A 71,635-nucleotide genomic window follows, 5' to 3' on the forward strand; every position below is an offset into this window, starting at 1 on the left:
GAAACAAAGAAAAGCACACCATTGTGCTGCAGAAGATCCCTTTTTTCTTGCAGTGTTAGGAGAAAAAAAATGCAAGTTTATGGGAAAATATTTCAATGAGCTACTTCTGAAAAAATGTCTTCTGAAAAAGATATTTTGTTAATCATGGTGTGGGCTTTTCTTCCTTATAGGTCTCCAAAAACAATTTTTACAACCATGGACATGACAGCTCAAATTATAATTAGAGCCAGAAGAAGACTGCCAACTATGACAGGCCAAGATTTTGTAGCAATTTATTTACCTGAGAGAAGAGATTACCTTGCAAATTCTGAATTACTTTCTGAATTGCAAAATTCAGAAGACTTGCAAATTGCACTGTTAAATGATTCACGTGTTTGTTCTATTCATTACCCAGGCCACAAATTAATTTTTAAAAATTAAATTTAATTTAATTAATTTTTTAAATTATTTAATTTAATTAATTTAAGTTAATTTAAAATAATTAATTAATTTTAAAAATTAAATTAAGTTTTCGAGAAAAACACATGCTAAGTGAAGAAACTTTAAGTGTTATAACTCTCTTCATTCATGGATCTGGGAAAACCCACAAATCAGTTATAGTACGGCAAAATCAAAAGACCAAATCATGGGAGTCAGATATTAAACAGTACAGGGCTCTCCTCAGATTGTTGAAATGGCTGCAGCTGTTAGGGCATTCCAGCTTTTTTCAGAACCTTTGAATTTAATTACAGATTCATCTCATGTTGCTTGTATTGTTAAAAGAATAAAAGGATCCATTTTAAAGGATGCTACAGATGATACTATGTATCATTGGCTTTCAGGTCTTTATACAATTTTGCAATACAGAACTAACCAATATTGTTGCTCTCATATCAGGGCTCATTCCTATCATTCCACTTCCAGGATTCCTGGCAGAAGGAAATGCAAGAGCAGACAAACTGACGATGGTTGTTTCAAACACTTTGCCAAACATTTTTGAACAAGCAAAACTGAGTCATGCCTTTTTCCATCCAAATGCACAACCACTTGTGCAAATGTTTTGCGTCTCTAAAGGTCAAGCAAAAGCCATTCCTGGTGCTTGCCCCGATTGTCAACTTGTACAACCTCCTGTTTCTACAGGAGTAGTCAAACCACGAGGATTGCAAAGCCTGCAACTATGGCAGACAGATATCACCAAATACCCATCTTTTGGGAAATCTAAAAATATTCCTGTGTCAGTTGACACTTTTGCAGGTGCAGTTTTTGCATCTCTCCGCACAGGAGAAACAGCCAATCATGCTTGTCAGCATTTTCTACAACCTTTTGCTTCATTAGGTGTACCTCAAAAAATAAAGACAGATAATGGCCGTGTGGTTACTGCGCTAAAAAGAGAGAGAAAGGACAGCAACACACATGGACCTCTTTAGAGAAAAAAGGCCAACTTTATTGTACTGACAGCCCGTATTTAAAGTATGTTACGTGCAGCTAGGACAGGACAGTAGCTCATTGGACAGTTGGGAAAAACACCCCTGGGACAGTACCTCGGGATGTATCCCACAGGAAAGACACCAGGTGTTAATCTTTATTATGAATTCCACTCTGTTTTTCACCCTATTTTCACCTTGGGAGACTTCCTCCTTAACTGAAGCTGTAGTCAGCTTGTCAGCCTGGGAATGGACCTGAGAGTCAGGAGAAATCCAGGCCTGAAAAGAATTTCCAAGTTGTAATTCCCTAGCTCTCTAAATGTGTGTGTCCACATGGCCCTGCATACACAGCTCAAAAATTGGTCATATTTGGAATGGACAAAGGTGTTTGTCACACTTTTGGAATTCCCTACTCCCCCAAAAGTCAACCAATTCTTGAAGGACGTGTCACACTCTAAAATGCATTTTAGAACAACAAAAGGGGGAAATGGCCCAAGTAATGCCTCAGATGAGATTGAGTAAAGCTTTATATGTTTTTAATTTTTTAAATAGCTCATTTGCAGAACATAATCCACCAATTTTTAGGCATTTTTCAAATAACACATAGGGAAAACAGAAAGAAAATCCTCCAGTTTTAATTAGAAACTCTGAGACAGGATAAATTGAAGGTCTGTTTCATTTAGTAACCTCGGGCAAAGAGTTTCCACAGGTGCAGGATCTAACTGGGTTCCAGCAAAGAACATGAAGCCATATCATGCACAGGAGCACACTGAAAATTCCACAAGCAGGGAAACACGCATGCAGACGTGAGCTGCACATAAAGACTACGGTTCATGCCCGACGTTCCCTGCCCCACCTGCAAAAACTGCAAGCCTTGAGTTTTATGTTAAAACTGGAAAAATTGCTGGTATTGTAGAGCTCTTTTGGCAAAAGCGTGGTGTCTATCGTGGTAAAAACCATCCCAAGATATCCAGGTTTGCAAAATTGATTGTAAACAGGACAAAAGTCCTTGAACAAATTTGGAAAAAAATAAAAGCTGACAGTAGCAAAATATTTGCTTGGAAATTGAAATACATGCAAAAGGCTTTTGCCAAGAGTAGCTGAACAAAACCATGGAGTTAGATCCAACGATATAGTTGTGCCTGTTATTTTTGCTTGCTTGCTTTTGCAGTGCAGATATGCCTGTAGATCAATCAAAAATAAATGTTTAGTTGCTTTAGTCAAATCAGCAGGCTCAGTCACCATATGTTTGACTAATTTGTGCCCAGACAAACTCTTTGCAACCAGTTTGGTTGGTGTGCCAGTACCAGCCAAAGAGTGGCCAATACCTGACTGTGACAATTATTGGCGTGAAGTTGCCAACAAGACAAATCCTGTAACCCATTGGTATAATTTGGCCCCTGATCTTCTCAAAGCACCCTTCTAACAAAAAGAGTTGGAAATTCTTGGTTCTTTGACAATGGAATTTTGTTCTGCGTTTCAGTACCTGGGAAATCCACAATTAAATGTTACTCCCCATTATCCTGTGTACAGAAACTCAAGGTTTTAGTGCACTTATACCACTCCTGTGCCCCCTAGGGGTAAGACTATTGATCTTGAAGAATTCCCATAGCAATTGCCAAAAGGATATTTGCTCATTTGTGGAGATACAGCCTGGCTGGGTATTTCCTCAAAAATTAAAGGTGACCCATGTAGCATCAGACAGCTCACTGTGATAGCACCTAGTGTTAAAAAGGCCATCAAGAAAAAACATAGAGGAAAAAGGTCTGCCCATCATTATGAAGAAAACTGGAATAGAAATTGTAAACCCTGGAGCCCTGAAAAATAAGTTACATCAGGTTTGTTTTTACCTCAACTCGCCTCAGCTGTAGCATTGAAACAATTGGATCGATTGGGGTGTTGGCTGAGCAAAGAAATCACTGCTACTTCCATTGTAATTAGTGATACGATGACAGATGTTAGTGCTGTTAGACATGCAACCTTACAGAACAGAGCCACCATCGATTTTCTCCTACTGGCCCACGGATATGGCTATGAAGAATTTGAAGGGTTGTGTTGTATGAATTTGTCAGACCATTCAGAATCCATCCACAAACAGCTTCAAAAACGGAAAGATTTGGCAAATCAAATTGAAACAGATCATGGATCCTGGTTACATGATCTGTTTGAGGAATGGGAACTTTGCACCTTGGCTAAAGAAGCTTTGCAAAAGAGGTTTATAAATATTGACTGTTATAGTAGCAAAATATATATTCACTGTGTTCGTCACTTTGTGAAGTGAATGATGAATAAGACCATCGAAGAAGTTTTTACAGAGCAAGAAAGAGGGGTAGATGTGAGAAATGGATTTGTAAAGGATTCTCAAAGCGAGACTGAAGGGTCGCACAGTCTTGTACATCTTATACATCTTGTATGCAAATTCTGAGATAAGATGCGCTGACTTAGAAAGGCCATGAAATAGAAAATACATTGTTGAGAGAAAGATTGAACTAGAAACACGTTTCAAATGATTGCCTTGCAAACAGACCAGATATTTTTGAGAATGAGAACTATGAAAGATGCCTTGTGACAAGACTATGTGAGGTAAAATAATAGGTGATTGGTGTTAGAAGTATTGCCACCATAGTGTGGGAAAAGCTAAAAGGCTGATAGAGATTTATAAGGTATTGTAACCAGTAAATAAGTTGGCTTCAAATAAAATGGCACAGAATTTTACATCATTTATGTTTCACCCTTCAGCATTGTCATTCTGGGCCAGCCAATGAAGAAATACACAGCATTTGAAGAATTTGGACGAAGTTAAGTGTGATGCTTCCTCCTTATACAAAATCGTGGGCCAGGTCTTTGGCTGCTGAAACATCGAGCATGAAGTCAGGCAAGCTGGAAAAACAAGTAACCAGAAAAGCAAGCTAAGTCTGGCATCATTATTCCAAGGGTGAAAAGGGTTGGTTTCCAGAGGAGTTGCATGCACTTGTTCCACCTTCTTCTACCAGTACTTTCTTTCCACTTTCAAGCTGGCTCCTGGGTTGAACTAGGGACTTTGCAAGAGAAGGGAGTGAGCACATGTCATTCTTACTGGCATTTGGCTACCCAAATATCTGCATGGAATCTCACAAGGAGCCTGGAGCTTGGGCAAGCCCCTGCGAGAGTGCAGCTTTGGACTGTTCCAAAGGGGCCTTCTTTGGGCTCGACATCTGCAGGGCATTGCAGAGCAGGGCATTGCAGAGCTCTGCTGCCAGACCTCCAACACAACCAAACTGTGGCAGCCCAAGAATCATCGCAGAGCTCTTCTGGATATTCTGAGACTTTAAGGCGCCAGAGGAACAGCAAGCAGGACGAGAGGAGATTTGCATCAGGAGAGAAGCCAGCATCTCCCTGACACTAAGGGAGGTCAGGCTCCAAATTGAGTTAGGGCAAAGGTGAACATTCATGCATGTGCTCAAGAAGATCCTGCACACTGCAGTTCTCCTGAAAATGTATTTCCTTTGCTTCTTTTGTCCCCAGAATGTCCTCAGAGAAGTTTGTCTTTTCAGAACCAGCTAAGACGCCAGAAGGAAGAAGCATACTTGCTTTTAGTCAAAGCCTTGGGGACCAAAAGTCATGTTTGCTTGGATTTCTTGGGCGCTGGCTGGGCTGGTGCATTTTCTGGGTTTCCCTGGCATGTCTTGGGCACTGCCTTGTGGACTGTGAGGATTTCTTTCTCCTGCTATATGACTGAGGAGAAATTCCTAGTCTTTTCCTTTGCAGCAGCTGGGCAGCAGATTTGGTTGCTGGGCACAACTGCAGCAACAAAGCCAGAGAAGCTGCTATTGTGAGGTCAAGGCAGCAGTGCCATGATACAGTGCTGCCAGCACAGCGTTGTCCTGGCGCGCACAAGGCCTCGCTGTCCAGAGCAGCTCTTCCGCTTGCTCGCTGCAGGAGGATCCTTGTGATCAAGGAGTTCTCAGCAGACGGCCTGCACCCTGAGAGGAGTCTTGCTTCTTCCCTCAGGTGGCATTCAGCATGCGAACCCGCGCAGCACTGCTAAAATGATTGAGCAAGTCTGTGCCGTGGTTTGCACCGTTTTCTCTTTTGCTTATTCCAGCTACTACCTGACGCATCTGACTTGTAAGTAAAGGTTTATCCAGAGGGTAGCATCACCTGGGCCTGTGCTTCACTCTGCTCTTTATGCCCGAGTAGTGACCGAGTGTATTTGGGAGCAAAATGACCATTCAGATGCCACCACTTTGGTAAATGTCCTGCCAAGAGCATCAGCTGCAAAGGGGGTGTCTGTACCGTTGCAGCCGTTGCGTTCTCTCCAGGGGACAGTGCGTGGCAGTGGAGGCTGTCATTTCCTCAGCCTGCTGCTTCAACCGAGACCACCTGCAAACTGCAGACTCTAAGGAGAGATGCTGAGAAGTACTTCTAAAAACTCTGCAGCTCTCTCCAGGTGTGAGGGAAAGCATCTTTTGCTGCACATTCTGCCATTTAGAGGCCTTGGCTGTCTGACTTGTCCCTTTTTGGTGTGCTAAGCTAGCGATTCCCTTGGCAATGCAGCACAAACTCCAAAGAACTTTGGGTTTGCTTCTGAACCCAGGAGCTGCTCCCGGGCTGCTTCAGCAGAGAGGTGCCATGGAGAAGGGGCCCAAGGGGGTATCATCTTCAGCAAATGGATGGGAATTAGTGCATGCAATTGATAAAGAAATATAGAAAATGGAGGAAAGAGAAGAGAAAAACATTGTTGGAACTGTTGGGCAGAACAGAAGCTCTGGCTTCTATTAAGGAAAAATTGGCATTTCCATGATGGTGTTTATATTTGTTTCCTGGCAAAAGAGGCCCACATGTAGAAAGAGCCTAGGCTACTGTCCTTGTTGTTCTCTTCCTAGCTGTGGGAAAGAGTAGTTGCTCCTGTAGGCATGTTGGGAAGGGCAAATGCTCTCCGTCAGGACTGACTCGTGCTGAGGGACTCCTCAAGACAGGGACTTTTCTAAGGGCATCTGGTAACTTTTCCTTTGCTCGTTGCAGGTCACCTCACACGTGGCTGGAGACAAGCCTGTCATTTGGTGAGTGGCAAAGGAGCCTGTGACATTGCTGGCGTGTAAGAACAGTGCAGGAAGCCGTGAGCTTGGCCTGTTGCAGTAGAGTGTAGAGTGTCTGGGAGGCTGATAGAAAACCCAGCTGGCTGTTGGCATCAGCAGTAGCAAATGGAGCACAGGTTCTTTTGATGCCTTGGATTTTAGCTTTTCTATTTTCCAGAATGTCTGCTGCTTAGTGTGTAACTCTGAAACTTCTGATTTGGTGTTAGGAAGTTCTCTTCCCAGGGCAGTTAGACAAAACAAGCCCTTTCTAGCTGGAGAATCAATGACAACCGGTGCCCAAGAGGTATAAAGAACGGTGAAGAAAAGGTGGCCAGCCCAGGGGGGCTGATACTTCATAGCCTGGGGCTGTATTTGGATATTTGATCCCAATATGTAGATGAACCAAAACTTCAAAAAGTGTAAAGACTCGTGACTGGGGTCTATTTTGGATTTGATTTGGATGTAGCCCCAGCTGGCACTTGCACTGTCCAAAATGTATCCTTTCAATAAATACCTCTTTTATGCCTGTTGCCCTGCTCAGTCTCTGTTCCAGGTCAGCCTTTCCAGGCATCACTTTCCTCATTTGCCATGAAAAGCCTTTCAAGTGATGAAAGCCAAGTGCAGCAGCCCAAAAGTGCCTTGCTCATTCAAGCCAGGGTGGAAGAGCAAATGCACAGCAAGATGGAATAGCAGCTAATTCACCCATCTTAATAGGGTTTTCATGACTCAGAATCCCACTTGTATCAAAGTCTATGATTTCCCCTATTCCGACTGCATATCCAGCTCAACAGAAACAAGCTCTTACAGGATTGCCTGTTGCCAGTCTCTCTCACTGCTGTCTGTCTGCAGGGCTCAACAGTAGGTTCAGCAGCTGCTCTGGCTCCTGCTCTTGTTGAGGAAGAGGCTGAAGAGGAGCAAAATGACATCAAGCCTCCCACTGCTGCTGCTCCACAGCCAGAACATGCAGAGCCAGTAAGTGCCCCCTGTGGTTGGCACTGCCTTTGGTGCAGAGCCAAGCTTTGAGTTTTGGATAAGGCAGCCCTTGGTGCTCGTGGCTCAAGATGCTGGGGGCTCTGTGCCTGCCAGGACGTAATGTTGCTTCAGCCAAGCCAGGGACCCCTAGCTGATGGGTTCTGAACCTCGACATTGAAGCATCACCTTCCTGGGATGCTGAGAGGGCCCAAGAATGTCTCTTGGGATCACACAATGGGCAGCACTAAATTAGTCCCACTGTAGAAGTGAGCCCCTTGGTGCCCAGTGTCTGGGCAGGCTGCCTGTGCTCAGAAGACAGAGCGCTCCAAAGACGCATGGCACAGCCTTGCAGGATACTTAGGAGACACTGGCCCCTGGAAGGGAGCTGCCCCTCTCCATGGACTAATTAGCTTCAGGCACAACGCAGCCTGTGCTTCACTTCCACGTGGTCACAGCAGAGTTTGGTGAGGAGAATCCAAGGCAGCTCTGCATTGGAAAGGATGGGTGGGTCTCTGGGTGAGGGGCTGCAATGCAGCTCAGAAGGGCCTTTCCCTAAAGCCTGGAATACAGAGGGGAAGTCAGTGAAACAGATGAGAAAAGGCACATGCTCTGGGCTTCTGCTCAGACACCTGCCTGCCAGATTTCGGGGTAATTTCATTGCTCAGGAGGACACAGAAGTAGCAAAGCAGCCAGGCTCTGTGGCCCTGCCCTGATCTCTTGTGGGATCTTTGTGAGCGCTTCGCTACATTCTTGCAGTGGTCTTGCTGGAAAGCCGATAAAATGCAGCACGGAACTGGCTAGGAGCTGCTGTATCAAAGTAGACTTTGGGCTTTTCCCATTGCCTTTGAGTAGGGGACATCCAAAAGCCCCCAGCAGAAGAGGCCTGGCGGTGGCTGACAGCATCTTCCTAAGGCCTTGCTTTTGCCATGCACTCTGTGGGGCATCTGTGCCAGCCACCCTTGTGACGGGCAATCCTTCCCTCTGCCAGCTCGACCCACGCTCTGCGCTTCAGCATGCTGCAGGACCAGCATCGCCTGTGGCAGCCGGCACTCCCCCAGATGCCAGCACTTCGTCCAGCAGCCCAGCCCAGGAGGCTGAGATGAAAGAGGAGCAGAGCCTGAAGAGCCTGAGTACGTCTAGGGTATTTCTTGTCTGTCAGGGCACTGTGTTGTCTGTGCGTCTCGGTGTTGGCTGTGGCAGAAGTTCCTCCTCAATTTCGCATCTCAGAGGCACTTGGACCTCCCTGCAGAACGTGTTGCTGTGCTCTGAGGCAGTGAGAGAGCACTCGGGCTGCTCTTGGTGCCTCCGAGGGCAGCTGGGACTGCCTTGCCTCTGCCTGGGCTGCCTCGTGTGCCAAAGACAAAAGCAAAGATGATTGTTTCTGGTTGAGCAGAAGGCTGGCACCTAGCAAGTGACTAGGCCCCAGGCAGCCCTCTGGCCCCAGCTGTTTTCTGGCTGTCGTTTTCACTCCTCCTCTGGCTCGGACACTTTGTGCTGCCAAGTAGCCCTGCCAGCAAGGGTTGATGTGACTGCAGAGGCTGCAAAAGCCCTTCCTTAGCTCTGAGGCCTGGTTCTTAAATGTCCATAATTTTGACTTATCACCTGTGAGATGCTGTGTTTGAAACAAGTCAAGTCCTTCTTGGAAAGACCAGCTGCTGAAAGGTAGAGAAGATTGCCCTCCTGAGAACTTGCTGTTCTCAGCAGTTGGAAGCCAAGTGACGGCAAAGGGGCCAGAGCTCATGACAGTGGGGCTGCATTTGGGACCATCTGTGGAGTGGCATCTCTGTTTGAAAGCTAGTGCCCTGCATGGCTTTTGTCTTTCAGGGAGCATTGTCAGTCTGGGCCAGCCAATGAAGAAATACACGGCATTTGAAGAACTTGGAAGAGGGTAAGTGCCATGCTGGCTCCTTATACAAAACTGTGGGCCATTTCTTTGGCTGCTGCAGTATCAAGCGTGAAGTTGGGCAAGCTCCAAACATGGTCAGACCCTGCCTTTACCTCCTGCCACCTCTCAGGACTGCTGAGTCAGAGCAGTCCGAAGGCATCATCAAAGACAACTTGGTGCTGGCAACGTCTTGCTTGCAGCAAGGAAGATCTCCTGCCTTTGTAGCTTTTCTGCCAAAAGAGCGCCTTGGCACCCAAGAATTGTCAGATTCTCAAAGACAGTGTTTTGAACGTCATTTCTCTCCGTTTTTTTACATGCACATGCATGCACACTCACACACACACAGAGTACCCCTTATGTCTGGTACTGACCTAACTGGGCGTGTGCCTCGGAGATTTGCAGCAGTTCTTGGTCTTCATGATGGAGCTCAGTTTTCTCTTGAACACCCTGCCCTGCAATGCAGAGGCTGCTGGGCTGATGTGATATTGGCTAAAGAGATGCTGCAGCCAGGCATTTTCTGAAGAGTCCGGGCAGCCTGGTGACATCTCCTGCCTGGGCTTGCTTTCACTTTTTCAACTTTTTTTGACTAAAGAGTTTTCTCTGCTGCCCTTTTCTGTCCAGGGGATTTGGAGCTGTTTATAAAGCCCTCGACACCAGCACAGGACAACAGGTAAAGTGTCAACACCCCCAGCAGATTTTGCAGCTCTGCAGTGCCTTTGCCACTGCTGGAACCTCAGCCTGGAGCTTTGGGTGGCCGACCCATGTCTGCAGCAGAGGCTGTTCCTCTGAAGGACCGTCTCAGCTCAGCGTGCAGAATGCATTTGGGACGGGCTGTGGTGCTTCTCCAAAGCTCTGCTGTCTAGTACCAAGGCAGTTTGGCACAGCTGTCTGTGTCATTGCACAAGCACTGTCTCTGTGCTCCTTGTGATCTCGGGCAAGGAGCGACTTCTCAAGTCAGTGGTCTTCAATGTCCTTTTAGGTGGCCATCAAGAAAATGAGCCTTCAGGAGATGTCCGAGGAGCTGGCTGTCAATGAAATCCTAGCCATGAGGAACAACAGGAATCCCAATATCGTTACCTACTTGGACAGGTTGGGCTGTTGTCATGTTACTGTTCCTTGAGGTAGTGCAATCCAGAAGTGACCAAGCCCTTGGTCACTGGCAGAAAAGGGAGCTGTTTATGATTTCTCTGGTCATCTCCAGGGCGTGGGAGGAGGTGGTACTTGGTGTGCAAGGATCTCTTCTGGCATATGTAGCTTGGAAAGCAATTTCAAAAGCCTGGCTCAGGCCCTGGTGTGACTGAGCTGTGCCTATTCCTCTCCCTCCATGCTGTGGTCTTCTCTTCCAGCTACCTGGTCGATGGGCAACTCTGGCTGGCAATGGAGTTCATGGATGGGGGCACGTTGCTAGATGTACTCCAGGCAGTGTACCTGGAGGAAGGACAGATTGGCGCTGTCTGTCGGGAGGTGAGGGACCCCACTTGTGCTTCCCCTGGCCTGCCCAGCGTGGCCCTTGTCAGCTGCTGGGTAGGAACAGCAGAGGTTTCTTGCTCACGGCTTTCTTTGGAGCTGCTGTCAAGACATGCATAAGAAGAAGAAAGAGCATCTGAAGTTAACTGCCTACCCGTGTCCCTGCTCTCCTTAGGCTCTGTTCTTGCTCTCTTACATACTGTCTGTCCTCTGGCACTCATGCTCGCTGGCTTGATTGCACTTGTTTCCTCTTCTCATCTCTGCCTCTCAATGTTCGCCTGTAGTCTGCCTGTCCCTCCTGCATTCCTTGCCACTCTAAGCCAGCATGCAGCTTGCAAAATTTCAGGCTAAGGGCAAAGGAGATGTCCTCAGACACAAAGGAGAGCATTTCAGCCCAGATGGCTTTGGATTCTGGAACAGAAATCAAATGTGCTGCCTCGTTCTCTGCTGCCACAAGGCTACCAAGAAAATCTTTCTCTTGCCTTCTCCCAGACAATATTCATGTGACTGTTACTGAAACCAGAAGAGACTTTTGGACGCTCAGATGCCTTCCAAAAAGTCAGAGCACTTCTAAGCGTGCTGAAGCAGCATGCTCTTTCCCTTTCTCTTTTCTCACCATGATGCCATGCCGTGGCTCACAATTCCATGAGAAAGACATCAGCGTGGTCGAGCCCTCTCCTGCCTAGTGGGATGAAATCAGGTCCTCAACTTTTACCCTTCCTTCCCTCCTTTCTCTCTCAGTGCCTGCAAGGACTGCATTTCCTTCATTCCCGCCAAGTCATCCACAGAGACGTCAAAAGCAGCAACGTTCTGGTGGGCATGGACGGATCTGTCAAATTGGGTGGGTATCCCTGGACAGCTGCAGCGTTGCCAGCGTGTGCTGTGGGGCTGCTTTTGGGTGACTGCCAGTTCCCCAGAAGTGCTGCTGGGCCAGTGCGTGCAAAGTGAGGGTGTTTTGGAAATGGCCAATGCCTTATTTTGCTGGCTCTGACCCAGAAGGTGGAAGTAGAGCACTGCTGCTTTCCCAGCCAGTTTCACCATGGCCTTCTCAGGCTTCTCGGGGGTGGGCAATGCTTTTGCCAGGTTTGGCAAGGGTAGCTGGCTCTGTTTAACAGGGTTTATTTTTCTCCTCAGCTGACTTTGGCCTCTGTGCTCATCTCAGCCCTGAGCACAGCAAGTGCAGCTCCAGAGTGGGCACTCCCAGCTGGATGGCACTGGAAGTGGTGAGAGGAGAAGCCTACGGCCCCAAAGTGGACATCTGGTCGCTGGGGATCATGGGGCTGGAAATGGTGGAAGGGGAAGCTCCTTATCAGAGGGAAGCCCGTGTCAGGGTAAGGTGCAGCTTCAAAAGCTTCAAAAGACTCAGTGTGGAGAGAGCCGTGGTGGCTAGGAAAGGAGCAGGTAGAGTGTCCTCTTCCATTTGTTGTAGGTATTGGAACTGATAGAAAGGAACGGGCCCCCAAAACTGCAGAACCCCAGGCACCACTCGGCTCTCCTGCGCGACTTTCTGTGGTGCTGCCTGCAGGCAGACGAGGACAGGCGCTGGTCTGCCCAGGAACTGCTGCAAGTAAGAAAAAGCAAAGCGGCAAAAAGGCCTGTGAGCTGAGGACACCTACATGAAGGGATGAAGAGGAGGGTGGGCCACATGGGCCTGGCTGAGACAGGTCCAGCACAGGAAGGCAGAGGGCCAGATGGTGCCCTCGGTCCTCTTGCTGCATCTTCCCAGGAGGCAGAGGAATCCTGCTTGAGCCTGTGAGCATGCGGCCTTGCAAAGTAAGGATTCCTTTCTTTTTTGTTTTTCCTCTGGGCAGCATCCATTTGTGGCCTCAGGCGATCCTGCCTCCAGCCTGGCTGCTCTGATCATCTCAGCCAAGCAAGTGCAGGAAGAGTGGAGAGGAGATATTTGCGCCTGAGGAGGACTTTGTGCCCTGCCAGCTGAGAGGAGTGGAAAGGGGGTGTATTGCCTTTAGGCCCAGATTCAGCCATCACCTGAGTTTTATGAGAAGCTGTGCCAGAGATAGGAAAATGTAACATTTTGGGATTTTGTCAGTTTATCTATGTTCAAGTTAAATATCTGTTTTATATTTTCTCAATAGAGTAATTTAGAAATTTGAGTAAAATATAGGAATGTCTTCTTAATACTCTAGACCCCAGAGAGCTTAATAAATTAATGTTTGTTTACCTAAGAAGGGAGTATTGTTATTGCAGAGTTGCTCTGAGATTTCTTTTAAGTAGAAATGGATGAATCGCCGTAATATATATTAGTCTGTGCAATTGACAGCTGTGACACGGGGGAACTGGATCATGCATGTGCTAGGTGTTGTCAGCTTGAACAGGTCACATGGAAGACAGAATGATGAAAACTTAGCAGTAGCCAGAGGATACTTTGTTTCAATACTTCGTTTCAGGCGGTCTGGAAATAAAATTCGAAAATATGCAGAGTGATGGAAGACTCCCTTCCTTTCCATATGGTAGCTAAGCTGGACCGTCCCTGCCGGAGGCCCAGCGAACATTCTGGGGGGAGTAGCTTTGCTTACCTGACTGGGGGATGGCCATGGTCAGCTGGGAGAGACTCCTGGGTAATGTATGCCAGGATATGAGCTCACATTCAGGACAGCACCAGGAGGGAGACGTGCAGTACTTCCTGGGCCTCTCGTCCTGAAGATGTTGGGGCGATCAGCAGGAGTCATCATTTTCCTCCCACCCTCATTGCACTGTCACCTGTGGGATGTAATGGCATTATCATACTTACATCCGGCCCTTCCTTCCTGCTTCCCATTTCCCCCTTTTCACCCCAGACCCACCCCAGGGAGCCTCTGGGCCAGCCTCATCCCTCATGGGTGTGTGCTCCTGCAGAGCCCCGTTCCCACTCCTCTCCCTCTTTGGCCCCTTCCACGTCTGGGTCAGGCTGCTGTAGCTGGGTGCTGGACACACACAGCATGTCCCGCCTGTCAGTGACCAGCTGGGTGGGGGAACCCCTCCTATCCATGGCTCTCTGCCCTGGCACTTTCCCTGCCAAGCTGTGGCACCATTTCAACTCTGTGGGCTGGGATGCCCATGGGCTGGATGCTCCTTGAGAGGTGCACACAAGCCTGATTTCCATGACTCCCCACTCCTCCTTACCCCTAAGGCTGCCTCAACCTTCTAAACACAATTTTTCTTAGTCTAATAGCTTCTTGTGCTTTACTTAATGTAAGCAGAAGTACACAATTCTGATTGTCTTCATTCTAGGGTTAATAGAAAAAAGTTGAAGTACTTCTATATTTTGCCATTTAAAACTTGAAGCAACTGAAAAAAGTAGAGAAGCTTTCTGTGCAGCTTTTAAGTTAATTTACCAGTCTCCTTCCTCTTCACTCAGTTTCAGCATATCTGTTGATTGTCCTTGGCTGTCATCTTTAAAGCTTCATCACTTGTCTATAGATCTGTAAAAGAACTCGGCAAACCCAAGGCAAATTCACTGTACTTTGTGTTTTACCTCTTCTGGAAAGGCTGAGGCCCTTATGACCTTCTTCTGTCACCTAGATTTTGACTCCCATCCTGGCTCTGGCTAACAGCAGGACAAATATAATTTATTAACTGCTAGTAACATCTGCTAGCAAAGGTCACAGTTAGAGCTAAGCATGATGCTTCTCTCCTTCCCTTGAATACACACTTATCTGTCTAGGCCTGGTGATTTCCAGGAGCACCTAAGCCGCTGCCAAGGAGAAAAATCTCGCTATTGCTGGTTTTGATGTTGATTTTTTGATAGGATTTTGATCTGCATCTACAGTGATCTACAGGAACTGGATCCTTGACATGAAGTGCCTTCAAGCAACATTTCTAAGCATAGTGGTCAGTGAAGTCCAGATACTAATGAGTTATGGTTGTTTCAACTCTGTGTAACATATGGAACAATATCACAAAACATGTTAATTTTGAGCGTTTCAGGGATTTAAAACTTAGGCTTACTCTTGTAAAGACTTTTCTTTCTTCCCTTCAGAAAGCTGCATGTCCAAGTACTAATTTCTTTCTCAGTTTGTTGAAGCTTTATCAATATACAAGTTTGGTACTTTACAGTCAGCTACTGAAATAAAAAAGGAACATATGTGATGAAATTTCAAGTTCTGAAGAGTAGTGTGTGTTGGGGTTGGGAGAGGGGAATAAGGAAAATTATTTTTAAATAAATTAAATTTTAAAATGGAGCCCTCATCTAATATTCCAGTATTTGGATATGAGACTAAAAAAATAATTGGATTCTTTCATATTATGAGCTGCACAGAGGAATACTGGAACTTTTCAGTAAATTTGCCAAGGCTTACTACTTCCTTGAGGTCCCTTGTCTTCCTGAGAATATGATACCTTGGCCAGGATAAATCTAGCAGTTGGGAAAACACTTTTTCTTCCTTGTTTTCCTTCTACAAATTCTGTGGAGGATCTACAAGCCAATCTCTGAGAATGTACCTCTTTGGTTTTGGATTGAAGAGGCCCAGCCTTAGATCATAAGATGCCTATTGTTAATATCTTGGTGCTTAGGGAGCAGTGTTTGCTTTGTATTATTCTGATATAAAATGGAAGCCTTGAACTGAAAAAGAATTTAAAAGTCGTAGTGCAAATTAAGTGACTTGAAAGTTAGTGACTCCGAATACCCACTTTACAGACATTCAGGCTCAGAAGTGTTTATTTTTACTACGTGGTCATATTTTATCTAGTTGTAAGAATTGATCTTATCATTACATTTTTACAGTACATATATGAAGTAAACCTGCTAGAGAACCATAACGAATTTTCATTTTGGTAGTGCATTTTACCTGTGACCCTACTGTTAAGTGCTGACTGGAAAAAACACACCTTTTGCTCCTACCTGTCAGTGTAAAAAAGCCTTCATCCTCTATGTGTGTCTCAATACATGGACAACAGAACCTTAGCTGAAACTTGGCAAATTGACAAGTACACAAATGACTCTTTATTCAAATCCCAATTACATTTTATGTGGCTCCTGATTTTCTTTCTTTTTTCTCAGCAATTTCTCTTACAAATGTCGTAATTTGCTGCTAAAACCCATAAACATGTACAATTACCTTTTGTGTTTAGATATGATGAATGGATAAAGGTAGACTGAAGGAAAGTACCAAAACTTAGAATAAAAGAAAATAAAGGAAGTTTCACTCCATTTTTTACCCTTATTACTCCCAGCTTTGGCTTGATACCTTTTGATCGGCATACAAATACATGAAAGGAAAAGTGACTTCCCAGCCTTTTAAAAATTAAAACTTTTCCCATAAAGATTTTGGGGGTTTCTTTTTTTTTTTATTTTTAATTAAATTTATGTATGACTTAATGGAAAATAAATGTCGTCAGTGTTGGAAGCCAGCTTGATGGGGTGATTTTTGAGAGCTTCCTCTGCTGATTCTGGAGAGCAAACAGGGCTTGTGTGTATCTGTATCATTTTATTTCAGAGCATTTTCTTCCAAATTCTGGGTTTTTTTTAAACTGATATTTAGGCATAGGTTAGGTTCCTTAGGCCGTGGACTGCGAGGAAGAATTTCCTCGTGCCACAGGAGCCCGTGGTCCTGACAGAGCGTGGTGGAACCTCTGGAAGCCGTGTGCCAGGAGCAGCCCAACTGCCCAACGGCCGCAAACTGCCCAACCGCCCAACGGCTCCGTGCTGCGCCCCTCGCCCTGCTGCCCCACTGCTCCTGCAGCACTGCCTGGGCTCCCTCCCACTCCTCTTTGGGTCCTGGCCAAGTTCTTCAGCAGAAAGGTCTCAGCATGGACCGTGGGAAGGTACTTGTAGTCTTTTAAATGTAGAGGAGAACTTCCCTCTACACAGCGAGCGTTTAACATGATTGCAAGAGCTGTGTAATTTTAAGATTATGGTCTTGTAATTGCTCAGATGAGAAGGGTTTTTCGTCTGTTCTTTCACGTAGAAAAAAACTGACAGAGAGAAGGAAGAGGAGTTTTTAGTGCAAAATACTCCTCCAACTCCTGAGTCACCTTCCACTGTAGCCGTAGCAGACTGCAGTAACCATCAGCCCACTGCCAGTGTCTCTGGGAGTCTGCCACCAAATCAAGAAGAGATACAAAGCATCACCAGTGAAACGGAGGGCACAGCAGAGGCACAGAATACTGCAGGGCACATGCAAGATCTCCAGTCTGAGAGAAATATTTCTGCAAAAAATTTTGATGCCTGTGTCAGCCCCAGTAGTGGTAATCAGACAGAGCCAGAGCATGCTGAAAATGGTAAAGGAAAGAGTAAAAAAGGCTGTATTCAACCTAAGCAACTCTCATTTTACCATGGTTGATGTATCCTCATTCTGTTATAGTTTTGCTGCTGGGAAGTGAATTTTTGTAGGAAATAGTAGCATACTGTCTAACTCAAATGTGTGGAAATGATGTAACCGTCTCGTGAATAAAATACAACTGCCAGGAAGTTTCTTGGCCTTTTGTTAGGAATTGTGATGGTTTCAATGAGGAAAACATTATATAAGAATGATGTTTATACTGGACCTGACAAGAACGGCCCAGAACAAGCTGTAATATATTGTGTAAGGAATATTTATTGTTGAGTGCCCTGCTTACAAGTAGAAGATGCTGTTTCTTGCATAAAACTTGATTCCCTATAAGCTATTTAATTTGGAGGAGAAAGTGCCATTTTGTGCATGTTTGGGCTAGCATTGCCCCTTGTGAAGTTAATGTTCTGAAAAACTGAAATCAAGCTGATATCAAACATTTACCTCTTAGCTGGGGTTCACATTCTGATGTGATTTTGAGATTCATCCTGATACCACCAGAGAGAAGAGGATAATAAACAGAGTGAACACTTGTGCACATGATATCAGTGTACTCTTGGCAAGGCTGGATCCAAACGCTTTTTTGTGAAAGTGACTGCCTCTTTTGCAGTTCATCAAAAATACAGCTGCTTTCACTGTGCTGTTGTGCCTAAAAATTTTTTAACACTGAGGAAGAAAACACATGTCTGACTATACTCCTGAGATGACAGAATTGTTTTTTTCATGCAACAGATTTCAGTTAACAATTTACTGAATTTCCTCAAAATGCTCTTAAGGTGTGTTACTATTATCATTCACCTGGAAGTGTTTTTTTTAAATAATGTAAATGTGTTTTCTTGTTAAAAATGTGTTTTCTTCAACAAAGGTGTGAGTTTGGAAGAGGTCAATAGACAGCCCTCAATAAATGTATCTCTATTCCTTTGTTAATCACAGATGTACATACTTTGACAAAAACACAAGGAAATGCAGACGTTATTTTTGTTGTTGTTGCTGCTATCATTTCTCTTTCTACTTTTTGGGATCTTTTTCCTCCTTTATAGTGTTTAGAGGCCAAAAAAACCTTCAAAATGCTCAGGGAAGAGACAGCTCCTCCAAAAAGCAGAAAACAAGCCTCAAACCCTCTGTGAACATCAAGAAGAAGAATAAAAGTAGTAAGTACAGCAGCTCAGTGTGAAATAAAATGTGTGAAAGTACCATGTCATTTGTTTGGAATAAATGTTAAAAGAGGTGAACAGGAGCTAGGACATAATAATCAGTCCTGCAAAGTCTTTTAAAGAATATGTAGCTCCATAACTAGAAAGATATGGATAATTTTGGCACCAATATGAACACATTACAGTGCCTCTTTGCCTTATTTTCCGATGCAGGCAATTTATTTATGGCTGTGATTCTAAAGCAAAAAGTGCACTGCTGTCGTGATCCAGTTGGAGAGTAGAGTGGACTGTGGCTATACGAACCTTGAGCAGCTGGATCCTATTCAAGAATCTCCTTCCAGGAAATGTGTCCCTGCCCTACCTCCTTATGTTCATACACACACGCTTCCAGTTAAATACTGGCCAGTTTTCCGGATGGATTGTGGAGCCACAGTCTGCTACTTTTATCAACCTTCTAGGTCTGTAGGACTTTGGTTCCCATAAATCCACAGAGCAGATCTGAATCTACGTGCACAACAGCTAACTGGCCAGTGTTTCCAGTGCAAGGCTTCCCTTTCCCAACTTGCCAGAATTAGAGGGGCCCCATTACAGACCTGTTTTGTGGTCCTGTACCTGGGCACCTGTGGTGCAGAGAGCTGTGTGCCAAGCTGCTACACCAGGATGGATTCTGTCATGTTAGAGTGAGACAGCTCCTGGTAAGCTTTGGGTTGGGTGGGAAAGTTGCTTTGTTTTGTAACAATCTGCCTTCCCACAGGAAAATGTGGGCAAAGTGGAGAAAGGGAGTCTGATCTAAAAGAACAGGATAATCATTTGCCCAAAGGTTGCAAATGGAATTTTCAAGTGTGTAAGTACCTTCTTTGAAACATGCCTCTTGTGGTCTTGCCATATGCTAGGAGAAGGTTTTTGGAATTTTCTGGTATTGAGGGGTTTTTTTCCTCTAAAATCACTCCATCTTCAGTTTGCTTTATTTCGTCCTGTATCCTGATAGCTTTTCTTTCTTGCTGTTTTACTCCTTATTTTCTGTTTCTTGTTCAGCCTCTTAGATGCTTAATTTTTAAATCTTCCCCTTCCATTTTGACTTAATGAATAAGGACTTGTTTAGTATTTCTTGTAAGAAGAAGTTTCAGTGTGTTTGTGTCAGTCAAGGTAGTGGTATAAACAGCAGCTGCTGTTTCTCAGCTTTGCTGCCTGCTACCTCAAAGCACATCACTAAGATTTGAGTTCTTTCGCCTTCGAAATTCAGAAGATTTGGGAAATGCTGCAATAATTAAGAGAAATTGTTTAACTTGCAGCTGACTTGCAAAATTTGAGTAGCACAGAGCGCATAACAGTTCTCCAAGAAAAAATGCAGGAAATCCGGAAACGTTACCTGCTGTTGAAAGCTGAGTTGGCTGCCATTGACAGGACAAAGCGCTTAAAGAAAAAGAAAGAGCAGGAAAGTAAGTGCTGGGAACTAAAATCTATTTTTAGAGGGCTAAATTTCATGTCATGTTACTAAGGTTTTAAGAAGAGTTGGGTAATCTTTAGGGAGATTAGTGCTGTTAGGAGTATGTTTATGCTTGCTTTTTTTTCTGAAAACACTGGATACAGTTATTTTATGACCTTTACAATGTCAGTCAGATCAGATATCCAGTGATGATATAAGGGGAAAAACATTAACAGGGCAGTCAATCTAGTTTATTCTGTCAAGGTACAACTATTTTATACAGGAAACAACATACAGAAAATAAACTTTTCCAAGCAGCAAACAAAGTGTGGTTAATAATAACTTCTAAATTTTTTTCAAGCTATAGATTTCCTGTAGCATTGCCTGTGTATCTACTTAGTGCTTTCCACTTAGAATTAGGGATTTATTTCAAGAGTGTAAGGGAGACAATCAATACAATGTCTCGTTTTTCTGAAGCTGCCACAGGTATTGCTGCAGCAAATGTTTTAGTGTGCCTTCTGCTAGGAGCGTTAAAAGGATCATTTTCTCTATGTCTTGTTCATGTGTTCATGTAGAGTTCACCAAATACAGGAAGAAAGACTGAAATCACTGCAGCCATTGCAAGGGAACTGCAGTTGCTACTTGGTTGCCAGAGGAGGTACAGATTCAGTGGTGGGACAAGGAGGATCTGTGCCAAGTCCCAGAGGAAAGAAAGAGAACAGCTGACTTGCTGGTGGGTCAGGAATGCTCTCTGGTGTCCTCTGGCTGGGCTCTTGATCTGCATGGCTGGTCAGCTGGGGCTCCAAGTGGCAACAGCACCAAAAGTAGGGAAATGAGGCTCTTTTTTTCATCACTGGGTGTTAAATGCTGAAGTCAGAATGTATGTCCTCATTTTGGCCAGGACAGGGTTAATCTTTTGCAGTAGCCAGGAGGAAGCATGGCTAGGTTATTCCATATCACCTCACATCACTGCCAGGAGCAGAGGAAAGGGATTCTGTTCTGGAGAGGAGTTCTTCCGGTCAAGAAAATGTGGCAGAGGAAGTTGTCCAACACTGTCTATTATCTGGGGTTTTTTCCCATGTGAATTGTTTCTTTTCTTATACCCTCTGACATTAGTGTTGTTGCTGTTACCAGTAGGTTTTGTATCTCATTGCTGTTTCTAGTAAGTTGTTCTTATCTTAACCAATGACCTTTATCTTTCATGCCTCCAGTTCTGCTCTCCAGCACACAGTAGCAGAGTAGGGGAGCAAGAGAGAACAGTGTGTAGTTTGGTAAAGTCTCAGTGGGGGCACGGAACTGGGGAGTACCATTTCCAAACCACAACAGCCTTATTTGTCTCCCAGTGTAGGGCTTGAAGGGTTGAGATAATAGATCTGTCCAGTGTGAGCTGGAAACTGTTTGATCTGTTGTATTAGGTACAGAGCCACGGGTCACAATGCTGCTTGGTCTGCTCATGTGGGTGTGCTACCTAATCCCGAGGTGGGTTGACCCTGAGGGATGTCAGACACCCACCAAAGCCCCTCTATCATCCCCTCTGCAGCTAGACAGGGGAGAGAAAATATAACAAAGAGCTTATGAGCTGAGATGACCAGGAGAGATCATTCATCAAATACTGTCACAGGCAAAACCAGCTAGAATTAGGAATATTAATTGAATGTGTTACTAACAAAATCAGAGAAGAATAACAAGAAATAAAACAAAAACACCTTCTCCCCACATCGCCCTCCTTCCCACCTCTACTTTCTCGCCTCCAGTATCGCAGGGAGACAGGGAGTGGATGGTCACTTCATTGTGTGTTTATGCTGCTGCTCAGGGAGAGGAGTCCTTCTCCTGCTCCAGTTTGGGGTCCCTCCCACAGGAGACAGTTCTCCATGAACTTCTCCAGTGTGAGTCTATCCCATGGGCAACAGTTCTTCCCAAACTGCTGCAACAGGGATCACTCTTCCACCTCATGCTTCAAGAAAAGGTTGTTCCAGCATGGGTCCCCTAAAGGGCCGTAAGTCCTACCAGCAAACCTGTTCGAGCACGGGCTCATCTCTCCATAGGTTCACAGGTCCCTGCGAGGAGCCTGCTTCAGCACCTGCCTCCCATGAATTCACAGGCTTTTCTCAGCATTCACCTGAGAGTGGCTCTCCTCCATAGACTGCAGGTGGATCTGAACTCCCCCATCCTTCCCCACTAATCTTGGTGTTGCAGAGTTGCTCCTCTCAAATATTCTTCTGCTCTTCTCTAGCCACAGTTACATCTGTGCAATAACTCTTTTTTCCCCTTCTTTTAAACATGCTGGCACAGAGGCATTATCATCATTTCTGATTGGCTCAGCCTTAGCTAGTGACACACCTGTCCTGTATCTAGCTGGCATTGGCTCTGCTAGACAGTGAGGAAAGTTCCAGCAGCCTCTCACAGAAGCCATCCCTGTAGCCCCCAGTACAAAATCTAGCCAATAGAAATTGGGTACGTTTCCTTATATGCACTGTGTGCCCATCATGTTTCTCTTTTTCAGAGCATGGACAGGAATCAGGATTGTTCTGTTGCACTGACTGATATCAACTCATGACACAATATCAAGGGTCATTTGGGGTGTGTATTCAGAATTGCTCTCCCACCCTTGTAAGGTTCTACCCTTGGGAGTTCATTATTAGAAGTATCCAGTCTATGGGGGGAAAAGACGAGGATGATTTTCCCCAGCCTTTCATCCCATTTTTACCCTTCAGGCCTGTTACAACAGCATTTAAGAATTCTGAATTTGCTGTAGATGTTAAGGATAAGCCTGTTCTTGTTGCTAGGTCTGCCAGTACAGTGCACACCATATTTGGAGCCAAGAAAGATTTCTAGGGAGGTTATTCAGAGATGTGCCCTGAAGTGGGATAGTAATGAGTGGCATGGAAGGTAGGAGGACACAGGCCAGTGTTTGGAGGACCTCTCCAATAGCTTACCATTTCACCCCTGAACATCTCCAGGAGCCTGTTAAAGTGCTGAAATATGCAAAGAAAAATGCTGTAGTAGCTCCAGAGAGGCATGAACACTGCTCAACAATAGACATCACCTCCAGGGGGAGGAGAAAGAAAGCAGACCACTGCCACCATGGCCACTCAAACTGCTGCTGAACCAGACGAACAATCCCTGCCAGTAGTAGTCACCCTGATACAGAAAAAGAAATCCAACTTTTAGTCAGTTCACTTCATGAGGGATGAAAAGGAGGAAGCAGAGACCCCAAAACAGCAGGAAGAGGCAGGGCCAGAGATTATCACCCTATTCCAATCCCCAGGTAAGCTGTGAGATATACAAACAGATTCAATCACCAGTCAGGAGAGACCTTGGTGACCTGTCTGCTCTAATTCTGGGATGTCATGGCCCATGATATGAAATTGGATGGTGGTGAAGCCAAGGAGCTGGCATCTCTGTTCTGGAATGTGTGCATTGACAAGAGGATTGGGAAGAGTGCAGAAACTCCCAGCCTCTGGAGGCAGCTCATGTCAGCTGTGAGGGAAAGGTATTGTCTCAAGGATAATCTTGCCTGGTCTCTCAGAGGACCCTCCCTGCTGTGGGACTACTGAGGGCTGAAGAACAGATACTGATGGCTACTACAACAACACTGCAGTGTCAGCAATATCACACCAACCAGGACTCTGTGACCCCATCCAGGAGATGATTAGAGAGCTGGAGAGCCAGGGAGTGGTCAGCAATATTTGCTGACCCTATAGTAGTCCTATAGTAGTCCTATATGGCCAATGCAGAGTGGAGACTGACAACAGACTGTCAGTGGCCTGAATGAGGTCACACTACCTCTGACTGCTGCTGTCCTGGACATGCTGGAACTCCAGTACCAGCTGGAATCCAGGGCAGCAAAAGTGGTGCCACCACTGACATTTCTAATGCAGTTTTTTCCATTCCTTTAGCAGCAGAGTGCAGACCTCAGTTTGTTTTCACCTGGAGGAGCATCCAGTACACCTAGAACCAGCAGTCCCAGGGATAGAAACACAGCCCCACTATTTGCCATGGGCTGATCCATGCACTAGAAAAGGGCAAGGCTCCAGAACACTTGCAGTACAACAATGATATTGTATGGGGCAACACAGCAAAAGAAGTTTTTGAGAAAGGAGAGAAGATAATCCAGATCCTCCTGAAGGCCTGTTTTGCCATAAAGCAAAGCAAACTCAAGGGATCTGCCCAGGAAATTCAGCTTTTAGAAGTAAAATAGCAAGAGAGATGTCATCAGATTCCAACGGATGGGGTCAGCAAAAAAGCAGCTCTGTCCCCACCATTCAGCAAGAAGCAAGCACAGGTTTTCCTAGCCACTGTGGGTTTCTGGAGGATGCATGTTACAGATTACAGTCAAGTTGCAAGCCCTCTCTATATTATGTGACACAGAAGAAGAATAATATCAAGTGGGGTCCTGAAAAATAACAGGTTTTGAATGAACTAGACAGGAGATTCTTCATGCAGTAGCTGCCTTTGGGCCAGCTAGGATAGGACCACATGTGAAAAATTTGTTCTGCACTGCAGATGGGGAGAATGGTCCTTCCTGGAGTCTCTGGCAAAAAGTACCCAGGGAGACTTCAGGATGACCAGTGGACTTCCACACTCAGAGATACAAGAGATGTAAGGTCTGTTAAACCCCACATTAAAAAGAGATCCTGGCAGCTTATGAAGGGGTTTGAGCTGCTTCAGAAGTGATTGGCACCAAAGCTCAGCTCCTCCTGGCACCCCAAATGCCAGTGCTGGGCTGGATGTACAGAGGGAAAGTCCCAGCCACACATCATGGCACTGATGACACATGGAGTAAGCAAGTTTTGCTGATCCCACAGCAAGATCAAACAGAAAATGCCAATCACCCAGGGATCTTAGAAATCAAGGAAGACAAACATTTTGTACTATCATCAGAGGAGGAAGACAAAAAAGGTGACGTGCTGGGGAGGCCCTAGCATACAATCAGCTACCAGAAAAGGAAAGCAACATGCCCTCATCGTTGATGGTTCCTGCTGCATTGTGGGGATAAATCAAAAATGGGAAGCTGCTATATGCAGTACTACATGGCGAGTTGCAGAAGCTACTGCAGGACAAGGTAGATCAAGTAAATCAGCAGAGCTGAAAGCCATCCAGTTGGCTTCAGTATCACTAAACAAGAGAAATGTCCAGCACTCTACCTCTACACTGACCACTGAACAGTAGCAATGTTCTGTGGGGGTGGCTGGATAAATGGAAAATGACAAATTAGCAGCACAGAGGTAAAGCTGTCTGGGCTGACAAAGTTTGACAAGACATCGCTGCCTGGATAGAAAAGCTGGCTGTAAAAGCATGTCATGCAGATGCACACACACCTGTGAGCTGGGCTACTGAAGAACATCACAGCAATGGACAGGTGGCTTGGACTGCCAAGATTAACGTGTCTCAGGTGGATCTGGACTGGCAAAAAAAGGGCGAATTATTTTTGGCTCATTGAGACCACGATGCTTCAGGTCATCAGGGAAGCGATGCAACAATATAGATGGGCTCAGAATAGACGGGTGGACTTAACCATGGACACTATTTCCCAGATTATCCTTAACTATGAAGCACACGCTACAATCAAGCAGACTGAGTAAAGCCTCTGTGGTATGGGGAACGATGGTCAAAATATAAATATGGGGAGACCTGGTTAGTTAGACTGCAGTCCCACAAACCTGCCAAGTTCTATGTGCTAACAGTGGTGGAATCAATCACCATATGGCTGGAGATATACCCTTGTGCCTGAACACAATCTTGGGCCTTGAAAAGCAAGTCCTGTGGTGACAAGGAACCCCAGAAAAAGCTGAGTCAGACAATGAGATTAATTCCAAAAGTAGTCTCACAGACCCCTGGGACAGAGAGCACAGTATTGAATAGGTATCATATTCCTTACCATCCATCAGCCTCTGGCAAATTTGAACAGTACACTGGACTGTCAAAAATTGTACAGAGTTTGGGAGAACCTAGGTGGGGGGCACTGAACTGATGAGTAAAATTCCTAAATCACAACAATATTGTATCAGTGCTTACTGAATGGAAAAACATTTTAACTGCTTATTTATAATTCCTTATAACCTGTGTTTTCCTCTTCCTGTGCAGGGGCTGCTGCCACAAGTTCTTCACCAAATGGAAAGCCAGGGGAATGCAGGTGACAGCAGGATTTGCTAAATCACTTTGCACTTAATGGCTGCTGAGGACCACTCTTTTTAATCAGTACTGAAAACAAAATAGGAGTATCCGTTAAAAGAAGCACATAAAACCAACCAACCACCCAACCAAAGACTGGCTAATGCTTACAGGCTTGAATTAGACTTAAAAAGGTTACTCTGGGTTTTGAGAACCCATTAATCGGAATAAAACTACAGTACTTTGCCATTTTTCTATAAAACATGTATTTTAAATTTTTTATTAAATACAATCTAGAAAAAGAAAGAAAACGGCTAACAAATTGTATTAAGTATTGATGTCTGAAGATAATATTCAATCTGAAGTATTTCTTCATAATGGATTAAACAGGTATATTTTTGTGTTTTCTTGTAACTGTTTTCCTGTTAAAGCAACAAATACTTCATTCATAATATTTATTTTGAGCTTGTAGAAGAAGGCTTCAAGAGAATGTGATCTTATAAAAGCTTATCGAAAAAAGCCATGAAAAGTACATTAGATTTTGCAGAAAATGGAGAGTTATGCAATATATTGTACAAATGTAAGCAAGGACCTCTGAAATAAAACAGCATTTTTGAATCCCTGGTTTTGTTTTTAACAGTTTAATTAACCGATGATAGTGTCTTCATGAAAATGACATCAAGCTGCAGAATCTGTCAATAAATTAATAATGGTAATCCATTCTCTCTTTCAGCAGAAAGCAGAAGTGTGGCCCAGCATTAATGCAGCACCAGTCAAAACAAAGCTGAATTTTGATTCCTGTTCATTATGATAGTTTGAAAATGTCATAGACAGCTCCTGAAAGTCTTTGCTGACTCCTTGTACCAACTGCCTCGAGGTCAGATCATTGGAATTGAAACTGGAATAAATCTTCTGGTGTTCTCTGCTTACATTGTGTCTGACCGTAGTTGAATTGACCAAAACATTGTTACACCTGCAAAATGCCACCTTACTGATGAGACTGCTAAATTACGATGATATGCTTCAGAAGCACTGACTGTATTAAGAATTACCAGTACCTGAGACTGACAGGAGTAATTTTAATAATTTCAGTGAGGTTACTCAAAGGATATTTACACCCAAAATAAAATGAGCAAGTATACTGAAAGAGTAGGCAGAAGAGAACTTTCTCCATACTAAGACAGGTAGTAGAACTAAAAATCACTGCAACCAGTGCTATCCTAAAGAAAAACAGGAAGCAAAATAAACATAAATCTGAATACCACCACTCTGCATGTCAAAACCGCAGTTATTTTAACCTGACAACTATCTTGCTCTAAACTTAAAGCTTCATGCGATTTTCTATCTTTTTAAAATTACCTACATGTGGTAGCACCCTGAATAGCGTTCTGGAGAAGACCAGTGTCCACAACATGACAGTGCAGTACAATTAAGTACTTGGATTTCTAGGGGAGGAAGAACAAAAACTACCACTACTTACTGAATGGACAAGCTTATTAGCTGCACTTCCAAAGCAACAGGCTACAGGAATAATGAATGCAAAGCAAACCAGACCCACCTGGAATACTTTGTATTCTCAGCTACAGTGAAAAATGTCTCATCTTAGAATGGATTAACAGTGTTTGAATGCACTAACTGTAGAGAGATTTCTACAGACCTGAGTTAGGAATTAAAACATCTTCCTAAAAGTAAGTCTAAGTAGTCCTGGAGTGAGTGGAACAAAACACAGTCAATCAAGCAAGAACTGAGGCAGTATCAAGTTGTTTGGGTTTTTTCAAAGCAACAAACTCCTGAGAGAACAAGATGTTTGTGCTGTCAAAGCTGCTTTTGAACCAAGATCTACTCTTCTCTCAGAAGAATGACTGTTTCTAAAATACTGAGTGAAGTAGAAATCAAGTGCATACACTGGAATAAAACCAAAATTTTATTCAATACCCCAACACAGCTGTACTGCCCTGACTATAAATCTTCAAAGTGTTCTCATTTCTTGTGAAAAGACTCAACTTATTTCTAGGAAAGAAAGTGTTCGAGGCAAACACCCACAGATGATCATTCAAATGAAAGTTTAAAAAAATGTATCTTTTTTTAATACATGTATTAAAAAAAGCTGGAGGAAGAAATGAAGACAAAGGAAAAAACCAAACATGTTCAGGGAGTAAATGGTATAGATTGCCAGGACACAATCTAAACACTGCAATCACAGATCATTTATTCAGAACACATGAGCCAGGAACCACACACTCCCTAGGAGAGAAGAGGGATCCCCTCTCCCTTTCCATAGGCTTCAGCAAGAGGCTCTCACTGCTTAGTGAGCTCACACCCAGCTAGCAAAAGGCAGCTTTTCTGTCTAGATTAAGCAAGGCAGAAAGATGCAATACAGCAGCTTCCTTGCAGCACCTTGCCCTTGAGCTCCCTTCTTCAACTCTTCTTTCTTGTGGTGATAGGAAGGCAAAGCATGTGCCGTCCATATGAGGCCGTGCTGCACTCTCCTCATCTACAGTGCCAGCAGGCACCTGTGATTCCTCTCCAAAGACATTTACACACAGAAGCCAGCTCAGAAGTGTACTGTGGAAGCATAAGCTGCACCAGAAGCATGGCATCATAACAAAACAGCAATTCCTTGCAGAAATTTTCCTGAAATAGTAGCTTGCAGTATCTGTCACACTTTTATATCACAGGAGAACAGATGGAGACAGAAGCTCCTGTTTACTCTGAGTGTTCCAAACTATGCAAGCAGCCACAGGCAGCTCCCAGTTTGAGTACACACAGCATCATCGAGTGGTGAAAGCAGAGTCGCCACTGACAGCAGTGAGAAGTTTTAGCACCAGCCTTGGGGATTTTCACCCCCAGAACACGAAATAGGTCTGGTCTGTCTGTTCTCACTTGCCAACTGCCATTACAGGGCCTCTGCTGTAAGGAAGCATATCTGCCAAGCAAAATGGTCCACAAGAGTTAAACCTCAAGGCCAGAAGAACCAAAGGCTGCTGAGCATCAAACAGAGGCACTCAGGCTTTCTGAAGGGCTTTCAGAACTCTGCCACATGGTTTCTAGTGACACAGACTTTGAACAAAACATCCAGCTCAGTATCTGCCTGTATGCCACAGGACAGAAACATCCTGGCTCATGACTTGTGTATTACATAGACTTGGGCCAGAAACAAATGCAACAAATGTAGAAAAAATTAAGACTGATGACAAGTGAAACACAATTGTAATCTTTCTACTCCATCAAGTAGTTATAAAATTATCTAACTTGTGCACTTACATAACAGAACATAGTAACCAACAAAGAAAAAACCTTTTATTCAGAAGAGGTTCATGTGTCTTTACAATAAAGTCATGATTTCAACTTACAAAGTCAATATTATCACCAGCACCTTTCCTAAAGAGTTGTGATTTTCAAAATGTCCAGTGTGTAAACAAAGGAAACAAACGATCCACACTGAAATACACTTCTATCCCAAAATCTCTATTTAGATTTGCATATGTACATAAAAAGTACATATGAATATCATGTCTTCACACTTCAGGTCCTTCTCCTCCAGGAACCAGCTATAAAAAAGTAAGACATTTTGCATTAGTGCCCTGGAGTTGAGCTTTACAAACCCATACATTACAGCTCTTGCTTTGCAACAAACATTTTAGGACATGGAGACTTCATGCTAGAACACAAAAGTGGCTTTTAGACTCTTCCCAGCAGAGGAAGTCAATTATTGCCAGAGACACACAAACCAAAAAGGCAGCAGGGAGTAAATCAATATAGCATCTCCTTGTGAAGGAAGCAAAGAACTGAAGAACAGAAAAAGAAATAGAAATGAAAAAAACAGGGGAAAAAAATGATTAATCACTCCTTTTACTAATATCTGCTTCATAATCAGCTGAGCACATCTAAAAAGAAAGAGCTTCACTGGTTTTGGGATCAAAATAAGAAAAGTCTAAAGCATGGACTTCCTGATATGGGAAGATACGTCCCCAAGAGAGACATCTAATGCAGAAAAGTGTCTATGTCTCGCTTAAAATTCATCAGGTTCTGCTTCAAGGGCAACAGCAGCTTAACTGGATGGTAGGAATTTCACCCATACAAGGAGTCAGAACGTTATGTTGTCCTTTCAACATGCAGAACAATAACCAAAGCAGAAAAAGGCTTAGAAATTTTGGCTGCAGGATGGCACCTTCTCAGACACACATTGCAGAGGTGCAAGACAGGTAAAATAACACAATGGAGGCAATTTCTCATGCATACAAAGCCAACTTAGACTCAAATCTTCCCACTTGAGCCTTTCTCTTCCCACAAAATTAGGAATACCCTAGTGTTGGAAGTCCAGACTTTGTGGTCAGCTATGCAGACAAGCTACTTGAAACTCCCTGGCGTAATGGAACTGTCAGGAAGTTCAGCTTAAAGGAGTTTGATTGTAATCCACCACCAATTGATTTACAGGCACAGAAAGTCAACACAGCCTTTGATGACTCACCATAGTTATGTTATTTCCATTTAGCAGAATCTGGTCCAGCTTTGTGATTCTTCTGCCCTCAGGTGTGATCTCACTGAAGGAGATTAGAAACAATAAGTAAGAACACAGAACCAGGGACAATGGCTCCAGTTTTGACCACAGAACCAACAGAAATTTCTGCATTAAGGTGGCCATTGTTGGAACTAACAAATAAATCAGCTACACGCTGCAGCATGATCTTGATAAATGGAGCACATAGGTACAGAAAGCTAACTGGCATCTATAAAGATCTCTTCTACTCAGTAAGTGGAGATGTGCATTCACCCTCTAAAGCTTGGCAATTTCTTGAATATAACATATCAATACATTTATTTCTTATGACAAAGTAAAATTATTTTAGCTTGCTACCTTGTTGAATCTTTGCCTAGGTATTAAGCAAGTGTAAAAACGAACTACTGGGAAGTTTGCCACACAACCCATGCAAAATGAAGACTACAAATAGGATGTCCATACAAGTATAAGCCATGCAATAGCTACTCTATGGCATGACTGTCCTGAACTAATCACTTCAGGTAGTTTTAAGTCCAAGGTTAATCTAGTCAGCTGGTAAGTATTCCAAAAATGTAAAAACATTCTGCTAGCAGACCTTACACAGTATTTTGCCTCAGCGAACCAAACATTAAATAGCAGCAAGAGGCATAAAACATACTTACAATTCAGTAACATCTTCTAGCACCATATCTGAAAATTCCGTTTCAAGGAAAATAAGATTTGATTTTCCAGATTTTAAAGCGAGAATATTTAACGTTATTTTCATTTTATACCAAAATGTGATTCTACCTGAAAGTTGAAAATATCAGATTAATACAACTGATCCATTAAAAAAGGTTCTATTCAGTGAACTCAAAACACTTGAGAGCTATAAATTACTTAGGCCAGGGCATAAAGCAGACAGCCTTAAACTTCCATCAAAGGATACTGACAAAGTCATCAAATCCGAGAAGTGTCCCAACAATTTCTTTGTCGCTTTTCATCACGATGTGAATGCGGGAACCGATGCACTTGTCCACAAGTTCTGTACATACACAGAAAAACATACATTCTACAAAGCAAGTCTTTCGTGTCTTACAGGTTTTCTTGTGTTTATTTGCACGAGCAGAGACACATTCCACACACTCTTACACATTCCCCCTTCATTTTCCCACACAAACCAGCCCCCCCCTCCCGTCATCCTTACATCCACTTCTCCCGGCCTTCCTCGGAAGCTCCCACAGCCCACCTCACCCTCCCAGATCCCAGCACCCCACACCTATTCCCTACTCCCACGCTTTTCTCCGGGCCCCACACCGCGATTTCCCCCGGGCCGCGCGCGGGCCCCGCCGCCTGACACCACGCGCTCCCGCCCTGGCGCTTCCCGCCCGGCGCCGGCGCGGCTCGGCCCTCAGAGGGGCCCGCGGAGGGGCCCGGCCCGGGGTCCCTCTCGGAGGCGGCCGCGGCTCCGGGCCCCGAGCGGAGGAACCCGGGAGCCGCCCATCGTTACCGAGAGGCAGCAGCTGGGACGGGTTGGACACCGCGCTCGCCGCCATGTCGGAACGGGCCCTGGCCAATGGCCGCCGCCACCGCCACCGCCCACAGCCGGGAAGGGCCGGGCCGGCCCCGCTCCGCCCCGGGCCGGCAGCCTCTCCTCTCCTCTCCGCTCCGCCCCGCCCCGCCCCGCTCCGCCCTGCTTGGCCCCGGGCCGGCAGCCGCTCCGCCCCGAGCAGGGCGAGCGGGGCTGCCGCCGCTACCGACGTGACCCCGCGCCAGGACACGAACTGTGTAGTGTGCGCTGTAATGGCTCAGCAGTTGCAGCATCACGGAAGCAGTCAGGTTGGAAAAGACCTCTGAGATCACCGAGGCCAAGGAAGGAATTCCACCATGTCAGCCAAAACACAGCACTAAGTGCCACATGTAGTCTTTCCTTAAACAACTCCGGGGACACTGACTTTACCACCTCCTTGGGAAGCTTTTCTGTAAAGAAATTCCTGCTAATGTCCAACCTAAACATCCCTGGCACAGCTTGAGGCTATGTCACTTGCCCCCTGAGAGGCCAACCCCTGGCTTCTACAACCTGCTTTCGGGCAGTTGTAGGGAGTGGAAAGCCCCCTGAGTTTCCTTCCTTAACACGAAATGCCCCCAGCTCCCTCAGCAGCTCCTCAGAGGAGCTGAGCTCCAGACCTTTCATCAGCTCTGTTGCCCTTCTCTAGACTCACTCCAGCACCTCAATATCCTTCTTGCAGACAGGGTCCTGTTGCCAGATGAAGAATTGTTTGCACCTTGTGGGTTAACACTTTTAATGATTTCAAAGAATGCTTATTCTTCACAACCATTGACCTATGGAACTGTAAAATGCTTATTCTCTAGGAAGAAGAATTGGAAAGCAACCAGCCCAGCTGTGCCAACTTTTACCAGTTCACCAGGCTATCAGCTATGACTTTGGGGTCCCTGACTACCAGGGATCACCAAAGAGACCCCCAGGAAAGAAGAACACATGGAGAGAGGGGAGGGAACATATGTTAATGACTTCAAAGAAAGTCATTGTTTCTTCTAGGAAAAACCTATCAACACGTATGTACAATACAGTATATAAACTAGAGCTTTCTCTGCACTTAGCATGAATGTGATTTTGGAGGAGATATGCCCTCATGCATCCAGCTGAATAAAGAATGCTGGCTTCTTAATGCTACATTAGTGTTAAGGAATTTTTATTTTTACTGATTTTTGGTAACAGGCCCACAGCTGGACCCAGGACTCAAGGTGTGGCCTCACCAGTGCTGAGCACAGGAGTACAATTACAGCCTGGTGCTGCTGGTCCCACTGTTTTATGTGCAGATTTTCATTCCCCACATTTGTCCATTGATTCACTAGAGGTGGATGTGTGGAAGATCTTTGAAGCCTTTCAGTAACTTCACCCCACCAGCATTCACAGCTGACTTCATCCATGCCCAGTGGCCACTGGGGGCAGAGACAGCCCCTGGGCCTCCTGGGCATGGGGAGTACTGCCTTGGGGCCAGTTAATACTAGGCAGAGCTGCACATGGGGGCACTGGCTACCACCCAGCATCATAGGAAGCTCCCATCCCTGCTCAGAGAAGGAGGTTCTCGCTGGAACTGTGGACACTGGGGTCACTGGCACTCACCCTTTCTCCACCTGGTCCTGTACTGCTGGGCACAGGCACTGGCTGGTGTCACAGGAGTTGTGTCAGTGGGAATGAATGCCATGAAGCCCCAGGCATCATTCCTGTAGGAGCAGAACTCAGTGGACATGGGGAGTATTCTGCTGGCACTGGGGGAGGCAGGAAGGCATTGGCTAGAGCTTTGCAGGGGGGAGTGAGGCCACTGACTGATTCCTCGCCATGAAACTGTCATCAAAGCAACACTGAATCCCATTGATCCTCCATATCGCAGCTCTTGAGATGGACACCATTCTTTGAAGGTAACCGTTTCCCAAACTTCTTTCTCCAGGCTCCATGCAAGGATGTGCCAGTTTTGCCCTGACATCAACATTAAATTTTGCACGTGAAAATGAACTGGTATTAGCAGTCTAACTTGCTGTCCTTACTTATTGCAATTTTTATTTTCATTTCCTTTCCCTTCCAAGCAGCATTGAACCCCAGCTGTATCCACTTTTTAACATTACATCAGTCTGCACTACATGCTCTTCTGTGCCTGTTTGCTTTCCCCCAGCTTCTACTTTTAATATTCCTCTGGGAGCTTTCCAATTTTTAGGGCCAGAAGCCTCATTTAATTAAAATCAAAGTGCAGCCTTCTCTTGTTCAGACTCCTCTTGTCGCAGAAGGCTTCCTAGTGCTCCATGGGCCTAAGTCCTTGCTCGCTGCATCTCATTTGGGCACTAAGAATCTGGATTTCTGCATATTCATGTCTTCATACATGGAATTGACACTGTTTCATAAAATGCCAGGTCCTCTTCTTCAGCTACCTGTCTGACAGCTGAAGTTTGGCCCCTTCCATTAACCTGCATCGATGGAATAAAGATGGACCAAAATACCAATTTGCAACCCCGGAACCTCTCATTTAGATGTTGCAAAAAGCCTGCTGCCGTTATGCCCAGCAGCTGGCTGTCATTTGATTTCCCAGGCACAGGTACCCAGGTCTAGTAGCAGAATTTTATGACAGCATGAAGTTGTTCCTTCCTGTTCATTATGCTCTTTGGTCCTCCAAGATGCACTGCAATCCTTGCTTTCTTACCTAGGAAACTCAGACAGCCTGAGAAGAGCGTAAGTTTCAGAGGACTGCTACTGCCCTGCAACTCTCCTGAAGGTGCATTTCTCTCAGCTGCTGCCATTTGGAGAGGTCTCCAGCTGAGAAAACAAATATATCGTCTCTGCACAAGCAGCAGATTCTTTTCCCATGGCCATCAGTAGGAAACTGTCCCTTGTGAAGTAATCCCAACTCCTGCAATGCTGACCTTTGGGAGATCTCTGCCTTCTTGAACACCTGAATGTGCCATCTGGGGAAAGCTTGTGTTGACTGAAATTCTGTAGTTTTCCTGGTCAGATAATTTACCTACTGTTGTCCTGTCCCTCCAGCTCCGCACCTTACCTGGTGTGAACAGCCACAGCACTTTTGATGTTTGTGGTTCCCAGTGCTGCTCAGTTACTCTCCTTTACTTCTGCCTGGGTCTGGGGAAGATCTGGCCTTGCAGCCTCTACACGGGCTATACTTATGTGTGTTCTCCATCTGCCCAGTCACTCTACACAGAACTGCCAGACTGGCCTGTTTGCTGTCCTTCTCCGCTTTCTAGAATGACACTAAAGGCTTTCTCTTTAGGCTGCTGACATGGAAACACATCATCTTTCATTTGGGTTCCAAATGCAGCACAATAATCTCACAGCAGAAGTCTTGTAGCCCAGCCACAGGGCAGGCAAGACTACAGCAAGGGCACTGTAGTTTCAAAACACCCAAGCCAACTTCAATGTATACACTTACTCTGAGGGGAAAGGGCAAGGGAACACATGTGGAACTCAGAGAGCTACATAAAAACTGTGGAATCCTGTCTTTACTCAGAGGGCCTGGTAGAGCACAGGAAGTATTATTTATTGGTCTAGAAAGCGTAAAGACGTGCTCAGAGTACCCAGCTATTCAGCTTCAGGAATTTGCTGTCACACTATGTTATTTCAAAGACCTTGTTGCATAAACCATCTAGCAACAATTTTCATCTTTGCAAGTTTCTCAATGTTGGCAGAAAAATTAGCAGGTCACTCTTTGCTTCCACTGGCTTGTCCTGCAGTACTAATGTTAGAGACCAAAGATTGGGTGTTTCTTTCACACCTGAAAGCAGTTTTTGGAAATGAAGATGTGAAGGAAAATCTTGACAGTCTATCAGCTAAATCAGCCAAATTGTAAGGTCGACATACTGAACATAAACCTTCCAAATCAATGGTTTTTTGAGGTGAGGGTATTAATGAGCAGGCACTTGCTCTGCCTTAACGCATCCCTGGGGTGCAGCACTGCCCTCAGACGCATTGTCCATGCTGTCTTCTGTCCTTTAGATGGTATTTCAACCTCTACAGCTACAGCTCAAGGCTAGAGCTAGACACTGTTTAGCTGAGGTAGGTACAGTTTTGAACCATCATCAATCACCACGGGCCCAAAGATACTTCACATTCCCACAGGCACTGGAAAAGTGCTGGGAAGCAAACTGCTGCACCTCCCTTCTCCCTCTTCCCTGGCCTCCATGTGCCTTCACTCCCACTTCCCAGAGGTTTAATCCATTATACCAGCCATGCAGGCTTGGTGGGCTGAAAGCAAAAATAAAAACAAAACTGAGGGTTATTAGGTTTCACAAAGTGGGTAGGAGGATTGCCATACTGCCCTGGAATCTTGAGATGAAGTTGAGACAGTCTTGCTCCATAGCCCGACTCAAGTATTGCATTGGAGTTATTTCCACAAGCCCGTTGAAGAACTTGAGACAGAAGGATTTGCCCTCCTCAGATTCACTGCCTAGTCTGCAGAATGGGGAAAAAAAAACTCTCTTGTTCCAAATCCACATAAAAGGAGCTAGTGTTTATCATGTGGAGAGGAAATATCCAATCAAATGCACCTGTTTCTGCTGCCCATCTTGTACCACCATCTGGGTATCCACATCTGGTTGATTCAAAGATTGTGAAGGGCTCTGAAGGATAGCCACAAAAAGTTTGAAAGCATGGAGTTGTGAATCTATGTGCAGAGCTGTGTTGGGTCTGCTGTTTCCAGCACAGTGTCTAACAGTGACCTAAGTGAGCAAGTTTTGGAGTGCAATGGCCCTGGGTCTTTCAGAATTTCATTCTTTCAACTTTATTTTCCTCACTGACCTTTGTTTCAGATCTGCTAAAGGTTTTCCAGTGGTCTACTGTCTGGGGAATCTTCACTGAGACTTGTACACTTGTATTTTGATGACAGGCCATTTGCTTGCTATTGAGTGCTGAAGGCTGTAGTGGCTGGAGGATGTTCTTTGAGCCCTTCCTGCATAAATGCTCATTTCATGGCTGATGCATCTGAAGCACATAAGATTTAGTGATCCAAATGATCCCTGTTTTTATCTTGCCATATTCCTAGGAGTTCAGTGGAAGTGGATGGTTCTGTGTTCCATGAAATGCATAGATCTCCTGGGGAGGAAGTAGGGCCTCAAGAGGAGAAGGCACATCCAGTCAGCTTAAATGCCAGGCTAGCCCCAGTCTCCAGGGGCTTTTGTTATGACTTCAGAACTACTTTTAGTCTAAGCTTATTGCAAATTTAGGCTGTATCAGTATGCACCACAGGTATGACAAAGATGAAGGGGTTTATCATTATCACATTTTGAATATAGTAAAAGCCCATCAGAGCTTTCCTTATCCAAATACCCAGTGCAGTGTTTGGTCTGCTACTAAATGGAAATGACAGGCAGGAATACAGAAATTCTCACATTACAGCAAGACACCCTAAGACGGTCATTTCTGAATGCCTTCCAGTCTTGAACCTGGTTCCTATCACCCATGGACACTTTTTCTTTATGCGTTAGTAAAGAAGATGAGTTACCAATGCACCTATTAGCATTCCCTGCTCTAAATCAGTCATCCTTCCCCATGTGGAGTCTTACCTGTATGACTGCCAGAAGTTCAATATTTCTATTTAATTTTTGTATTGAATTGAATTCTTTTACCATGCGCTAATGTCAGGATTTATGATGAGACAGTTCAGTCCTACAGAGATGAGCTGAAGGTAGGCAGCAAGGTTTGTGTCTTGGCATTCATGAAGTGTATTGAACTACACTTGCAGACATGTGCCATTCATCCTATTTCTTTATTGCTATGCATTCAGTGTACTTCCAAGAAGGTGCTTCAGTGAAATCATTGCTTCCAGTCAAGTGTTCCAAAGCAATCCTAGTTTCAACAGTTCTACTTCCACTCAAGGTCATGACAAAATATTATGGAAAGGAAACAGATATTCTGAGCCCAACACCAGAGTGATAGAGATTCCCAGGACACCCATACGTGTTTTCCTCTGCTGTTGACTGCACTGCATGCAGGACTCTTGGCTGCCAGCAGCTCAACTTTTCAGTTCTTGGGGTTTTGGGGTAAAAGGAAGTTTTTGGTTTTGAGTATTCTTGCAGGAAAGTATTGTAACCTGGAGGAAAGAAATGCTTTAGACACCCTGTCATGTGCTGTGTTCCAATGTATTGTAAGTCATAACAATCTATAATTGAAATTAAACTGCAATATTTAGACCAAAAAATGCCACATACTTTGCCTAAAAGCATTATTTTCCAATGCTTTTTGAAGATCTTAATCGCATTTTGAAATTCAAGCAATTTCTTTCTAAGGTGAGGCTCGCAAGATGGTAAAAATTCCATTTGCTGCACAATCCCACTTAATGAAGTGTAACTCTCTAGCAGCTTGATCTAAGGATTTGTGCAAGTCAGGAAATATGGACTCATCTTCTGGTCCAGGAATTTTTGCACTCCGGTGGCTTTTGTTCCAGAGCAAGTGTGGTATGGTAATAAGTGAGGTCTTTAATGTCTTAGGCATCCCTGTGACTGAAAGGGACGTGCAGAATGGGTGGGCAGCTGACTATCTTAGGTCAGTAGTTCAGGACAATCACTGACACAGAAATGCAGAGTCACTGAGGATTCGTATCAGTGCATTAAAGGCTGGTTTTAGGCGAGGCAGAGTATTTCACAGCTGACAGTACCTCCTGGTTGTTACCATTTTTCACGTTTTCTCCCCATAGCAGCTGCCTGTTCTTCCAACTTACACCCACATTTTGACACGTTTCTTCTAAGTTTCCCCTGGGTAATTTTAATTGAATTCCTCATTATGTGTATGCCAATATGCACTTGGAAGAATTTATTCTGGTGTGATTTTCAGCTGGTATTTGCAGATTGCACTGTGAACCTGTACTGGGACAGCAGCTGCCAAAGGCCACCAGCATCTCTGGAGAGGGAGCACCTCTTGTCCATAGAAACAAGCTAGGCACTCCTTAAGCCTCACAAACAGAGCACGTGGGTTCCTTTCTCCACTTTGTCCTCTCTCCCTTTTTTCCATCCTTTTATTACTCCCTAACTCTTCCTCCTCCCTTCCCCTCTCATTTCTGCCTCTCTTCAACTCTTTCTGTCCTGTTGAATTACTTTCTTGACACCTAGTGGTACTGCGTTCTCCAAACACCAGAGGAAAAGACAGTGCTGTGCCAAAAAAGCTCGTCTCTTATCAGTGTCAGCCTTCTCAACCCCTTTTTCTTCATGTTTGATTTTTTTCCAGGAAGAAATTTTCTTTTTGTGATTTATAAAGAATATTCATTTACAGTAAAGTCAGAATTAATCTGCTGTCTTTAGTGCCAGGAAAATCCTTATACATAAATTTAAGAAAAATGTCCAAGATACGCATCAAAACCATGTCTAATATAAAGGTTCTTGCTAAAGCCAGGAATACTCCATCAAGCAGAGGCCTCTCAAATATGCAGCTGGTAATGGACCATGCACTGTCACACATGTCTGCAGGAGGTCATTGCATCTTTCTTGTGGAAATGCATAAAAAATACATTCAGCTATGGAATGTGCACCTGAACAATGCAGGCTGTTGAAGGGATGTCATCCTCCTGTACTGCCTCTCATACTGTATTCTGAGCTGGACAGTGTGTCACAGTGAGATTCAGATCACAAAAAGGAGGAAGTTTGTTCAATGGCCTCTACTGATAACCAAACACATAATGATGAGCAGTGAAATTAAGGAACCTGGTGCTCCTGTCAGGATTAGTTTCTGCAGTCTGGTAAAACGATAGTTCAGATGACTCATTAAAGGATTTTCCATCCTGAAACAGGAGGCTGGCATAACCCATTCCACTCCCTTTCCTGTTAGTTCACCAGCAAAACAGCCTGTAATAAGAAACAAAAAACATGGACATACAAGGCAGTCCACATGCTTAAGTTGTTTTGTACACAATAGATGCTAACCAGGCCACTCACATGTGTATGTTGGTTTTAGCCAGCAGGTGGAGAAGAAGGCATGAGTGAGTCAAATTAATCTACTTAGAAGTGTTGCAAAGTAAAACCGCCTTATGTTTACATAGCATTTTGCCCTGTGGAGTGCAACACGGACTTTTTAACACAAATAATGAACCTTTTGAAAGCTGTTACTGTCAAGAGTTTTTACTAAGCAAAGCTGAGTCACCACTTTCCTTCATGTCTCATAATACTTGATTGAAATCAGTAGCATCCTCAGTGTGCACAGAGCATTACCTTGCTTCTCTGGAACTAGATTCTGCAAGTCAAGGGGGAAGAATGTGCAAGATTTTTCATCCATCCCATTTAGGGCCTGTGTTAAACTCCTGATTTCATCTCACCCCTGAAGGAGGTGATTGTGGTATTGCTGCTGCACTTGTGCCCTCTGGTAGCCTGGCAGTTCAGGAATTGTTTAAATTTGTGGTGGTCCAGAGCACATTTCTCACACTCCCTCCTTGATAAAAGCCTTCATCATCATCATGCATGTCACTTGATCCACTGACTCATCTTTTCACTTTGTCTAATTTTTTTTTGTAGGATTATCAGCTTTCAGCAGAAAAGTACTTCAGACCACAGCTTAAGTTACTTTAAAATCCCAGGTGCCGTGCACTTAAAAAAAGCCCCAGACAACTACTTGGCCACAAGAGTAACACATCACTGAAAGATATATACTTCTAGACAAAAGCTTTTCTTAATCCAACTGCTGTATAAAAAGTCTTGAAATTTTTTGAATATATAGCAATTGACTTAGTAAGAGGAGTAATTCTCAAGGTGTCCACACGAAACAATGATGCCTACCATATCTGTTCTTTAAACCTACACAACTCAATATGAAGTACCTCAAATCACACATTCAGTTACTACTTATTTGAAATTCATATCTTGTAATTGAATAATTGAATTCATATCTTGTAATTGGACAACAGTAATTGAAGGCACCTTTCCAGCTACCCATGTAACTTTGTATCTACAGAATTAATGTGAAAAGATGCAGTAGGTCCCAAATAATTCCTGACATCTGCAATTAAATACTTTGAATTCTACTCCAACATGAAGATATTTATGAATATGACTGCCAGCATTACCAACGTACTGAGCAAAGTAACCACATTACCTTGCTAAGTATGGCTGAAGTAATGATCGAGTGTCAGGAGGCAGATTAACTGTAATATGTTAAAACATAAGTTGACTATTCCAATTATGATTCAAAACTTTTTTGAAGAATAATATTCCCAAACCCCACATGCAAACAAAACAATCAGACCACATTCATATATTAATTTTTTATTTTCCCATACAATATTCACAAGATCTGCTTTTTGTCTTATTCAAACTAAATTTTCCCCCCCATGCCCTCAAACTAAAGAACCGACATTTCAGGACACGAAAAGAAGTCTTGTAAACATAAAACATCCAACGCATAGCTGAAATCCAGAGCATTTAGCAATTAAAAACACAGTTATATCCCCTTTAACGCAGGGTGTTTTCTTGCGTGTCACACCATTAACCAAACTGTTCATGTATTAAAAAGGTGCAGCTTTAACCAGAGGTCACAATGCACTTCTTCACCCACTGCGTGTTAGCATGTGTGTTTTATTATATCCTATTCAGTCAGTTAAAAACTATATACAGCTACGTTTAAACATGTGTTTGTGCCATGTTTTTAATAACACAAAAATAAAGGCATTTTTAAGCTGATGCTGCATATTTTGCAGCAGGTTGCCAGAGCACTGGTTCAGACACCTAACTTTAATGGAAAAGTCTCTGCTGTGGCAGTAACATTGAATGGGACAGTCCACTTCACACATTCAAACGTTATGGAAGAATAAAGAGACATATATGCGATAGCTGATCATCATCAGTTTTATAGCACTATTTACCAATTTTGCCAGCACAGAAAAACTCAGTGGAAAAAAACCCCAACACAATTCAAGCCTTCAAACAAACGCCTTTGTTGTGATGAAAGCTACATAACTAATATTCAAATTCCAGAAATAATGAATACTAGCAAAAGCAAATCATGTTGTCATTGCCAATTGCACCCAAAGTGTACCACTTGCTTCGTTACTGTGTGCAATGCAGCACAAGGAGTACTAGACATCAGTTGCTGAAACACAAGAAAGCATAGAGGTACAATCAAGAATATTGTGTGCAGGCACAGATTTGTATCACAAGACAAAACAAGACTTTTGTTTTCTCATATTAGTGGGTCTAGCTGGGTAACCTGCATCCCAAAACGGGAGTGCAGTATTCAAAATTCCATATAAGACAGCCAAACTCTACATCCTGAATTTTACTTAAAGATTTTTCATACCTCCATGACCTTCTATATAGTCTTTGAGCTGTCTGGTGTTTTCCTTTATTTTCCAAAAGAACAGTCAGTTCACAACAGAGTAGGGGCACTTTTATTTTTTCAACCATGACCTGATTTTAAAGTCAAGTCATCTTAGATCAATTCTTCACACTGCTCAAGTGTCACTTGAACATGTAATTTCAGATTTTTGCTAGAAATACTACAGGAGATTAATAAGGATGTAGCACTCTTTCTCTGCTTGCCAAGAACTTGTATAGAAAGCATCTTTTGATTTAGCTAGTAATATATGACAATTTTTTCACTTCAGTTTATTTTGTGTGCATTTAAAAATTGGTCAGCCTACTTTTTTTTTCCAGAGTCATTTGGAGTAGTTTAGCCTTACTATGACCAGCTCAATTAAGCTATGGGCATGTACATACACTTACTACCTTCCACAACCAAATAAAACAGAATTTTACAGTACATATGCTACTGAAGATATGAGCAGTAAAAACAAGGTAACTCTAACAACTCTACCAAAATGATAACCTGAAATATTTAAAACATTTCCTGACCACAACAAAACAGAGTGGCAATTAGATGCACAAGGCTGTCATGTCTCAGTGCACCACACAGAGGAATATTTACAGCACTCGTGCAATGCAGTATCAGTATCAAATTGCCCTCTTACTAGGAAAACAATTTAGTAAAAAGCTTTGTACGTGCCTAACACATAATATAACCTCATCCAGTGCTGGTGCTGTGCTGCTTAACAAACCAAGCTACTTCTGGACTTAAATCCAAAAGGCAGCAGCAGCATATATGAGTACTGCACAGGTTCCATGACAAAGTTAGAAGACTTTCTATTCTACTGCATGTTTTTTACATAAACTTGGAAATTTGGATTTTTTTTTGTATGCAGAAGCAGATTTCCTGAGTAGCCTCAGCTTACAATTTCTTCGGTATAACAAACATTGCAAAAGAGAAAATGTATTTATTTTAATACAGAAAAATGTATGTTTCAGCAATCATAATGAAGTATAAAATTTAGCAAATTCTGAAGATGAAGAGTTTCCAGGCTGATAAAGATTGTGCACCACAATGTAGTGCCAAGCTTTCAACAATTTTACAAATTTTTGATTTAAAACAGTAAATCAAAACAATGCACTACAGTTAATCACATTTACTTTTCTAAAATCCAATGAAATAATGAAAATGAAATTACAATTTCATATATATCATCTCTCATATCTGACATTAGACTGTTGGGTTATTTTAAAGTGTTATACTGCAGATGACTAATTGTACTGGTAAAAATCAAACTTGGTTTGGATTAGTATTAGTAGAAATAAAGAGAGACTACACACTGCCAGATATTTTAATATAGGAATTGAAAAACTTAAGTTCCAAAGGATCTTGAAAATATTTCAAATCATGTGTCATGTATAGACCTTTTGGGTCTATTTTGTGATTTTTAAGAGATGAGGAGTATACACATTTGAGTGTTGCATATGTTCAGACCTCTGTACCTACAGTTAATTGGAGAACCGCTAATCTTAGTGAGTAACGCACCTGAAGCATTGCTGCTACTGGTTACGACCCAACACGTGTTGTTGTGGTTCTCTTATCCGAGAAGAAGCTTTTCAGGAGGAATACCTGCCCGACACTAACAACAAGAAGAATGATTGCTTCCCCTATTGACCAGTAAGCCACCCTTGTGTTTAAATCCTCGGCCCTGCTGCGGCCCTGCGCCTCCCTCAAGCGGAAGTGAGTCTGGTAATCGATGACAGATTTCAAAGCTTCGTGAATTGAAACACACGCAGACTCCATCTGGAGAAACAAACAAACACACAACATGGAGTCAAGAACCCTGCTAATCGTTTTGTCCTTTGATATTTTAAATGAGGAGTCATGTAACTTTGTAAGCTATGAATTAACTCAGACCAATGTCAGAGAGAAACACTGTAAATACAGTAAAATGTAACTTATACTGATGAAAGTTTACACACAAAAATGTGACGCTGTTAAATACAGAAGCAGATATAAAAACACAGAACTAATAAAAAGCAATGAGCTCTGAGAATTAATGAACAAATTCCAAATTCATACTTGGATTCGTAATGAACTTCAGAAGTATTTATGAAATGTCAGTGATCCTCCAGCTGTTAATTCTACAGGAAAACAAACAGTTGCTTATAATATCAAGATACATACTGTATATATTAAATGCTTCTGTTTCACAAATATGACATTTTTCATTGATTAATTCTCACTCAAGCTGTAGAATGTCTTTTCTGCTGTCAAGAGACCATTTTCATAGCCATGAACACAAAAAGTGGTTAGAGAAGGGACAGCTGTTATCCTTCAGTGCTCCTGAACACTCAATACCATACTCATATAAAAATACTTACCAACTTGGCCCATTTCATAATTTTTCATTTTAAAAAAAAATGGTTTATTGGTTTTCCAAGCCCTAGATAATTTTTTGTATAAACTTCCTGCAGTTTCACTTTATCTGCTGCAAGTAAAAGTACTCCTCACTGTGTTTTCATCACTAAGAGATTAGTCAACAGATCTTGAAAAGACTTGTTTTCTACTCGCAATTTAGGTTTCTCTTTAATGGCTTAAAATTAATATTTCCTGAAGACCAAACAGCACAAATTATTGTAAAGGAAATGTTTAATGCCCTTTTAGGGCAGCTCTCAGCCACTTATATCTGTTTAACCATATTTTCCAGTCAATGACTTTCAAGATATGTGTCTGAACAAGTCTAAGATAATCTTCTCAACAAAATTCAGGATAAGTTTTTCCAAACTAAGTTTTGCTATTGGTAAATTGTAGAATCATTCTCTGCATGATCTGCACAAGGGATTTAAACACAAGGTCACTCTGGTTTTATGGATTTACTTGTAACTGTTCCCATGAAAGGCTACCCGAATTTGGTTATGCCACAAACATGACCAGAACTGCAAAAAGAACCTCGTTACCAAAGAAGCAAGGAAAAAAAATTAACAGATACAGTATCAAGAATCTGAACACAAAATAAAGCACTGTAGGAATTAATGAAATGTTGCAAAGGAAGTTTTAAGGTATTTAGATTGTGTAGAGGTGGTACTCTGTACTGTAAAATCCTGAAAATACAATAACGAAAATGCTCTGACACTTTGTAGACTTATAAAGCCTAAATATCTAGAAGCCAGATAAACACAGCTGACTTTATTAATTTATTTTTCTAGAATTTCCTTCTCCATTTTAAATACAGTAGTTACATAAATCCTCCTCCTAAAAAAACACTTTACTGTTTTAAATACAGAAATAACTCCAAGAGTTTCTCCAGAGCCTGGAAATTTTTTAAACACTATTCCACCAATATTTAGTTTGTGAAATCCACTGTGTCATTAAAAGAACATTCTCTTAGAAACTTCAGAAAAATCCCACCAAACAAACAGAAAACCATAAAAAAAAACCCCAGAAACCACCCAAACCACAGTGATCTAAAGTTTCTGTCCTAATCTCCTCTTGAACATTTAGCGATTCCTTCTCAGCTCTCTGTTCTACAAATCTTTATCTTTACAAAGAAAGCCTATTTGTCACAATTTAGAGTATTTTAAAAGCTTCAATTCATTTCCTTTCAAAAGTGATGCAGATAACTTAAGCAGCAGAACCTGAAGGAAAATTGCCTTCACCTAACAACTTTTATCAAATACAACAGAGTTTTACCTGGGTAAGTGCAGTTACTCTGTTCTCACTAGGAAACAGAGGTGGATCCTCTCCAACCTGGAAATCGAAGTATACAGTTTTGTGTGTGAAAGTAGAGAACTCATTGCTGAAGCAGAACTTGTACGTTCCATTTCTGGATGCAGTAAATGTGAAGCTATCATACTGTTTCTTCATCTCTTTGTAGAGTACAATGCCATCGGGATCTTCCAACCGACAGTCAACATCATAATGACCTCCTGTAATCACCTGGAAACAAAAATCAAGAAATTGTCTTTTTAGAAAAAATGAACATTTATCTATTTCTTCTAAGAAGTACGGTCTGGCAGGTGGAACTGCAAAGCTTTTTGCCCTGGCAGGTGTTTTAAAATATAATGTATTAATTTGAGAATCTTTCAAAGCAAATCTGAAAAATTATTTTCCCATGAACAACCCACAGAAAATAATTTAAAATGCCTTAGGTTCAGCATATGCAATGTCAGCTGTATTTTCAAACCCTCAGGAGAGCAATTTTAGTTACTTTGTTATTACTAACTGTACAATAGCAAAGGCTACATACAGTAGATTTAACTGGATGGGACAGCAAAGACATGACTGTAATGAGTCTGACATTTACTGTACGCTCAAGTCCTCTCTGGAATTGATTCATCTATCTGAGACTACTAACATGCAGCAAGACACTTCCTTCCTGTGTGGCCAGGAAAGTGCAACTGCCCTACTCTGTCAGCTGCATTAGGCTGCAGGAATGGTGTTTGACCAGTAGAACAGGAATTTCAATCTGTCCAGTTTTTTTTTTTTTTTGTCTGCTTCTGTAAACAGAGCAAGGCTGTGTGGAACCCACTACCTCCCTCCTGCAGTTAGACACAGGAGTTCTTCCAAAAAACAGCACATCTGGACAATGCCTGCAACTGACTCAAAACTTCACAATTGTCCCAAGGGGCTTTTTGAGGATTTGATTGCTTACAGTGTATTACTACCTGGATTCTCCAGAAAGATTGATTGCGAGTTTAGGTATTCACAACTTGGCATTCTGATGACTCCTACCATAGCAGTTTTACACTTGCTGCACACTTTTTACTTTTAAGATAAAGCATGCTGAGGGAGGAAGAGACTTATTTCATATGTGTGCAGATATCACTGAAATAATTTAGTATCTGTGTACCTGCATTTCAGTCCACATGGCACTGTATAAATCTCATCAGTTTACTGGAAGTACCAGATTATTAAAATGATTACGTTAGTGGTACAACTGAAATAACAGACTGGAGCAGCAACTCCTCCACAAAGGCAGTTTTAAAAATATCCAGTTGGCAAGCAGTAACACAGCTCTTCATTTCTGAAATACGACCTACAATTTGGCAAGGGTGTGCTTTTTGCCAATTACATGGAAGTCGCTTGCTCTCAGTTGTGTAGGCACACTGAAAACATCGGTTTACATAAAGGTAGTAAAGATTGGCCAGAGCTTTAAAGTTCCCCCAGGATTCCTTGCCACGGAACTTGCTTGTGCTTCCTGTCAGCCCTTGAGACATTTTGCCAAAGGACACTCACACAGCACTTCAGGCTGCCAGTGGCTGGCCAAACCCAGACTTTTCTTTTACCAGTGCTAATCCTGTTCTGGTCACCAATAAAAGTGGCAACAGCAGGCTTATCTGTCCAGTGACACCTTCTTCAAAACTGCAAGGGAAAGTACTGCACAGAAAAGACTGCATCAAAGAAAGAGGGACAAGAAATATTTGAGCAGGACCCAGACCACACAGGACAGAGTAACAATGACTGGTATTTGGCAGCAACATTCCCCAAATATACTTGAGATGGGACAGCAACTCAGAAATTAGAAAGCAAAAGACTTCAGCAAGAAAAGTCAGCACAATTACACAATCCTTTCAAGAGCCCCCAAAGATAACTGTGATTTTTGTCATCGGGGATGACTGTTCTCTCATGCTGCTGCTGTACTATCAGCGACTTCATGTACTGAAGTGACAGACTGAAAGGTTCCAATCCTGCTGATACACTCAGAGGTACCAAAACAGTGATGTTGTACCGCATCCTTCTCCGCTATCATCCTTTCACTGTTTAATATGCAACCCTAATCTGAACTGTACTCTGAAATATAAAACATTAGCTCTTATGATGGACTGTGCTCATCCCGTCGATGCTTCACAAACCACAAGGAAATTACGTCTGCAGCACCTCGCTGGCCAGGTGTGCTTTAGGTATTCTCTGCGCTGTTCAGGTGGGGCGCTACACGGCACCGACCAGGGCACATACACTGCCAGTTTTCAGGGCCAGCTCTGTGTCCCACTCTGCCCCGCACTACAGCGAGGCCTCCCAGCCGCTCCCGCGGAGTTTTCCTTAGTCAGGCTGGAGACCTCGCACTGGACCCAGGCGCTGCTCCCAAATTCTCCCTACAGGAAGGGAGCTGAGTGAGAGCCCCCCTGGGCTCGGGGCCCAGCGTGGTGCCACGCCCGGGGCGGCTCCTCCCGCCGGGGTACCTGGAACTCGAGGGTGCACTTGGTGCCCTGGGCGATCTCCTCGTAGAAGCACTGCTTGGCGTTGTCGGGCAGCTCGAACGTGATCTCGGAGGCCCGCGCCGCGCAGGCCGCCAGCGCCCACACCAGCAGCAAGGGCGGCAGCAGCCCCCGGGAGCCCCGCGGCGGCATCGCCTGGAGCGGAGAGAGGCGAGGAGGGCGCGGAGGGGCTCGGGGCTGCGGGGCTCGGGGCAGCGGGGCAGCAGGCAGGACGCGGCGTGGCCGAGGGCAGGAGCGGCGGCACCCGGAAGTGCCCGCGCGGCGGCAGCGCCTTCCCGGAGCGCTTCCGGGACGTGTGTCCGGCGGGGAAGGGAAGGGGCGGGCGAGCGGCGGGGAAGCGGTGGCCTCGCCCTTTCGGGTTGGATGTCTGCTCAGCGCCATTGCCCTTCGAGTGAGGGTCCCGCTAGGCCCTAAAGCTGGAAATGGCGGGCTCCTGTGGCCGAGCGCATGTAAAAAGCGACCTCGGTCCCTCCGAGAAGCGGGACACACGGGGAGAAGTCTGGAGAGTTCTGGTGCACAGATCCCCGAACGTTCATTGCAGAGAATGGATCAGAGATGAATGAATAAACAGATATATAAAACTTCGATTCAGGTGCTCGCCATGATTGCAGGAGTGTCGACTTTCAAGTTCTAGTCCATCATGAAGTCATAGGATGTTAGAAGTTGGAAAGGATCTTAAAGATCAGTGAGTCCCAACCCACCTGCCATAGGCAGGGACGCTTCCCACTAGGTCAGGTTGCTCAGAGCCTCATTTAGCCTGGCCTTGAACAGTGCCACGTTTGGAGCATCGCCATCTTCCCCGGGCAACCTGTTCCTGTGTCTCACCACTGTCACTGTAAGGATTTTTTTCCTTATATCTAACCTGGGTTCCCCTCTTTCAGTTAGTATCCATTATTTCTTTTCCCACCACAACAGATCCTGATGAAGAGTCCAGCTTCCCTGTATATACTGCCAGGTTGCTATGAGATCTACACACAACCTTCCTTTCTCTAACCCCAACACTCACAGCCTTTCTCAGTTATTTTTACAAATTAAAAAAAAAAGGAATTAAAGATATCCTCTATTCTTACTATATTAAGTTCTGTGGCAAATCAGGCAGAGTAGGAAAAGGAAAACAGCTCAAACCTCCCAGGCAGGAGCATAAGCTTGTAGTGTGTCCATTTTGCTCCTCTGGAAGAGGGGCTGAACCTGCATGAAGAACCTATTGCCAAAAGAGGCACCATGATGGGGTGCTGCTGCATAATCCTCTAGCCTTGAAGTGAGAAGTCCTGCCCTAGCTTGTGAAATGTGTGACTGTGTAAGAAACCTGGGCTTCAGTTTGAGGACTGTGGATTTCACAGGGCAGAGGTACCCAAAATTCATGTGTAGAAGGCTCTGATAGATGTGCAGGTGTAGGTTGTAGTGACACAGCAGATGCTTTACCAAGTACTCACCTTGCAGCTGAGGCAGACGTTATCCATTTACAATTAATCCTCGATGTTTGCTGTTTTCAATTCAACACACTATTTAAGTGTTGGCTGATAGCTGAGATGGCTCAAAAGCAGGTTATATATCTGGTCATACGATGCAGGTTCAGTCATTTAAGTTAAATCAGTCACCACAGACTTGTAGAAACTGTATCAACTAATCCCTTCATGTGGAAAGAAATAAATTTCAGAGGGACTTCCTCTGTGATTTTTGACAGCAGCTGAAGTGATCACAGTACAGCTTACAGTTTCCTAGTTCATTCTTTCCAGCTGTTTTCCTAGAGTTTCACTGAATGGGCAAAATAAAATTTACCTAAGAAATTATGATTGGAAACCTATCACCAAATAACCAAACAACAACAGAAGGGGAAAGATGCAAAGCAGGCAAGAAAGGAGTCTGGTGACAGCTGCAGTATATGCAAAAACCCTGATGATGTTCCTATCTTCAAAATAAATCAGCACGAGCAGATGAGATTACATCCTTTTCTTTTTGGATTGGGGTCAGAGATTATAAAACATCAACAGAGTGAAGAAGGCAAACTGTCCAAGAAGGTCTCAAGGCTAATCCCCTTAATCCAGGTGACTCCTCATTACAGCTCTACCAGGCAGAGCTGTCAGCACTGACTGCATGGCATCAGCTCTGCTGTGTTGTGTCCTTACAGCTCATGTGGTGTAGATCTGTTAAGGACTAATTGCTTTATATATGTAGCAATCTTGGTAGTAATTGAGAACTAGCTACTAGCATTATGGACTGCTTGTGAATTTCAGTAATTCTTTCGCAGCTTGAAACTTAAATAAATTCAATAAATAGTAAGTTCAAGAAATATATTTTAGAGGGAGTCATATAAAGAGTTTTCCTTTCCTACTGGACAATCTGTTTAAGCAGGATGAGACCAAATTTCAGGTGTTCTCAGCATAGTTCTTGCCTGAAAAAAATTTTCATGGGTTTTTTTCTCTATTATGGCAGAATATTTGCAAGCAGAAGTCTGTATTACAACTTCCCGCATACATGCATGCATAGATACATGACTTTATTAGTGATCCAGTCAAAGATTAGGGAAAAAAAAACAATTATTCATTATATTTTTACATTGGTACGATTTGTAAGTGTATGTTGCCGCTTTCTGTATGAGGAAAACTAAAATTGACAAAGGACATGTGTTTCTTGTGCAGACAGTAAAAACATGCTCTCCTGAAGACTGCTAATGAACCATAGTTGTACAAGGAGTTCTCATTCCTTCAAAAACACAGAAGCCACTGCAGAAAGAACCAAAGAAATCTGCAAAATACAGGATATTCAGGTGATAGTGTTTCTTCTCTGCTTAGTAGCTGAATCAAGTTTCTAATCTTTTCTCCTGAAGTAGAGGCCTTTTACCCATGTTAGAGGTTGTAGATATGGAAGCAATTGCAGACTTATAAAGTAAGATCTTATGACAGAAATAATATTTCCTGTTGTTTGAATAGTGAGACAGAAAAAAAAACCTGTTCTTCACCTTTACAGTCCTTTAATAACTTTCCAGAAATCTATTTGTGTGTAACAATTTTAAAAATCCACTTTGTCATTTTAATTTAATTCTCATTTAAAGCATATTCCACAGTACGCTTTATCTTGCTACTCAAACTACCTAAAATGGTAAAGTTTCCCCATTTTAAATACCTCTGCTTTAAAAGCCTTTGCTGTGGGCTTGCTTTGGCAAATTTTGTATAAATAATAGACCTTGATGTCAAGATAATTAATTCCTCTTTTCTTCCCGGTATAGTGCTTAATTTTGGATAGGCTAAAATTACTAGAATAAACTAAACAGGTCAAAATACAGATTAATCTTTCTTTTCACTGGCCTTTGTACTTTAAAGAGCAACATTGAATAACTCTGGCACCTGCAAAAAACACTTGAAGTGCAGTCAAGTATACTAACACATTTTCATCACACCGTTTTTGAGATTTGTGCAAAGTCATGCTGTGGAGGAGAAAGTCACTGGACCTTAAAAATGCTTGGATATATCCTTTTTTCAAGGTTCAGTGCATTTTCTAACCTCTGTTCTCATGTTTCCAAAACTGCAGTGAACAAGAAATGAGCTTGTTTGAGTCTAAAAAGTCAGCGCACTACTGTCTGTGCTTGTGTTAGTTGATTACGTAAAAGCCCAAACACCTTCAAACAGAATACACCAAGAAAATAACAAATTTAAATAAGTGTTTTAGATGAAAACCGAATGTAGGTGCACTCAAAATTAAGCATTTACTGTCTTTCTACGTGTGCAGCTTCACAGAGGAACAGGCTGCAGTGCAAGGAGTTGGAAGAAGGGAGAATACCGGGATAGCTGTGACCCATCTTACCATCTGAAATACTCCACATGCATTCTTGCAGAGTCCTGAGTTACTGGCAAGAACAATTTGTGAGACTGCATTCGTAGAAACACAGTCCTTTTATTTTCAACATCCTTTGAAAATATGCTTTGTACGTAAGAATGTCAAATGGATTAGAATTTCTTTCAAAATATCCGTCCCATGGTGGTTTATTATTTGTTTGTTTGTTTATTTTCAGACAGAGTAGGTAACTCAACATGATTGCAAATATTTTAAGAAGTTTTTACTTACGGACCTGCTGCTCGTTCTGTGACCCGGCAGAGGGAGCTCTTGGTCACCGCAATTTACACCGAGCCGTGGCATCATGGAACAGTCAGGGCTGGAAGGCACGCTTAAAGCTCATCTAGTCCCTGCCCCAGCACTGAGCAGGCACATCTTCAATTAAATCGGGTTGCTCAGAGGCCCATCCGAGCTGTTTCCCGGCATGAGGCATTTACCACCTCTCTGGGCAAGCTGGGCCAGTGTTTGATCACCCTCATGGTAAAAATCTTCTTCCCTTAAATGCAGTCTAAACCTACCCTCTTTTGTTTTAAAATCGTTACCCCTTTAGTTCCCTCTTCTCAGTTTTTGTTCAAAGTATATTCAGTACCTAAGGTTTTCTTGCTTTCAAACGAAGTCTTTCAATTCAGTGATAAATGGATATCAGGAAGCTAAAAATATTAAAGTAAATAGTGGCAATCTTGGCCAAACTTAATATAGCCATAGCTCAACAGAATGCAACATCCAAGGCCTACACCTTGTTCAGGCTCACAGTTCAGCAGCGAAAGCCACAAAACCCTTTAGGTACCAGGAGTCCGTATGTTTAACCTACAGAGCAAATGAGGCTTACAAGCACTCATCTTCCGAGCAGGGAGGGAGTTGCAAAAGCTGCTCCATGGAAAATGAAGAAATGTTACCCCATAGGATGTGACTGACCTTTCTCTGTTCTGGCATCCGTGGCAGATGTGACCTGCTCTCAGCAATCTCTTGCTGACATTAACAGTTCCCAGTCTTCTCCAGAGATGGATGCCTTCCCCAGTCCTGTTACACAGCATGTAGTGCTAGGGTACCACAGTAGGACCATCCCCAATTATTTTTGTTTCATTAGGACTTGGAGTGCTCAGGATGTCAGAAAGATCAATTCCTGTTAGTCTGAACCTGGACTTCAGTGGACGGTGTGAAGGGGACAGATCTGGGGAAAGGCTGAAAAACCCAGGAAGAGAGAGACAAGACTGGCTGCACTGAATTAGATAGGAACCCCTAAGGATGCCCTGGCCAGATTCTAAATGAAGCATTTTAAGATTCCTTCCCAAAGCACTCCTCCCAGTGGCTCACCTTTTGTTTTGGTTTGTTTTTTTTCTTCCAGTCATGGCTGAATTTTGATAATCCTGTTGCACTTTACCTAATGAAAGAAAGACTTATGTTTCCATATGTGCACTTTTATTCACTCAGATTTAGGGTACTTATGACTTGTTCTAAAACATTTATGTTAATTTTGTCTGGGACGGAGAAAATTTTCTTCACAGTAGCTAGTATGGAGCTGTCCTGAAAACTGTGTTAATAACTCAGAGTATCTTCCTTGCTGAGCAGTGTCTATGCAGAGCCAAAGCTTTTTCTGCTCCTCACCCCACCCCAGCAGCAAGTGGGCTGGGATTCACAAGGAGCTAAGAAGGGGTTGCAGCTGGGACAGCTGATCCCACTGACCAAAGGCATATTCTATACCTTATGATATCATGCTCAGCATAGAAAGTTGAGGAAAGACAAAGGAGGAGGAAAAGAGGGAGGTTCAGAGAGATAGCATTTGTATTCTCCAGTCACTCTTATGCATGTTGAAGCATGGTTTTCCTGGGGAAGGCTGAACACCTGCCTGCCCATGGGAAGGAGTGAATTATTGCCTTGTTTCACTTTGCACGTGTGTGTGGCTTTTGCTTTGCCTCTTAAATTGTTTTTATCTTAAGCCACAAGTTTTCTCACTTTTACCGTTCTGATTCTATCCCTTATCCCACTAGGGGTAATGAGTGAGCAGCTGCATGGGGCTGAGCTGCCAGCTAGAGTTAAACCACGATAATACTTAATAACTTGCTATCTTTACAACTATACGTAATTGCTCTAATAAAACGCACCATTCTCCCTACAGAAACTGTTTGAAAGTATTAGAACTAATATTGTGGCTTCATAATAGTGGACACATTTTAAAAGACCAAAAACAATAATAATTCTCTATATTTTATATATTCCTCTTTTAAAAGGGACAGGCAGGGGAAATGAGGAGGACATGTTGCCTCTATGTCAATGACAAGCTTGGAGTGCATGGAGTTCTGCCTGGGGTTGGATGATGGACCAGGATTAAAGGAATGGCAGGAACAGGGGACATGAGTCATCTATAGGCATGTAGGAACAATCTCATGTTCAAAAGCCCTGGTCCTCATGGGGGACTTCAACCACCCTACTATCTGTTGGAAGGACAATACAGCAGGGCATTAAACAGCTCAGGAGTTTCCTGGAATGCCCCAATGGTAACTTCCTTCTCCAAGTGATAGAGAAGCCAACAAGGAGAGGTGTTGTGCTGAACCTTGTTCTCACCAAGAAGGAGGGGCTGGTGTGGTATGTGAAGCTCAAGGACAGCCTGGGGTGCAGAGACCATGAAATGGTGGTGGTTGAGATCCTCAGGGCAGTGAGGAGGGACAAAGCAAGCCCTGGGCTGCAGAGGAGCTGTCCTGGCCCAGACAGATCTGCTTGGTAGAGTGCCACGGGATAAAGCCCTGGTGGGAAGAAGACCCCAGGAAAGCTGATAATGGTCAAGGATCACCTCCTTCAGGCTCAGGAGCTTCCCAATGAACAGAAAGCCAGGTGAAAACCTTAGGAGTGTGCACAGATGAACATGGTGCTGCTGAACAGATTCAAACTCAAGAAGGAAGCCTCCAGAGGCTTGGACCAAGGACAAGTAGCCTGGGAGGAATATGGACAGATTGAATGCCCAGGGATAAGATTAAGAAAGCTAAATCACTGGTAGAATTGAATCTGACCAGGGAAATCGAGGGCAGCAAGAAAAGCTTCTATAGGTACACTGGTGATAAAGCAAGACTAGGAAAAAATGTGAGCTCTCTCAGGATGGGTATAGGAGACTTGGTTATTCAGGATATGGAAAAGGCTGAAGTACTCAATTACTTTTTTGGCTCTTTCTTCACCAGTAACTTCTGCAGTCACACCATCCAAATTGCAGAAGGTGAAGGCAGGGATTGAGAGAACAAAGAACCACCTGCTCTAAGTCACGTTTAAAAATATCTAAGAAATCTGAAGGTGCATGAGTCAATGGGACCCAGCAAGATTCTTGTGTGGGTCCTGAGTGAACTGGTGGAGGAAGTAGCTAAGTCACTATCCATCATACTTTAGAAGTCATGGCAGTCAAGTGAAGTTCCTACTGACTGGAAAAAGGGATATATAATCTGTATTTTTAAAAAATGAAATAAGGAAGATCCAGGGAACTACAGGACAGTCAGTCACATCAGTGCCTGGCAAAACCGTGGAGCCAAACCTTCTGGTAAATAGTTAAGGTACATGGAAAATTCAGACATGATTGGTGACCAACTTCACTAAAGGCAAATCATGCCTGACAAATCTGGTGGCCTTTTGTGACAGGATTACAGAGGTAGTGGATGAGGGAAGAGTGGTTGGCCTCATCTACCTGGACTTGTGCGAAGTATTTGACACTGTCCCACACAACATCCATGTTTCTAAACTGGAGAGATATGGATTTGGTGTTTAGACCACTTGAAGGATAAGGAGATGACTGGATGGTTGCACTCAGAGAGTTCCAGTCAACAGCTCAAAGTCCAGGTGGAGACCACTGACAAATTATGTTGGTCAGGGAACCTTGGGACCAGCACTAGTTAACAGTTTTGTGGGTGACAAGGGTCAGTGGGATTGAGAGCACCCTCAGCAAGTTTGCTGATGACATCAGGCCGTGTGGAGCAGCTGCCACTGGAATGGAAGGGATGCCATCCGCGAGGACCTAGATAGGCTGGAGAAGTTGGACCATGTGAATATCGTGAAGTTCAACAAGGCCAAGTGCAATATCCTGTACCTGTGTCAGGGCAATTGCAAGCACAAGTACTGGCTGGGTAAGGAATTAATTGAGAGCAGCCCTGGGGTGAAGGTCTTGGGGGGTTGTTGGTGGGCAAGAACATGATCCAGCAATGTGCACTTGCAGCCCAGAAAACCAATTCTAACCCTAACCCTCAGCCTGGAGAAGAGAAGGCTCCAAGACAATTTTATAATGGCTATCCACTATCTATAAGAGTGGCCTCTTATAAGAGAAGGCCTACAAGAGAGCTGGAGAGGGAGTTTAAGAAAAGACATGTGGTGATGGGATAAGAAGGAATGACTTTAAATTGAAACAAGTGTGTTTAGATTGGATATTGGGAAGAAATCCTTACTGTGAGAGTGTGGTGAGACACCAAAACAGATTTCCTAGAGAAGCTGTGGATTCCCCAGCCCTGGAAGTCCTTGAGGCCAGGTTGGAATGGGCTTGAGGAAGCTTTTGAGGACGGTGCTATGTGGAAGGATTTTCTTCCCATGGCAGGGAGGCTGGTACAAATGATCTTTTATAGCCCTTCCAGCTGAAACCATTCTATAATTCAGTTTTTCTTTTCTGTATTATAGCTGAATGGTTCTTCTCCATTCATAGTGATTCCAGCAAAATAATCAGGTCCACCATGAGTCAGCTGGAGTTCTGTTTTGTGACTTTTTTCACTTATTCTGTATGATTTGCTGCTTTTAATGTATTTGAGATATTGGTACCTTCATGTATTCTTACAGAAAATTGGAAGCATTTGGAGAAGCAATATATTGTCAAAGTGTTCAAAAAGTAGGTGTTCAGGCCTGGATGTGACAATTTGTAACAGATTAAGTCCAGGCAAAGATCATCCATTAAACCATTTCAGGATAAAAGCCCCATGTAGCAGTGTGGAGAGGGAGAGGAAGAAGCAGAGGAAGAGGGATTTCTTGAGATGGAATGAAGGTGGGGAAAACAGGATTAAGGGGGAAAAGCAAGCATTTTAGGTGGGACTAAAAATAATAACAACAAAGCTGTTACCCAGGAGCTTGTAGCTGTTCTAAAATTGCCTTGTGCAGAAAAAGCTAGAGAGAGGTGAATGCGTATTTTGGGACTCACAGTCAGATGAAAAAACATGGGAACTATTTATAGTCCTCATTCCTCTCTTTTTAGCTGGAGAAGAAGTAAGTGAAGGATCTGTAAAGTGCAAATTGCAGCAAAAGGCACATACGATTTTTATATGATTCACCAAAGCATTCAGCAAAAATAGCTGTCAGGTAAAGGCTGGCTAGAAATGCTCTGAACTTGAGTGAGAGGTGATGACAACTTCTAACAGACAGACAGGAGTGGTTGTCTGACATTTCACTAATAGAATGAAAGAGGGGTACTCCTTCAACAAATACACAAAATGCTCTGTGAACATTGTGGACACATTTTAGGTGAACCTAAAAGTTATATTATTATATTATGAGTGCACCTAAAAATTCTATTGCTAAAGAGTGTCTCAGTTTGTGGACTTGTGCAAAGACATTGCAGATACTGAATTCTGGAAGTTACACCAAGAGAAGTGGAAAAGGATTAGTAAAACCCATAAAACTATTTGGCCTCTTGCGTGTCCACAAAAAGATGAGGAACATGCCGACTATTTTAGAATACCTTGAATTTCGCATGATGAAATTATGGCTGTGACAGAAAAGGAGCTGTTGAATCACGTGTTCCTTTTTCAGAAAGAAAAATTTAATGTGTAAACACAATTTTTTCACCCATTTGTTCGGGGAAAAAGAGGAATTAATTAATTGATAGACAAGAAGTGAAAGAATGCAGTACGCCTCCCTGATCTGTTCTGCGATTGGCCCACATAAAGAAATAGAGGTATAGAAATCTAAGAATTTAATTTCATCTGCATCTTAATCTAAAACCTAATTTCGTGTAAATGTCGAAGAATATGCTAGCACAAGGCCGATAAGGAAGATCCTCTGCCCAGAACACAGTCTTTTAGAAAATGGTTTGCTGTAACACAGATTGACTGACTGGAAGCCTCTAGAAAAGAACAACAACAAAAACCAACCAACCAAAAAATTCAAATGAACGAAAAGCCAAAAAAAGATTGACCAAAAAACCCAGCACAAACCTTAGACACACAGAGCTCTCTCAGTGCAGATTGCTCAAGAGTTTGGGCTGGAAGCCTAAGTCAAAACTGAACAAAAGCCAATCTGCTTAAGAAGAATTCACTTCCAGCAGCCTCTGTTCCACAATGACAAAACTCTGCCAGCCGCATGGGGTACAGCAGGAAGAAGAAAATCCAGGAGGAAATTTGGCTTCATATCTATTGCAGACTAAATCATCCTTTTTGAGCTGGCTTCAGCTGTCAGTCATGTGGAAGACAAACACCTGTGAGGAGGTACAAAAACAGCTCATATTTGAGGTGATATTACAATCAGCATCTGCTGCTCATCTGCCACTCTGTTAGGAGAAAATAGTAATGCAAGTCCTGTCATAAAATCTGATGAGTGGGATGAATGAGGACGTTCACCAGGCAATGGGGGAAATCTTTTTCCAAAAAAAGAAAGAACAAGCATGGTGCCAAGCTTTTATGGATTGATTGTTGTTGCTGCTGTTCTTTACTGGATCCTGGACACAGGAAATAGTCACTTTGATGGACAATTCTCTCTCTTAAGGCTTTTATTCCAATCTCATATTTTCTGTTTCAGCTTCCTGTAATTTCTTGTGTTATCATCTCATCTGGCCCTTCTAAAGATATTTTCAAATTATTTGCATAAGCAATTCACTTAAACTTGTGATGTTTATTGTTTGTCTCTGTAAGAGACAGTGTCTAGTCCGCAGGACCTATCACATTCATGTAAGACAGGTAGCTATCAGGAGGTTAATAGATAACCAGGTTTTATACCAGTATGGACTATGAAACGAGAGAGATCTCCACGCTGTGTTTTGAATTGCATATTGAAATCTTTGATGCTGGCTGGTAGTTAATCACACACATGGGAAGATGGTGTCCTTACGCCAGTCTGTAAAATTACACATGTACCCACAGCTGCCTTCAAAAGATGCTTCTAGTGACTTGATAATATTGCAATATATTTGTGTCACAGATGCTCACAGATTCTTTCAGTGCCAAAGGTTAATTTGTTTTATTAGGAAAAATGGTAAACAGGTAATCTGACAAACCTGGTCTGGTGTGATAGAGATATTTTAAAGCAGAGAGGGGAGAATTCTAAAGTGGCTGTGGTAGGGAGGCAAGACCAAGAATACAAGGGTTTGCTTCAACAGTTAGATTTGTTTATGGGAAGAAGAAGAAATGTTAGGATACTATTGGAGATGAGTGAGAGGCAGTAACAAAAGTCAGTTTTCTAGGATATGTTTTTATTCTAAAGCTCTAAGTGCTTGTAGATCAGCTTGGTGCCAGGAACTGCAGTTGTTTATTTTTCAGCATCTTTGTCTAGTTAGAATACTGTGACACATTTTCAATTAAAAAAATAAGATAGACTGAAAACTCTCTATGTTGTAAAAAGTATGTAATAATTAAAGTTTTATACAGAAATAAAAACCAAGGTCTGGTTTAATGTCATAGTATGGTTTTAATTTGCTTAATAACTTACCATGGTACAGGCAGGATTTTGACACCAGTTTTTTCTACATTAGATGAAACTGAAAACTGACATCAGGAAACACTGCAGAGAAAATAACATATTTTGTATTTCATTTAGAATACTGCTTCCTTTTTTGAATGTCATGTGTGACAGCATTTTAGTTTCAGGGGACTTAAAAAATTACACCTATAGTTACATAGCAAAATATTGATGTTGATATTAAAGAACTTTGTAGAAAAAGCTGTAAGGTGATTGCAATGAACCCATGCACTTTTTTTCCTGGAATATAGATGCTTACAGTATATATTATGCTAATTTTTCTGGATTAGAATTTATATCTCTGGGTTGATATGATTACTAATTGATGAGGACTTAAAATTGTAGGGCTGTATACCTGAAAAAATGATAGTAATCATCATTACTGCAGTCCGCAAGTCTGGACACCAATACATGTGGTTCTGGTGACAAACAGAACTGGTGGAGTCTTTCATTCATGAATACCCTTTGCATTTTTACATTTTTAACATACTAGATGCTGAAAAAAGCGAGAGAATGTGAAAACAAAAAACCTCTGTTTCCCTCCTGGAATAAGCATGTTAGCTATGCATATATTGCATTCTTAAAGCAGCTTTGGACAAGAAATAAAATAGCCCCTGAAACTTGTGAGTAATACTTTTCATAATAATAAGATTAAAAATTAGAGAGAGAATTTTATGAAATTACTCCTACTCCCTGTATATGTACGTGCTTTTCCTCTTCAAAGGTGTTGATATCTCTCTGTAGATTGTCACTAGTTGTGGATCATTTTTAACTTTCTGTGTATGTCAGAGGACACACATGCCTTTCCTCCTTGTGCTCACATTCATATTATTAGCTTAACTTGAGGGGAAGAGTTATCTGGGATGGCAGTCCTCAACAAGGCTTTTCTATTTTATCAGTGTTACATAGAGAATAGAGGAAGATCTGTAGTCTGGAAATCATCTGCCCAAGAAAATAAAGAAATACAAGCAGGGAAAACAAACTTTTTTCTTTCTCTGGAAGTAGCTAATTCTTTCACTGCGAGGTCAGCTACCCCCAGTGTAAAAGGATCTTGAGTGTGGAGATAGCTAAATTTTACCATGGATCAATGCATGGTACCTCTAATGCAGCAAACTGATCATCTCTGCACCTGCAGAGGTCACCCAAATGAAGGCATCACATTCTGTCCTCTCTTGCTTCTTCAAAAAGGCACAAAAGTTACAACTTAGCACATTTCTTAGAGTGTAGAGGTAGTGTGTCATTACAGACAAGAGCTATAGTGCTGAACATGATATATTCAGCTGGAGGGCAGCTCCATCTCAAAAGGGAAGGTTTCTCTATCATGTTTTCCTATCAGCAGGTTTTTAATTGCACATTTCTACAATTGTTAATTTGCTGCACTGATTAAAATAGGAAGCAAATGCAGTTATATAATGGGACATTTGTGGTTTCAACTGCTAAGTCATTTACATCTGTGCCAAATGGATTAGGTTTATGCTTGCTTTGCAAGATGGAAATATTAATGAAACATGGAGAAATGGGAGTAATCAGAAATTGTGAATTTGGGCAAAGAAGGATCCTGCACTGCTCGTTTCTAATAAAACTAAGTGACCCAAAGCAGTGATTTTATGTACTGTCATGGTTCAAGAAGATCTGTCTCTTAAATTGTGCTATAATAAACCAGTACAAGGTATTCCTCCTGTATCACAAAAAGAGGAAATAACCACTGTCTCACTGCACAACAGAAATATCTAGTGCAGCTAGAAAACAGGATGATTATTTACTTTAATGAGAAAACACCAAAGGTCACTTATTCCAAGGCTCACTCGTGGAAATCAGTTTTTCCTGAGAAGAGTCACATTTCCAAGGAAGATAGATTTGAGTATATTAGGTTAATATTTATGTTCCTGAACATTCAGATACTCTTCCAACATATCAAGAGCAAGGTCTCCAGGAGTTAGTTGCTCATTTTCCTGGTATGATGCTCTTCTGTCCTGCTGATATGGCTTTTGCAACTGTTGTTGCATAGTTAGAAACAGCAGGTTTCTTTCAAAAATTTAAAAACATTGTTCTGCTTTCCTTTTTTGATTTTTTTCTACCCGTTTAGGCAGATCAACAAGAAATGTATCTTTGCAAAAAAGCAGTAATACTGAAAACAGAGCATGAAGGTTTTCTCATATTACATATGAGCTGGAAAAACTCAGGCGTAAACCCTCGGTTATCAATGGAGTAATCAGAAATATTAATGTGATATGTAGCATCTGATTGCATTTTGTACCCCGTTTAAAAAAACCAAGCCAAACAATGATTCAAGTGAAATCTAGGCTGCAAAGGAAGTAGCAAAATCCCCATTGATGCCTTCAGACCAGATTTTTTGCCTAAATACCCAGTGGATGCAATATCTGTAGGTATGCACTGCAGTAACAAAGCAGTAGTTACAGCACTGAAGGGATTGATTGGAGCACAACACTGAGACTCAGGTTAGTTAAAAGTCTTTACTCAAACTTCCAGACAATCGAAATCAAAGAACAGTTTTGAGGTGCTTTAGATTACACTGTTTACCTTCTATTTAAGGAAATACACAAGTAAAACATAAGTAAAATTAAAGAGAGCTTTTCCTTTGTTCTTCTTGCTTCTCAGTCCTGAAAGTGAAGAACACTAGATCTTTGTGTCCTAGAGCAGCTGGCTTGAGGGAAGCCGCAAGTTTGTTTCTTAATTAGCCCTAAGTCCTCATTTTTTCACTTCAGAAATGAAGACCCTCTTTACTTTTTGAGTTCTGAGCATGAAGGGCAAAGGAAATAGTGACTCTGTAATAGAGAAGAGCAAAAATTGATTTTGGAAGAGAAAAATAACCATTTTTAGGTTATTTAAAATGTTGGGAGTGGACGGTTGGTTGGTTTGTTTGTTTGTTTGTTTGTTTGTTTGTTTGTATGACTGTTATTTGTCTTCAATAACAAGTTGTCATAAGAAAAATCTTGGAGGGCACACAAACATTTATCTACATTGTGTCTCTGCACAGGAAGCCACAGTGAAACCCTTTTACTTCAGAGTAATTGCTGAGCGAGCTCCCATGTTGATTGTTTATACGTTACATTTTTTTAGGGTGATATAACAAGCGTCATTCCATTCCCCCTTAAAACCTCTCTAACAATTAATTTTCTGACCCTTTCTGCCGCCATATGGATCCAATTTTGTCCAGCAGCCATTGTCTTACAGGCCTCTATGTGTATCTAATATGTCCACACAGAAAAAAGTTTCCAAATCGCTGGTGATCTGGGCAACAGCCATTTTCCCCAGCTGAGATGCTGCAGTCTGTTTCCAGTGAAATTCCAGGCTCTTGTGCAGAAGGCATGAATTTATGCTGATTAATCACCTTTTTTTAATCAGCAGGGTGTGCACTGTCAAGCATATTTGACTCAAATATAGAAGCATAAATTGGTTTACTCAGTTAAAAGCTTTGATCCGGCAGTAACAGATAATAGGTGGAGCTACAGGAATCCGTAGTGCTTATGGATCCCAATTTACTGTTTGGCCTCTAAAGCAGAATGCTAAAAGTGGGTAGGAATTTCTTCGCTGGCACTTAACAGAACACTGAGTTCTTGAGAGCAAGAGATGCACTATTTCTTCTAATAACATTGTTTCTTCATTGGCTTTCCCTTGTTAGCACGACAGAAATAGGCTTCTAAATTAGCATTTTGCCATAAGCTACTGCAAAATTGGAAGCATACGTTGCTGCCATAAGACAAAAGTGTAGTTACAAGCTGTAGGAGCTTCAATGAGATGTAGTCAGAAAAGGAGCCCTGCTCTTATTCAAGAGCATAAAATTTAGTTTCAGACTTTGTTCATTTTAGTGTGTGGATGAAGCCAAAAGAGGTAGTGATTAAAAAGAGTATGTATATATTTTACATATTCTTTTAGGACCTGCCTGCCATCCTAAGAGTTGGAAATAGTCAAAATACTGTGTTCTGTCCAATGAAATGCTGCAAAGATTACAGATTTTTAATGACCATTAACTTGGAACCAGTTCAATGCTGTAGTTATAATCTTCAAAATTACTGATAAACCCTTTTCACCTAGTCAGCTGTTTGCTGTAACATGAAACGAGGAAACAGTTTCTTGGATGAGATAAACAAACAACTTTGTTATCATTGCAAAATTGAAGTGTGCAACACAAGCAAAATAGCTTTTTACATTTTGTTTTTAGCAGTTACCACTTGCCTTATTGTTTAACTCCAACTGTTCCTGTATTCACACTTTGTGTTACCTTAAAGAATTAAATGAGTTATCCTTCCAGCCTATCCTTCCAGCCCAACTTTTTTTTTCCTTTTTTTTAGCATTTGCCTTATTCACAGCTATTACAAGAAATTTAAGTGTAGAGATTGGTTTACTTAGGTGTTTTGGCTAACAAAGGTCAAGAGTTATAAATGTGTGAATCATTAATTGTAGTGTGTGTTCCTTTTACTGTGCTGCTGAGAATTGCACAGGAGAACAGAGATTAAATACTTCCCCACAGGCTGCGGTGATTTTTCCCCCCATTGCCAGAGTTAACTCTGCACTGGTACAAGGAGACATCTGCTCAGTTGTATTGGTTGCTTCTGGTGGCCATTTGGACATCCACCAAGAAATAATGTTACATCGAGTTTTCTGTGGTTGAGCCCTTGCTTTTCCCAGAGAATAGAGCCTCATATTAAAGTGCCAGAATATCACATATTGACAGGATGTCAATCTGACATTTTGTCAGGTGCTTTGATACACGTACACGTTTATAAAAGAAAAGGACTTTAGGCAGATCTGGGAGCTCATAGTGACTGATTCCAAAGCATTTAGCACTGTTCAGTGGGAACATTTCTGAGATTAAAGTGAAGTTTATGAATTACTAGTTGTTAATTTGTGTTCCGAAAGTATTGTTGCAAGTTATGGGTCAAACATCTTGCTGTACCAATATGGTATCTTCTGAGGGTAGTCATTACTTGTGACCAAGGATCAGAGAGAGATCCTAGCTGGTGTGGCCTGTGGCTTTTTAAATTGCAATAATAAGTCCCTGAGTGTACTCATACAATGTTACTGAGGGTCAACACTGTGCACTGACAGAGCAGTATTGCACTTAACATGTTCCATTTCTGAGTAGAAGTCTGGATGTGTTTGGGGGCTCTAAGAGCAGTCTGTCTCCATCACACCCATCTGTGAAGCTCTGACTGAGGCAGCCTCTCAGTGGGGCTTGGGGGTTGACTCCGTGTGGCTGAATATGAGTGTGACCAAAGAGCAGGCTTGAATAGCACTGAGCTGATACTGCTGAGATATATAGAGCATGCAACGCTTGAAGCATGTGTTTCCCATTGCAGAAGAGGGACATACATCAACAACTACTACTGAGGAGGAATATTTTAGTATGCAAGATGCTTTCTTACCAGCAGCAAGATTAGCACTCAAGGAAAACTTGGAAAAGCAAGCAGTGAAAGCTTGGAGAAGGGGCAAAGATTGCAAAGTATCTGGCTTTGTAAAAGGACATGTAAAAGCCGGTAGTGAGAGCAGTGCTCTGTTTTGGCATCCAAATGCAACTAGCAACCTTTGACTCTATGCCAGTTCAGCACTGGGTGTGAAACTCTTGGCAGTTTGCCTTGACTTCACAGCATTTTTAGGTCTGGAGACAGAAAGTGCAGAGAGAGAGGGAGTGCAGAGACCTGAGTACTGAGATGGTTTTATAAGTCTTGTTTGTTTCTCTTTTCTATTTACCAGAAATTATTGATGTCTTTAGGGACTACAGAGGATCTAGCTCGCAAAGCTTAGGTTGGCGAAACAAACTACATCTCCCGTTTTTGTAGAAATGTTACTTAGCAGTGTCAAGCTGTATGTTGGCCTCCCTTTAAACAAACAAAAATATTTCTGGCCAAGGAAAGCTTTTATCTGATGTGAATTTCAGTAAGTGAAAATCATATCAGCTTAAAATGCCAAACTTCCTTATAGAGAGCCAGTATGTTTTTTAACATCTCCCCTTTTCCCAGAATTATCAGAAGTGCATAGAGTATCTGGAAACAAATGGCCACAGCTTCTGAAAAATCAGAAAAATTAAAATTATAATAATGTTTCTGGTATAGTTTGTGCTTGCACAACAAATACACTACATCAAGATGTTTAACCTGAGCCTTTAAATAAACTAATTTTAGATTAAAGGAGTGCTTTTCCAAAACAGTGGAATAATTTTCTTTTTACTTGTAGGTGTGAATTTCCCCAAGTCATAATAAATTTTATGTCTGTATTTATGTAATGAGTGGCATAAATTCAGAAGTCTTCTCACTAATCTTTCTATGAGTTTCAATTAACAGGTGCATAAGAATCTCCGAGGCTCTGATAGCTGTGGGTTTTATTCAGTATTCTTTTGCCCATCTGCTGTTTACGGCAGCACTCCTCTGTGTGGGAGGAGAGGGAGGGAGGGCTGTACTTCCCAGCATCGCTGCCACAGACCTTGGCAGCAGAAAGCCCTGTCAGGCAAAAGGGGTGATCTAGAAGCAGGAGGATTAGCAGCTGCAAAGCCTGCCAACCTCGAGTCACCAGCATAGGAAAGGTTTCCACTGGCCCTTTTCTTCTTTGCTTGTATTACCATACATCTGTGTACATTGTGATTTCTGTGCCGACTGTACCAGCTTTTATTGCCACCATCTTCCCTTGTGGGCAGCACAACCCACAAATTTGCTATTTTGGTTATTCCAGCATCCCTTTGGGAACTTCAATGCCAAGCATGACCATGCTACTTCAAAGCAGAGATCCCAGGGGAAGATATTGTGTAAACTCTTACAGGCACTGCTGGGAACAGCAGTGTGTCCCACAGCCTGCCAATAGACATACCTGTTTATTCACAGGCTGGCTTGCAAAGGAAAGCAGAGCAGCAGATTTCTCTCCATTGGCAAATTCTATGTAGCCTATTTTGTACTATTTACACTTTTTTGTTCCCCTGCGTGTCTTGAATAGGATTAACAAATGGAGTTTTCCCTTTAAGCTCTGTTGAACTCTACTAAGATACTCAGAAACTGCATCAGAAGTTTTAAACAGTCTTTTCCACTAGTGGTTCACTTGGCACCATAATTTCTTGTCTTAATGGAGGCACTGACACTTTGAGGGTGACAGTTCTTGCTCTGTATCACCATCAGAGTGTGTGATATATTAACTTTAAAGCAACGAAGAGGTTTTATTTGCTGAAAACAGGTCTCTTTAAATATTGACCTCTTTAAACATTAAACATTATGGACAAACATCCCAGAGTTGATGATGCAGGGATTGCAAAATAAATTACTGTTTAAACCATGGAATGTGCAGAATGACAGTTCAGTGCAGCTGTCAGGGCCACCTCCGGCTACCCTCTGGAAAGTGCTCTCACCAACTGTGATATTGGGCTAACAGTGGTTTCAGACTTATTTCAGGAAGCATTATTGTCAAATAAGCATACTGATTAATTGCTTTAATGACTCCAAATCAATCTCTTATTGTCTGCCCTCTGATTTGAGAAGTTATTGCTTTGTGAAAAATAAAGTGATATTGGTCATTTGGGCACATCAAAAAAGAAAGTGTGTGACTCTAGATGTATAAAATTTCATAGATTAGTAATTTTCTCTCCAGATAAAAAATTGCATTGGTCAGTTCTTTGGAAATATCAATCACTCTGACATTTGTATTGCCTCAGCGAGCTTGCCCAGCTTCAAGTCCTTTGTGTCAAGCACGTTGCCTGAAGAAGGGAGCACAAATTCTAGGCCGTTACCACCCCCTCTGAGTTCTTGTGCCAGATTTGTCTTCTTTTCACTACATTCAAACATAAGAAATAACTGTTCTCTAGAAAGCCTCAGAAGAGTGTAAACAATGCTATACACCTGTTATGTTTTACTTCAGCTCAGAAACAATCCTTTTGCAAGCAAGTTTACCAATAATCCAGTAGGAAGACTTTTAACAAAGGAAGAACTTGCAAGACCATACACGGACTGCACTTACTGCAGTATGGAAAACTGATGGCTTATCTTCAGAACAGATAAACCATCCTTCTACACTGCACTGTAGGTGAGACCAGAAGCACAACTTTGAAGAAAACCTCCCAGTTTTTCCCACTTAGCATGCTGCAGAGAAATCTCAAAGCATATTATCTGGATTACGTGCTGGTAACTCCAACCCCGATGTGCCCCTGGACTGCTTCAGCCACTAATGAGCAGCAGAATCAAAGCAGGACCAATCTAAAGTAAAACCCACTGAAATTAATGTATTGTGGAATACCCGTGAATTGTTTTACTTTATAGATCCACTTCTACTCTGTTATCCTACTTGTCAGTGCATGCACAGCCCAAACGATCTGTAGTATCACCTTTGGCAGGTATTGACTAATTCATAAATATACTAATAAATGAGGGGAAAAAAAAAAACCAGAAGCCAAAGCCAAATAAAAGAAATGCCCTCTGGTTCAAAACTAAAGTGTAATTTCTGTCTAATGCATTTTCTTCTGCTGCTTCAAAGCTTCGGAAGGAAACACTGGGCTTCCAGCCACGGGCAGGATTAAAGCTCAGATGACTTAGGTCACTGTTACTTCACTGACTTCAGTGGATAAAATGACTACACATGCCAGATAAAAATCTAGAAAAGATTTATTTTGCCATAAGCCATGACTGCAGTTTCAAAATTTAAATGTAGGTTTTTAATTATCACAATAAGAATATTACAGCAGGATAAATAACAAGATTCAGTCAGCTATCTTCTGCTCTTCATTCCAAGCTACCAGTTTTACCACATTAGAAAGGATAGGCTGGAAGTACCCCTGGTGCCATGAGAAACAACAGATTCATGCAACATACCTTTATAGAATGTGATCTAAACCCCTACAATTTAGGCTTCCCTTTGGATGCTAAATGTTTCTGTATGTATCTCTCCATTTGTCTACAGGCATATATTTTCCAGCAGCATTTCGGAATGATTTCTACCTCAAAGTTTACATCTGTCTCTTCCTGTTTAAGCTAACCTGCAGTGATCTGCTTTAAATTAAGACCACGTGTTATACATCATAATTTTGAGAAGGTTTACACCAGCCTGCATTCCAGCTATTAGTGTGCTCCTCAGCAGAAGCTGAAGGCTAATTCTCCACCTAAATATTTACGTGTGTCTAGGGTTTCCGGAAGATTGTTATTGTTATGCTCTGAAAGAATCTACTTGGAAGAATCTAGACAAATTTCTTTTGAGATCCCTCCATGGCACCTGCAGTCACTTAGATGCATTCTGCATTTCCTGCTTTTCAAAGACCCTGGAGTTTCCATCTATCATTTCCAGTGGTGCTGGCTTGGCATGTCAGGGAATTTCTTTCTTTTCCCAGTAATCACAGAATTGAGGACCTTCCTAGCAAGTGCACCTAGAGGTGGGCAACTGGGCTGCTCTAACATAAATGATGTTGTATATAAATAAACTGGGATTTTACCAAGAGTAATTAATTTTAAAGTCTAAGTGGGAGGTTACATTCAGCTGAGCTGATCTTGGCTTATCTACAGATAAAAGACACAGGTTAAATCAGGTGTAAATCTGAGCAGTGACTATCCAGAGGAAGCTGTTGATCTAATTAGAGGTAATTACTGAAAACATAACAGTTCTATGATAGATATTCTCTTGCAAACGGTATTAGTTCATAGACAAAAGATGGCAGATGATTGAAAATAAACCCTCCAAACTGTATGTGAGCACGAAGCAGTTTATCCTGTAAAAACCTAAAACAAAAACAATTTTCCGACAAAGAACTAGGACACCAAATCTTGGGTTTAATTTTATTGAGAGAATTTGGACTCCCAGCAGCTTCTTAGCAGACTGAGCAGTGGCGCTGCTTTTGAGTCTGCTAAATATTACATAGTTACTAATAATTTTCCTGACATCGTTGGTGAAAATTAAAATCCAAGACAACTGGGAATAAAAGCAGTAGATAAATTGGGAGCTTAGGCCTATGTGCCCTTTTATCTAAACAAGTCTGAATATTCAGTTTTGCAAGTATGATTGTGCAACTCAAGGTAACTGTTCCACTTCTGTCTCATTGCTCTTTAGTTAGTCACTGCTGGCAATATTTTCTGCAATACCTGTCCTTGACACTATCCAATACAGATGATTTTAAACTTACGTGTATGAAATGTGTATTCTTTTTGTGTGTGAAGCTCTTGTTTTCCTACTGCCTCTTAAAAAACTGCCTCTCTTTCTTTGCCTCCATCTCTGGTCTCTGCACTTCACACTAAGAAAGGCTTTGCTAACAGCTCCAATGCAGCCACTCATGGAGAACAAGCAAAACATCTCAGAAGTTGGCAGCAGTTCACTTGAATGGTTCAAATCATCCCTATATTTAAAATCGGAGATATGTTTGTGTAACTTAACTGAATTAGGACATTACACAAAAAAAATCCTTTATTTAAGCTTGACTTACCTAATGCTTCCTGCTAGTGCTACCAAAGAGTCATCCTGACTCTGTGACACCAAGAACATTTAGAATTTGAAAAGGAAAGAACACAAACTCAAATCCTTGTTCATCCAGGTAAGGAAACCACCCAGGTTGTGGATTTATTTGGCAGAACTTAGAATGTATCAAATCTGACTAAAGATCTGGAAACTCAGCATCTTGCTAATGCTTTTAAAAGGGAAACTCACTCGAGAGTAATACAATAATGACAGCAAGTGCTTCATGATTGTGAATAAAAATGCAACCAACAAACTGACACATCTGAGAAATGCTTTTCTAAGACACGCAGCTGCACTACTGAACTACCTGATGGTAAAATATCAGAACACAAACGTTCCTCCACCTGACAAAGAACATTCAATTTTTAAGACTTTATATGGGCAGCTTTCTAGCTTCCAAAGGTTGTTGAAGCATTTCAGTTTTGTTTTTCGCACGTTGTCAAAAGATTTTTTGTTTTGGCTTGTGTGCTTTCAAAGGCAGAACAGAAATATTGACAAAGGCACTATTCATGTCAGTATTTAACTGCTGATTGACAACTCTTTTTCTGCATGCTGGTGGAAGCTGCTGAATTATAGCTTTGGCTGGAAGGAGCCGAAAGTGAAACTGAACACCTCTTTCTCAGTCCCAAATAACTGCAAATCTAAAGAGTCTTTTGTTGAAAGATTATTGAGTTTCAGAAAGCCAGGCAAGAAGGAAAAGTATTTTTTTCCTAGTCCAACTCTGACCCCTGAACTCCGGGTAGGTATTTCTACCATCCTCTAACAAAGGATGCCATCTAACAAAGAGGTTAGGTGTTTTGTTTCCTCCCACATAATTTCAATGAGAGAAGAACAAAGTTACAGTGCTGGATGTTCCTATGTTTAAAAATTCTACGGCAGAAAAAAAGGAAAGTTGAAGAGATGGACCTTGTTAAGTAATGAGACCTTGTTTTCTATGCAAGGAATAAAAACCAGAAAAAAACCCAGAGAAAATAAGAAGGTTCTAACAAAAAGCTAGTTCACATTTTTAAGCAATATTTACACATAATTGTCTACTAAAAGAAATGGTGCAAAATTTCCATGAAACAGCTGCTACTTCTACCTTTTTAAATATTTTCAGCTTTCATTTTTAAATTTCTCCTTTTAAAAGGGGAGCCTTCAGAAGGCTCTGGGGAAGATCTCATCATTGTCTGCCACTCCCTCTACGGAGGTTGTGGTGAGGTGGAGCCCCATATCTGCTACAGTGCCTGAAGTGAGAAGACAACAGGAAATGGCCTGAAGCTGAGACAAGGGAGATTCAGTTTAGATACTAGAAAAAGTTGTCACTGCTAGGGTGGTCATACACTGGAATAGGCTGCCCAGGGAGGTGGTGGAGTCACCATCCCTGGAAGTGCTCAAGAGGTGTCTGGATCCAGTGTTCAGTGATGTGGTTTAGGGTTTTGGGCAGTGCTAGGTTGGTGGTTGGA

At 42.5% G+C, this 71,635-nt stretch overlaps 2 protein-coding genes and 1 pseudogene across 2 annotated transcripts; 1 reads left to right on the forward strand and 2 right to left on the reverse strand.

Annotated features, from left to right (window-relative positions):
- The first annotated feature begins 24,148 nt into the window (after positions 1 to 24,148).
- LOC148219724 (uncharacterized) lies at positions 24,149 to 24,880 on the forward strand (annotated as a pseudogene).
- A 3,059-nt stretch (positions 24,881 to 27,939) lies between these two features.
- LSM5 (LSM5 homolog, U6 small nuclear RNA and mRNA degradation associated) lies at positions 27,940 to 31,867 on the reverse strand. Its single transcript, XM_014892952.2, has 5 exons — positions 31,738 to 31,867; positions 31,177 to 31,272; positions 30,911 to 30,938; positions 30,219 to 30,291; positions 27,940 to 29,298 (listed from the first exon to the last, which is right to left on the reverse strand). Exons 1-5 carry the CDS (start codon positions 31,781 to 31,783, stop codon positions 29,266 to 29,268), a joined length of 276 nt encoding a protein of 91 aa, XP_014748438.1. The 5' UTR covers positions 31,784 to 31,867; the 3' UTR covers positions 27,940 to 29,265.
- Positions 31,868 to 40,978: 9,111 nt separating this feature from the next.
- TMED7 (transmembrane p24 trafficking protein 7) lies at positions 40,979 to 48,527 on the reverse strand. Its single transcript, XM_014892960.2, has 3 exons — positions 48,213 to 48,527; positions 45,724 to 45,969; positions 40,979 to 43,833 (listed from the first exon to the last, which is right to left on the reverse strand). The coding sequence occupies exons 1-3, from the start codon at positions 48,378 to 48,380 to the stop codon at positions 43,597 to 43,599; spliced, it is 651 nt and encodes a 216-aa protein (XP_014748446.1). The 5' UTR covers positions 48,381 to 48,527; the 3' UTR covers positions 40,979 to 43,596.
- Positions 48,528 to 71,635: the final 23,108 nt, after the last annotated feature.

Source organism: Sturnus vulgaris, chromosome Z (assembly GCF_052056855.1).
Source record: "Sturnus vulgaris isolate bStuVul1 chromosome Z, bStuVul1.hap1, whole genome shotgun sequence".
NCBI classification, from domain to species: Eukaryota; Metazoa; Chordata; class Aves; order Passeriformes; family Sturnidae; genus Sturnus; species Sturnus vulgaris.

Excerpts from the sequence above, each read along its gene's own strand:
- LSM5 (XM_014892952.2), bottom strand. The coding sequence starts at position 31,783 with ATGGCGGCGAGCGCGGTGTCCAACCCGTCCCAGCTGCTGCCTCTCG. Across the intron at positions 31,273-31,737 it reads GTCCCAGCTGCTGCCTCTCG|AACTTGTGGACAAGTGCATC; the intron begins GTAACGATGGGC and ends GTGTATGTACAG. Across the intron at positions 29,299-30,218 it reads ATGGAAATAACATAACTATG|CTGGTTCCTGGAGGAGAAGG; the intron begins GTGAGTCATCAA and ends ACTTTTTTATAG.
- TMED7 (XM_014892960.2), bottom strand. The coding sequence starts at position 48,380 with ATGCCGCCGCGGGGCTCCCGGGGGCTGCTGCCGCCCTTGCTGCTGGTG. Across the intron at positions 45,970-48,212 it reads AGTGCACCCTCGAGTTCCAG|GTGATTACAGGAGGTCATTA; the intron begins GTACCCCGGCGG and ends TTTTGTTTCCAG. Across the intron at positions 43,834-45,723 it reads GAGTAACTGCACTTACCCAG|ATGGAGTCTGCGTGTGTTTC; the intron begins GTAAAACTCTGT and ends TTGTTTCTCCAG.